General features: G+C 49.8%; 2 protein-coding genes and 2 long non-coding RNA genes across 13 annotated transcripts; 3 read left to right on the top strand and 1 right to left on the bottom strand.

Annotated features, from left to right (window-relative positions):
- Positions 1 to 4,746: 4,746 nt before the first annotated feature.
- LOC128107403 (myosin-7) lies at positions 4,747 to 29,480 on the bottom strand. 2 transcript variants are annotated; one of them, XM_052733215.1, is made up of 38 exons: positions 26,563 to 29,480; positions 26,170 to 26,313; positions 25,759 to 25,915; positions 25,646 to 25,673; positions 24,843 to 24,951; positions 24,666 to 24,758; positions 24,495 to 24,558; positions 24,091 to 24,189; positions 23,773 to 23,876; positions 23,009 to 23,147; positions 22,799 to 22,917; positions 22,530 to 22,679; positions 22,061 to 22,231; positions 21,124 to 21,433; positions 20,779 to 20,846; positions 20,350 to 20,437; positions 19,629 to 19,746; positions 19,363 to 19,486; positions 18,960 to 19,096; positions 18,444 to 18,699; positions 16,381 to 16,623; positions 16,085 to 16,261; positions 15,152 to 15,297; positions 13,451 to 13,541; positions 12,387 to 12,776; positions 12,044 to 12,170; positions 11,761 to 11,879; positions 9,925 to 10,121; positions 9,273 to 9,456; positions 8,969 to 9,134; positions 8,685 to 8,809; positions 7,815 to 8,123; positions 7,369 to 7,572; positions 7,142 to 7,267; positions 6,758 to 7,033; positions 5,689 to 5,784; positions 5,439 to 5,573; positions 4,747 to 4,871 (listed from the first exon to the last, which is right to left on the bottom strand). In XM_052733215.1, the coding sequence occupies exons 1-38, from the start codon at positions 26,761 to 26,763 to the stop codon at positions 4,854 to 4,856; spliced, it is 5,808 nt and encodes a 1,935-aa protein (XP_052589175.1). In that variant the 5' UTR covers positions 26,764 to 29,480; the 3' UTR covers positions 4,747 to 4,853. The 2 variants fall into 2 exon arrangements, with proteins under 2 accessions (XP_052589175.1, XP_052589174.1); XM_052733214.1 differs by having other exon boundaries at positions 24,666 to 24,951.
- On the top strand, positions 9,542 to 12,571 carry LOC128107410 (uncharacterized). The gene is made up of 4 exons (XR_008217069.1): positions 9,542 to 9,725; positions 11,779 to 11,895; positions 12,060 to 12,164; positions 12,465 to 12,571. It is a non-coding gene; the product is annotated as an uncharacterized LOC128107410 (long non-coding RNA).
- On the top strand, positions 12,658 to 43,339 carry LOC128107411 (uncharacterized). Of its 9 annotated transcripts, none has more exons than XR_008217071.1 (6): positions 12,658 to 12,877; positions 15,193 to 15,331; positions 29,644 to 29,874; positions 34,492 to 34,553; positions 34,897 to 35,069; positions 40,470 to 43,339. It is a non-coding gene; the product is annotated as an uncharacterized LOC128107411 (long non-coding RNA). The 9 variants fall into 9 exon arrangements; XR_008217078.1 differs by having other exon boundaries at positions 29,476 to 29,874; positions 34,897 to 35,064; XR_008217070.1 differs by having other exon boundaries at positions 29,476 to 29,874.
- Positions 43,340 to 45,919: 2,580 nt separating this feature from the next.
- Positions 45,920 to 56,982, top strand: Ngdn (neuroguidin). Its single transcript, XM_052733213.1, has 11 exons — positions 45,920 to 45,985; positions 46,544 to 46,603; positions 47,336 to 47,407; positions 54,283 to 54,420; positions 54,651 to 54,735; positions 54,811 to 54,863; positions 55,058 to 55,181; positions 55,266 to 55,434; positions 56,125 to 56,281; positions 56,412 to 56,469; positions 56,842 to 56,982. Exons 1-11 carry the CDS (start codon positions 45,974 to 45,976, stop codon positions 56,859 to 56,861), a joined length of 948 nt encoding a protein of 315 aa, XP_052589173.1. The 5' UTR covers positions 45,920 to 45,973; the 3' UTR covers positions 56,862 to 56,982.
- The last annotated feature ends 3,966 nt before the right edge of the window (positions 56,983 to 60,948 follow it).

The raw sequence follows: 60,948 nt of genomic DNA, 5'->3' as shown, positions 1-60,948 counted from the left end.
AGAACAGGCCAAGATAGGGAGGGAGGCAGATAAGAAAGGACACCAGACGGCTGAAGCTGTGGCTTGCTGGTAGATCGCTTATTTACTACGCATGAAACCCTGGGTCTGATTCCCAGCACCGTGACATAGGAAAAAAAAAAAAAAAAAAAAAAAAAAAGGAAGGATAAAAAGGAAAAGGAACAAAAGGTGGAGTGAGAAATGGGTGGGAAAGGAAGAACACACGAGAAGGCAAGGCAGACAGACAGACAGACAGACAGCAGAGAAGCACGATCAGGGCAGATCTTGCTGAAAACCAAGAGGCAAGATAAAACCAAACCAAGGGGAGCAGGCATCCACAGGAGGAGAAGGAAGGGCAGTGTGTGAGGGAAGGGGTGTCTGGTGTTCCCTGCGGAACCCCTGCCAGGGAACTTCCCAGGCTGGCAGAAAAGCTCCCTAGCAGATCCCTGACTGACCTGAACCCCACTCCCAGGGAAGGCAGTCTCCTTCTAGATGGAAACAAGTCTGGTGAGGCTGGAGAGCCCCCACCCACAACTCCCTCTTACCTGGGCTGGAGAAGTCTCTGATGGCTCTCAAAGCTCCAGCTCCTTTATATCCTGTTTTGTGTGCCTGCTGCCTAAATTTGGAGTCCATCTGGAGGGACCCTCCCCGCCACTTCTCTCCTGGCTCCTCCCCCTTTGATCCCTTGGCTCTGGAGGTGACAGGAGGACAGCAGGGCCCCAAGGTTTGCCCATGAAAGGTCTGTTGCCCTAGCCCCTCTGGCTCCAGGGCCTTTTTTTAGTCCTTGGGCACATTCCTCCTCCCCAAAGGGCCGATGGGCAGAAGGAGAGACAAGACTGTCGCACACCACCTCCCCTACCCACATGGCCCTTACCTCAGTTATTTTTAATCTGAAGGGTGAATTGAGCACACTGGGTGAGGGTCACCTTCTCTTACAGGCCTAATATTTATCCTCTGCCTTCGACTCACAGGCTCCCTCCCTTCCCCTTTCCACCCTGGTTATCTGCACAGTTTCAGGCTGAGGGGTATCTCCTACCCTCTCAGACCTGGAGCTCCACAGTGCTAGATCTCAGAGTCAAAGTCAAGATGTCCGGGGGTGGCGGGGGTGGGGGGATCCATTGCTCAGGTGCATGACTCCATTTCCCTTTGTTAGGAATAGAATTCTCTCCCTCTGTCTTCGTCTCTCTCCTTAATCTGTTCAGATGCTGTCTACGGTCTCTGTTGCCTATGTCTCTAGACAGGTATCCTCCAAAGGCCTTGCTACCTCCGTTTGGGGACACATACAGTCTTCATCCTATTCTCAATTCTTCCCAACACGCAGGCCATCATCCAATCTCTTTAAACCATAGGAGGGATTCACCCCACTCTGCCTTGGGCAATTTACACACAAACCTAAAGTCTAGTAGCTTCCCATACAGAATCGAACAGCTGCACATCCACGCCTATTTTCAGCCAATCCCCCCCCACACACACACACAAAACTTCACACATTAACCCAGTTAAGCTTGCAGATCTTCTTTTTTGCTTCTACACATGCCAGTGCATATATCTGCACACCCATGGTTTGGACACATAAGTTTTTTCTCTCCCTCTGCAACTCTCCACTCCTGATGGGAGATGGGAGGGTGGAAAGGCCAGAGGTGTTAATCCTGGGGCTCAGGGAGAAGGGGTGTAAGTGGGGGGTTGCTCCCTTCCGCCTCTCCAGGCTGCCAGAGGATGCAGGTGCTGCTTGGGATGGCTGGCAGGGGCGCCTGGCAGGCCCAGGGATTTATACCAATTGGCCCCAGGCTCTGAATTCCATGGGTGGGGGCTCTGCAGACTTCCCTGTGCCCAGGTAGAACTCTGGTGCCCCTTTCTAACCTCCTGGGGCTTACACTCACATGCCCTTCTTTGTGGCACCCTCAAGCACCCAGGCCCTAGAGGCACTCCCTGTCCTTCAGGGCTGCCATTTCTCAGAGACCGTAGGTGTTAGGTCTTTAGCAGGTTATGTCTGTTACAACTAAGCAGACATTGTGTTCAGGCGACAAAGCCGGACTCCCCTGCTCTGGCTTTCCCCTACACCCTCACACCCAGGAACACCCGCCCAGCTCCCAGCTTCCACCCTATCGACTGTCACCTCTCAATATAGCTCCAGAGTGTGGAGGTGGCTAGGACACACAGCGGTCAGTTTCTCTGGGTAGGGCACTCTCAGTCAGTGATGTGGCATCCTCCCAAGGTCACCAGCCCCTAGGACAGTTCACTGCCCCATCGTGGTGGGCTCAGGGACATACACTTCTCTCCAGGGGTCTTAGAGCTTGTACACAGTGCTCTTGAAGGGACCTGAGCCAACCCTGCATTCCCATCTGAAGGCTACTATGCCAAGTGATTGTTCTCCGACAATGCAAGCCACCTGTCTGCAGCTGGGTCACCGCAGGTCACTTGAGGCCCCTGTGCTGCATGGTTAGCCTATGGCCTAATATGTCACTGCCTGGTTTCAAGGTCCTGAGGACGTGATAAGGGACTGAGAACATTGGGCCAGCCTGGGTCAGGTCCAAGTGACAAAGACCAGGCTCTGTCCTCAGGGAACCCTGCGTGCCAAGCAGGCCAAACTTGGTATAGGTAGTGGGGGCTCACGGGAGATTGTGGGCACGGAGTTCCCATTGTCTCCTATGGAAGATTCGACAAGGAAAGAGTTAACTCAGTTCTGGGCCCTCTTGTGCGGCCTGGTTTGCCCTCTTCTTCCTTTCCTAGGCCCCCTTCTCTCCTCTGGCTCTCACATACTCTTCTCAGCTGCCTCCCAAACCAGCCCAACAGTCTGAGGAAAGTTCTGGAGTATGTGGACACAGATGGAAGTGCTGGTCACAGGTGAGAGGGACCCAAGGGCCGAGCTGGCCTTTGAGATGCAGTCCAGCCCTTTGTTACCTGGCTTCCCATGTCTCTGTCCGTCCCTGTGTCTACCTTCTGTTCGCTGTCGCAAAACCAGACCTCGTCTCTGCTGTGCCGGGGCTCACACCAGGGCTCTGCCTTCTGCGGGCTGATCTCGTGGAGCGCTCAGCCTGGCTTGTCCTCGCTTCCGTATCTTGCCCCAGGTCCTTCCTCGGCTCTCTCCAGCCTCCCTTCTTCTTGGCTTCCACGATTTACAACTAAAGGTAGCCTGAGCTTTCCCCTTTACGGTGTCGCCTCCAGTGCCTCCAGATTCTCTGTTCCAGGCTCCTCTTCATCGTCCGTCCTCACCCATTCTCAGCATCTCCCTTCTATGGAGGCTCTACCTGTCCTTGACCCCCTGTCTGCGCCCAGCCTGGGTACCTTTGCAGCATCTTTCCTGGCTACCTTTGCAGCATCTTTCTCTCTTGCTCTTTTAGGCTCTGGCCCTTATCTTTCCTGGGCTTCTCCACACGCCTCCTTCTTCCAGTGTGATCCTCTTTTGACCCCACCGATCTCTTCGCTGCTGTTCAAGTCTGTTCTAGGGAGAGGAATGGTTTTGGAGAGGGAGAAGGGGTGAGGGTAAGAAGAAGAAGTGTGGAGGACCTGGGCTCTTTCTGCAGCTTCTCTCTGCCCAGGATCCCTTTCTTTTCTGTTTCCTCTGCTCAAGCCATCCCTGGGTTCCCCATCTCTTCTGATTAGGCCTTTCCTTTTTCCTTCCTTACTACATTCTCTCTTCTCCTTCACCTGCTGTTCTTGCTATTGGACCCCCCCATCCTCAGTACAGGGCCCATGCTCTCCGCCTCAGCTCTCAGCGATTAGAGACCAGGGAGAGTTGATGAGCAGGAGTCAGGCCATACACAAATGTGTCTATGGGAATGGTTGAGGGGAGATTCAGGCCAGGGCTGAACCAGGTTCCTAGAGATGGATTAAAATCCCATTGTTTCCCAGACCCACATTCCTAAACCTGCCCTCAGCAGCCCAGCTGTGGGAGAATGCCAGGGGAACTAGACTTGCTTAGCTGGAGAGGACTTGCTTGCTCTTTTTTTCTACCTCTAGGCCCTTCCACGATTAGTCCCCCTCCTTCCAAAATCTGGTCCCTCTGTTGCCCACTTCTTCTTGAGATGGCTTGCCACATATGGGCCAAACCTCATCTTCCAGCTGCTGTAGAGGTAAAAAGCTTTGCAAATGGAAGTCACAGTAGGGAAAATGAAGGGGAAGAAGTGAGTACCATAAAGGAACTGAGTCCTGGGAGGATGGAGAGAAGGAAAAAAGGTAGGCCAAGGTTACTGTCCTCCTGCTTAAGTGGGAGGGACATGGGCCACCGTGGATGGCTATGTTTAGAACAGCATGTGACTACATCTGTGATCCCGTGTCCTCTCAGAGATCTACCTAGGATGGGGTCTAAGGGGACATTACCACATCCTAAGACTGAAAAGTCACTGGTCAGCCCCTGTATTCTGGGCCTCGTCCCATGGTCCAACTCTGAGTTCTGTCAGTGTGGGGAACTGATTCGAACTGGCATGTAAGTGTGTGATAGATGGGCTCAGTGCTCCAAGTCTCCAAGTGAGTTGGGAGGCTCCTCTGGATGCTATTTCAACCTGACAGCCACTGGACGGGGGGGGGGGGGGGGGGGGGGGGGGGGGGCTGAAAGGAGAGGTGTGGCACTTCTTGCTAGGGTCTGCTGGAGGGGGATCCAGGGACCAATGCTGCACCAGGAAGACTCAGAGCTTCCCAGGGTCCTGGGGGAAGGCCTTGGCTTTTGAAGATGCCCCTCCTTCTTGCAAGCCCCGCCTCCCCACCCCAGAGCCCCAGGGCTGGAAGTCAGTGAAGAATGGAGGCAGGGTCTCGGCTTCAAGAATAATTGCTTTATTCGGCTTCCTCCCAAGGGGCTGTTACAAAGGCTCCAGGTCGGAGGGCTTCACAGGCACCTTTAGGACTGGGCAGCTCAAGATCTACTCCTCATTCAGGCCCTTTTGAAACAAAATAAAGTCCAAATTAGCTCTGGGAAGGCTGGCATTCTGGGGACAGGGCATGGAAACTGGAGCTGGAACTAGGGCACCTGGGAGGTGGAGACCCTTGTGTGATCTGTTGGAAGCCCCTGTGTAGGCATGGATGTATTTCCAGGGTTCAGTTTAGAAGGGGGAAGTTCTGGAGGAAAAGGCTCTTGAGTAGGCTGGAGGCAAGCTGCCTCTGTGAGATCAATGCAGTTCGTGGGATATTCTTTTCACATTTGAGTGTTAAGGTTAGGAGTCAAAACTAAGTGGGAAAAAAGGAGCTGGTAGTTGGGGGAAATTGGAGCTAATGGGTGTGTGTAAATTGGAGCTGGATAGGGTTTCTGACTCCTCTTGATCTGGGATTCCCAGAATCACTGAAAATAAGATCACAAAGAACCTTAGAAGTCACTGGGAACTCAACCACCTTAGCCTTTGGGATTTTGTGGTTCGGTTAGGGAATAAATGAAATAGTACTCTATAAAGGGACAGAGGAGTTGTGTCTGCTGTGGGAGGTGACAAGTCAGGTCCAGAGGAGGAACCCACCTTGGCACCAATGTCGCGGCTCTTGGCCCGCAGCTTGTTGACCTGGGACTCGGCGATGTCCGCTCTCTCCTCTGCCTCATCCAGCTCATGCTGCACCTTGCGGAACTTGGACAGGTTGGTGTTGGCCTGCTCCTCCTACGAGCAGATAAAGGGGATGGGTGAGAAAGGACCTGGTCTCTTAGCCTTCCAGTCTTGGGGCCTGGTACCCCGTGTCCCTCTTCCAGGCTTCAACCCCAGCAGGGCCACTCACCGCCTCCTCAGCCTGGCGCTTGTAGGCCTTCACCTTCAGCTGCAGCTTGTCCACCAGGTCCTGCAGCCTCAGCAGGTTCTTCCTGTCCTCCTCTGTCTGGAGGTCAGGAGAGGGTCAGAGGTGAGAGGGCACAGTCCGAGGAGGCAGCACCCCACCCTGGCTGCTCTTGACTTCTGCATCCTTAATGCTACCTTCTGAACCAATGCTACCCTCTGGACCTCACAGAATACTTGAATTGGCTTATAATTTCTCACCCAAGGAGCATCTTTTTGAGACATGGACTCTCTATGCAGCCCAGGTTAGTCTCAAACACATGATCCTCCTGTCTCAGCTTCCTGAGTATTGGGATCATAGGCATGCGCCACTAAGCTCACTGGGAATGTGAATATTTTAAATAATTACATAAAGAAAGAATCCGATGAGCTAATGGGATTCCTGAAAGAGTGTAGTGACCAGGGAGCAGGTCCCGAAGGCCCCGGAACACCACAGAACATAAGCCCACTGGCTGCTGGCCCAGCATGTGCGGGGAGTGAATCTGGGGTTGTGAGCGTGATGGAATTTCCTGGGCTGCAATAATGGACTGACACGAACTTGATCTAGCCTCAGGACAAAGTGTGCTTGGAGGGCGCAGCATGCTAGACTGAGACACACACAAATTCTAACAGAGAGTCTCACTCTACAAAGCACCACGGAAAGCTGGGTTTATATTGCCTGGGGTACCTGAAAAGTTTGAAGACTTATTTGAATGGCTCTGGTGTCTTTGGTAGCAAGCCTGGCTATAAATTTTCTTCTGGGGAAGGGCAGTGCTGGTTGAAACTGTGCCTGTCTGTGCATATCTCTTGTGGATGGACTGAGGGTGCATGTCAAGGTGGAACACACAGGCTGTGAGCTCAACCGCTGACCTCTGGGCCAGGGGACAAAGTTGGTCATGATAGGGCAGAGGGCAGAACATCCAGGGGCTGCATGCCAACTCTGGCTGGGAAGAAGGAGCAACACCTCTCTGTTCCCTTTGGCTGTTCCTCACTGTGGCTTCATGGTGCAAGGGCTGTGACCACAGTTCTGCGCCAACCTGGTAGGTGAGCTCCTTGATGCGGCGCTCACTCTTCCTCATGCCCTTCACAGACTCCGCATTGCGCTTCTGCTCAGCCTCCAGCTCATTCTCCAGCTCCCGAACCCGGGCCTCCAGCTTCTGCAGCTGCTTCTTGCCGCCCTTGAGGGCGATCTGCTCTGCTTCGTCCAGCCGGTGCTGCAGGTCCTTGATGGTCTGCTCCATGTTCTTCTTCATGCGCTCCAGGTGGGCGCTGGTGTCCTGCTCCTTCTTCAGCTCCTCTGCCATCATGGCGGCCTGTGCATGGGAGAGGAGGGCACGTGGTCTGCTCAGGTCCTCGTGGGCTCACTGTGCAGGCTGGGGAGATGCTGGGCCTGGAGTGGGTAGGCGGGGTAGGGGACTCACATCTGTGATGGCCTTCTTGGCCTTCTCCTCTGCGTTCCTACACTCCTGCACCGTCTCTTCCACCTCAGTCTGGAGCTGGGACAGGTCTGCGTCCATCTTCTTCTTCTGGTTGATGAGGCTGGTGTTCTGGGAGGAGAGTGGCAGAGCAGGAAACACTCTGGGCATCTCTGAGGGGCTCCTTCCCCTGCCACCTACTGAGCTCAGGCATGCACAGGGTACCCCCTCACCTGAGAGTGCAGCAGCTGCACCCGCTCACTGGTCTCAATCAGCTCCTGCTCTGCCAGCTTCCTGGATCGCTCTGTCTGCTCCACCACAGCCCGCAGCTCCTCCAGCTCCGCCTGCAGTAGGTTGTTGCGCCGCTCCACGATGGCGATGTTCTCCTTCAGGTCGTCATTGGCACGGACGGCATCATCCAGCTGGATTTGAGTGTCCTGAGGATCAGCAGAATGAGCATAAGATGGAAAGCTGGCCTTGGTGCCTTCACAGGGCTGTCACATAGAATTGGATGTAGGTGGGAAGTCCACTGTGGTGGTTCAGGGTTGACCTGTCAGATGTCTCTACAATAACTGTGTGACAAGAGAGAGCTAATGCCTCTACCATCTGATCAGCCCCCATGGGAGCGAGGCCCCTCTCTGGGTGAGGTGAGGCCCTGTTTCCAGAAGTCTCTGAGTACCTTCAGCAAACTCTGGAGGCTCTTCACTTGTTTCTGGGCCTCAGCAGCCATGCGGTTGGCATGACTGAGCTGGATCTCCATCTCATTGAGGTCGCCCTCCATCTTCTTCTTCACCCGCAGGGCCTCATTGCGGCTGCGCGTCTCTGCATCCAGGGAGGTCTGCAGGGAGTCCACCACCCGCAGGTGGTTGCGCTTGGCCTGCTCCATCTCCTCGTCCTTCTCTGCCAGCTTCCTTTCGATCTCTGCCTTGATCTGGTTGAACTCCAGCTGGGCGCGGAGGATCTTGCCCTCCTCGTGCTCCAGGGAGGCCTGGAAAGGGTGCGAGGAAAGGTTTTGCAGGCAAATTAGTCAGAGTCCAGGGCCAAAGTAGGGGTCTGTCTACAAACTCATGATACCGAAGGAGTTCGGGAATTGGTATACATGGCTCAGTAATCAGGTGCAGGGAAGAAAAAGAGAGTGTGGGCACAGAGAAGCAAAGCAAGCTGAGGAGAAGGTGATGCAGACTCCCAGCAGGGAGAGCCAGATTGGAAGACAAAGAGGAAAGTGAAAAGTGTTGCCAAGGAAACCGAGGCAATCAAGCAGAGAGTGTAAAAAAACACAAGCAGGCAGAGGTGGAAAGGGACTGAGCGGAAACAGCCTCTAAGGTGCAGTACGTCAGATGTGTGCATGGAGGGAGCTGAGTGACCCTGAACTCATCCGTTGACAAATGTTTCCTGGGTGCCTGTGTATGTTTGTATGTGTCCAGCCCCGGCCTGGGCCCTGGCAGTGAGCCAGGCAGGAGGTAAACAAGGTAAGGGAAGATGGGAGTCAAAGGGACCCAAGTCTAGATCTCAGCCCCCACCCCAGCCCCGCCCCCTTCTGCACGCCCACCTCAGCCTCCTCCAGCGCAGACTGCAGCTCCAGCTTCTCGGCCTCCAGCTGCTTGCGGATCTTCTCCAGCTCATGGATGCTCTTCCCAGTGGAGCCCAACTGCTCAGTCAGGTCTGAGATCTCCTCTGCGGAATGCGACACACACAGGGACTCAGTCTGAAGTTTCTGTGGTCTCAGTAGGGTGGGGTGTGTTTCTCTGCCTGGACTGCAGTTGGGGCCCTCAGGCATGGGGACATGACCCTTCCCCGTCCCTGTGGCCCTTCCCCGCCCCTCAGCTCACACACCCTGAAGGTTCTTGTTCTCTCTCTTAAAGGTCTCCAGGTGCTCCAATGACTCCTCATAGGCATTCTTGAGCTTGAAGAGCTCTGTGCTCAGGGAGCGCGCCTCCTTCTGGGAAGACTCCAGCTCTGACTGGGACTCCTCATACTTCTGCTTCCACTCTGCCAGGATCTGTAGGGGAGGGGCACACTGGCCAGAGCGGCCCCAGGCCCCTCCCTCCCCTGCCTCCAAGGAGAATGCTCTGGCCTTGAGCTGGCACAGACCCCACCATCACCATGCACACTGCCCACAGCCCCACCCTGAGGCTACCTTGTCGAAGTTCCTCTGCTTCTTGTCCAGGGCAGCGGCGGCGGCATTGGAGCGCTCCACGTCCACCATCAGGTCCTCAATCTCATTCTGCAGCCTGTGCTTGGTCTTCTCCAGTGAGGAGCACTTGGCATTGACGGCCTCCACGGCCTCCTCGGCATCCTGAAGCCGCTGGGCCAGCTTCTTCCTGTCCAGGGGAAGTAGGAAGGGTGGCAGGGTAGAAAGGGATGGGGAGAATGGAGGAGGTAGATTTGGACAAGAGGAAAACATGTGAGCCTTTCAAATGACTATCCTTGACAACCCAGAAGCATCCAGAAAAGCCTGAGGATGGGCTCCAGAGGCAGGCAGATCTTGGTAGCTGAGCATGAAGACATATAGCACCAGTGAGGCACCAGAGACCGTGAGGCTCCCTTCTTCTCGGCTGCAGCCGCCATTCCCTCCGGCACCCTACCCCAGGTGGGAATCACTCAGCCCTCAGACAAACCTTTTGTTCGTCTTATATTCGGATGAGAAACATAACGCGAGCAAAAAGCTTCCCTGAGAGGAGCCGGAGGCGGGGCTGGGGCAGGGCCCTCCTGCGCCGTCACACACTACCTTAGAGTCCCCTCTGTGGGCTCTATTGAGCATCAGTGTGGGCTGGTTGCCCAGGACTCACTTGGCTTCCTCCAGCTCCTCGGTCCTCTGGATGGCGTCCGTCTCATACTTGGTCCTCCACTGGGCCACCTCTGAGTTGGCCTTGGACAGGACACGCTGTAGCTCGGCCTTGGCCTCTGTCTCTTCTTCATACTGTTCCCGCAGCAGGTCACAATCATGCCGGGCTGACTGCAGTGCGTGGGCCAGGGCATTCTTGGCCTGGGAAGAGGTGGGCACCAAGGAAGTGGGTCAGCTTTTTCCGTAAGGTCACTCCTGGCACACCTTTACCCTAGTCTCAACATGCTCCCTTGGCCACAGCTACTTCCAAGTCTCCAGTGAACCTGGAGTGGTTTCCTGAGCTAGAATGACCCTAAATAGTAAAACAGTACACACTGTTTACAAAGAAAGTCCTTGTGCCCACTGCCCAACAGTCCTTGCAGCAGATCTTTTCATCCATTGCGTTTATAGGTGCAGAGACATCAGGATGTTTCTATTTCTTATAGAATCTATCTTATAGATTTCACCAATCTATAAGAGGTAGATTAGCATTGAACTTTGGGATTTTGTAGGGAGGATGTTGGGTGTTTGTGCATGTGTATGGAGGCCTAAAGTCAACCTTGGGTATCATTTCAGACACTGTCCACCATATTTTTTGAGACAAAGTCTGTCTCTGAGACCTAAGATGACCAATTTAGCTGGGCTGGCTGCCAGTCAGTCCCAGAGATCTCCCCACCTCTGCCTTCTTGGTGCTGGGATTATAAGAGTGAGCCATGTCAGGCGGTGGTGGCACACGCCTTTAATCCCAACACTCTGGAGGCAAAGACAGGAGAATCTCTGTAAGTTCAAGGCCAGCCTGGTCTACAGAGCAAGATCCAGGGCAGGCACCAAAACTACACAGAGAGACCCTGTCTCGAAAGAAAAAAAAAAGAGTGCCGCCATGCCCAGCTTTTTACGTAGGTGATTGAACTCAGGTCCAACCTTCTTCATGCTTATCCGGCAAGTACTTTACTGACTCAGCTGCAGCCCTGGCCCTGGGATTTTTTTTTTTTTTTTTTTTTTTTTTTTTTTTTGGTTTTTCGAGACAGGGTTTCTCTGTGTAGCTTTGCGCCTTTCCTGGGACTCACTTGGTAGCCCAGGCTGGCCTCGAACTCACAGAGATCCTCCGGCCTCTGCCTCCCGAGTGCTGGGATTAAAGGCGTGCGCCACCACCGCCCGGCTGGCCCTGGGATTTTTAAGAACTTACTCTCTTGTCTCTTTTTCACGAACTCAGTACTGTGCTAGGCATAGGCTCCTTTCCTTCTCCAGCTCTCAGATTGTCTCATAATCCTAAAACCCTTTATGCTGTCCCTGAACTCCGTATCTGCACCCAAGAAGGCTGTCTCCTTAGAACAGCAGTTCTCACTTCCTAATGCTGAGACCCTTTAATACAGTTCCTCATGTTCTGGTGACCCCCCCAACCATAAAATTATTTTCGTTACTATTTCAAAACTGTAATTTTGCTATGGCTATGATTGTAATGTCAAAGTCTAATATGCAGAATATCTGATATGTAACCCCACTGAAAAGGTAGTTCGACCTCAAAGGGGTCTCGACCCACGGGTTGAGAACCGCTGCCTTGGATAATTTCCTCTCTGCCTCTTCACCCCCACCCCAGCGTGGCAACAGGAGAGCAAAGGGCCTCTTCTCAGCCTGGGGAACAGATTTAAAAGACACTTGGGAAAGGCTGGGTTATTGTTTCTTTTTAGAACTTGTAGAGAATTGTGGACCAGATCAGCCTCACTCTTAGGAAAGAAAGAGACGCAGGTTCAAGGGCAGGTGGTGCATGCCATGCTTGGGCCAGGCAGAGTCCAAGCCTCACCTTGACCTCCTCCTCCAGCTGCCTTTTGAGGTCCTCCAGCTGCTGGGTGTAGGTGAGCTTGCCTCGGGTCAGCTGGGAAATCAGCGCCTCCTTCTCATCCAGCTGCCGGGACAGCTCCCCTGGGGAGGCACCAAGGTACCTTCAACCCCTCCTCACCCTCAACCTGTCCCCGAACCCTTGGGCTCCATTCTCTGGAGACACTGTGGGCCCATGAGGGGCAAGTACACCCAAGGTGGGGTGGCTCAGGAGGTTGGGCTGGTGGAGCTCCAGCCCCGAGGCTCACCGTTCTCTGTCTGCAGCTTGGCCCGCTGGCTGGTGAGGTCATTGACAGAACGCTGAGTCTCCTCAGCCTTGCTCCGATGCTCATTCATCTGGTCTTCCAAGGTCCGGCACATCTTCTCCAGGTTAGCCTAAGAGAGGAGGGAGTTATAGAGTAGGGGCAGGGAGGGAATAAAATGGAGTGAGGATTACAATTGAAGAAGAAATGGAGAGGGACCCATGGGAAGGAAGGGGGCAACCATACAACAGCATAGAGGAAGGAGGAAGACAACGGGCAGCCAAGGAAGAAGACAGGAGCTGGAGGCAGATGGAGGGAACTAGAGGGGGAGGCAGCCGAGAGGGCCCACCTTGGCCTTGATGATCTGCTCCATGTTGGAGGTGACGTCATCCAGCTCCAGCTTGAACTCGCTCTTCTCCTTCTCCAGCTTCTGCTTCACTCGCTGCAGGTTGTCGATCTGCTCCCCCAGCTCGGCCACACTGTCGGCGTGCTTCTTGCGCAGGGCCGCGGCTGTGGCCTCGTGCTGCAGGGTGGCCTCCTCCAGGTCCCGCCGCATCTTCTGGAACTCGGCCTCGCGCTTCTTGTTCATCTCGATTTGCACAGACGTGGCCCCGCCGGCCTCCTCCAGCCTCTCGCTGATCTCCTCCAGCTCTCGGGACAGGTCTGAGCGCAGCTTCTCCACCTTGGCCCTGGCTGTGCGCTCGGCCTCCAGTTCCTCCTCCAGCTCCTCGATGCGGGCCTGGCCGGGGACACGGAGGTTCAGACCTGCTTCCTGGACCCCTCCGTGGAGGCCCCCCACCCCAGGGCTCTAAAGGCCCCCTGGTCTACAGAGAACAGCAAGTGAGTGTGATGTGTTACTGGAGAGGTGGACATAGAAGGATTGGGGCAAGGGGTCTTGCACAGCCTAGTCAGGTTTTCTTTAGGCTTGAGCATTGCATGCTCTCTTTATTAGAAGAAAACAGATCTCTTGGAGAAGGACAAAGAAATTTGTGTTTCCTGGGCTTTTCCAGGCAGTTTAGCGGCAAGAAAATAGCAAAAGTCTAACTGAGAAAACCACCCCTGTTTGATACAATAGCTGAAGGCCTAGCCCAGTGCCTGCTAAAGAGGAAAGAACCATAAAGGCTGAAGGGACTTTAAAGGTCACCAGATGACAGGGTGGACATGGGGACCTAGAGGTCTGTTGTGGACTTCTGTCATTGCTTGACTGGATAGAGTTGAGACAGAAAGCCAGGAGTCCTGCCCTCCAGACCTGTTTTTCCCCCCAGGGTCTCTTCTTTCTTGGATCATATAAGCCCCTCTTGCAGGGAGACCTGTGCATTGTGTCCCCTTTCGTGGACACACAGTTCCTGTGACGCAGGAATAACATACGCTGCAGGGGATGCAGGGATGCACAGCTGCAGTCCCCCACCTTACCTGAAGCTCTTTGAGCTTCTTCTGCAGCTGGCTCCCCAGGGCCTGCTCATCCTCAATCCTGGCATTGAGTGCATTTAACTCAAAGTCCTTCCTGTACGGAGGAAAGGAGGTGGGTGGGGTCAGAGGTCAGGAAGGCACCTGGAGTATCCACCAGAGATCAGAGACTAAAAAACAAAAAAGTGCATTGGGGGTGGGGGTGAATACTTCCAAGAGTGATTTAGGTTACCCAAAGAGTAACACCTGTCTGATTCAAGTCCAGTAAGAACGTAACGGGAAAAGCCCTGAGGCAGAGTGGCAGGGCTGACCTCTATGGGACTGTCCCCTCTATGGGACTGTCCCCTCTATGGAACTGTCCCCTCTTTAGGCCATGTTTTCTCATCTGTGAAGGGAGGAGGAGACTATTTCAAAGACCTGTGTGTGTGGGTGTGTGTGTGTGGGGTGTGTGTGTGTGTGTGTGTGTGTGTGTGTGTGTGTGTGTGTATGTGTGTGTGTGTGGTGTATGTGTGTGTGTATGTGTGTGTGTGTTGTGTATGTGTGTGTGTATGTGTGTGTGTGTGTTGTGTACGTGTATGTGTGTGTATGTGTGTGTGTGGTGTGTGTGTGTGGGGTGTGTGTGTGGTGTGTACTGGTGGTCTTTAACTTGTCACTGTTTGTTTAGGCAAGTCATAGCCTCTTTTTTTTAAATTGGGGTATATACATTGTACGTAGTGCAGGATTTCATAAAGATAGTGTCTTACGCCTATGCCAAGTACTTTGATCACACTCGCCTCCTTCTCAACGCATTGACCTTCCTAAGCTATTTTTTTGGTAAAGTCGGGCTACATCATCTTTATAAGGAGACTGAGGAGGGGCTAGGGAGCCGGCTCAGCCACTGAGAGTACTGTTCTTCCAGAGGAAGCAAGATGTTCTCAGCCTTCACATCGGGCAGCTCACCACCAACTGTAACTCCAGCTCCAAGGGATCTGACACCCTCTTCTGACCTCTGGGGGCACTACAGTCACATGTACAAACAAACACACACACACACACACACACACACACACACACACACACACACACACATAATTAAAAATAAAATATAGAAAAAGGAGGTTGAAGAATCACTCGCTAGGACCAAATATAATTCATCTATTCACTCAACAAAGTCTGTGCCTAGGGAAGTGTGAAAACTCCTTTGCAAATACAAGTTGAAGTATGCTAAGACCCTCAAATGTGAAAACATGTTTTCGTAACTCACTATTAACCGAGTCGGTGTGTGCACCTTTTGGAAGGTCTTGCAATCAAGACTGGGACTAGAAGTTACCTAGAAAGAAGAAATGGCCCAAACCTTTCATTTTTTTGAAACAGCAGAGCCATTTCTTTGTGATTCAGTTTGCTTTCTGCAGAAAAACCCAAAGGAGACTTTCCCGGGAGGCTTTTGTGTGCAGCCTTCCTCCCTGTCCAACTGAGTGCTCACAAAGAAAGCAAGCTTTTATTTTCGCCTCTCCTAAGGGCTTGAGGGATCCAAACACACACACTGCACTACGTACAATGTATATACCCCAGGGGCCTTAATGTGTACAGGAAAGTACTCTTCCTGAAGGTCTTTGCCCTCAGTCTGAGCATCCACCGCCTCTTAGCATGGCCCCTGGGTCAGCTTGTCCTGTCCTGAGCTGAGCCGGGCTGAAAAGAAGGAGCCACAGCAGTGAGGGAACACGGTACTTTTTAAGTCGTTCATCCAGCTGCTGCTTGTCATTCTCCAGGTCCATGATGCTCTCCTGGGTCAGCTTCAGGTCACCCTCCAGCTTCCGCTTTGCTCGCTCCAGGTCCATGCGCACCTTCTTCTCCTGCTCCAGGGATCCCTCCAGCTAGAGGAGAGAAGGACCAGCTATGTGCCATGAGGTAGAGCATCCTGACCTGGGTTTTGTTACTCTACACTTTGGAAATCCTTGGGAAATCTAGGACTCTGGAAACTTCCCTAGAAAGGACCAGTGTTCCCAGGGAACCATGAGAGAGTCTAGAACGGAGGGATTGCTCAATAGATATTTGATGAATGAATGAAATTGGGATAAGATTCCAAAGCTATAATCATTCATTCAGCATCCTGTAAGTACCTACTGGTTCCAGGCTCTGTGCGGGGGTACTGAAGACACAAAACTGAGTAAACTCAAGTTCCCATCTGAAGGGAGCTCTTAGTCCTGTGACTGAGACAGATACTTAAGTTATTAGGGCAGAATGATAAGGATTTGATGGATATATACACATATGAGGGGACGATGGTCACTCAGGATCAGACTCTGCCAAGATCCTCCTCAAAGAGGCTCACGGTTTATCAGAGACTTACAATGCTCTTAGGAGATAATCCTCTAAACACTATGGTCAAAGGTAGAGTTACGTGGGTTTAAATTTTAAACTTTAAAGCTTAAGTTAAAGAAAAAAAGCTCTGTTACTGATCATAACAGTAAGATTGCATACATTATTTGAAGTTGATAACCCTCATGCTTTCTATCCCCCAGTTTTATTCTGGGAAGATATCAGTAGAAAAACACTTTCCACTATCCTGCAACACTGCCCCCTCAAACACACACACTCACACATACCCCTCAACACAGACGGACATGCTACATCAAAGCCCGTTACGCCCTGTCTACTTACATCATCCACCTGCTGCTCCAGCTTGACCTTGGCCTTGGTCAGAGTGTTGACCTTGTCTTCCTCGGCCTGAAGGTCATCCAGAGCCTGCTGGTGGGCCTCTTGTAGAGCTTTCTTCTCCTTGGTCAGCTTGACAATGATCTCATCCAGTCCAGCCATCTCCTCTGTCAGGTTTTTCACCTGCCAAACAAACAAAAATTCCCTTAAGTCAAAGGACACCACCTGGGGACACCTAGAAGAACCTCCAAGATGCAACAAGGATCACACTGTGGTTTGGATCCCGAGGAAGCTGGCCTCACCTTGTTCTCTGTGGCATGCTTCTCCTTCTCCACCTTGGCCAGTGTCAGCTCCAGGTCATCAATGTCCCTTTTGAGCTCCGAGCACTCATCTTCCAGCTTGCGTTTCTTGGCAGTGAGCTCTGCGTTCATCTCCTCCTCGTCCTCCAGCCTCTCGGTCATCTCCTTTACCTTGGCCTCCAGTTGGATCTTGTTCTTGATCAGCTGGTCGCAGCGCTCCTCTGCATCAGCCAGGTTGTCTTGTTCCTGGGGCCAAGGTACAGAAAGGGAGGCTGGTCTGAGGACCCGTCCATGTCCTCACAGGCGGCAGAAGGGAGAGGTGCATCACCCAGACAGGAGAGGGACCCCAGCTTATTCTCAGCGGAGAAGAGCCTCAGGAGGACAGGAAGGGGGATTTAGGATGGTACGGCTTGGGAGCACTGGGCAGAGGGGGATTTAGGATGGTATGGATGGGAGCACTGGGCAGAGGGGGATTTAGGATGGTATGGATGGGAGCACTGGCCAGAGGAGGATTTAGGATGGTATGGATGGGAGCACTGGGCAGAGGGGGATTTAGGATGGTATGAATGGGAGCACTGGGGAGGGGGGATTTAGGATGGTATGGATGGGAGCACTGGGGAGGGGGGATTTAGGATGGTATGGATGGGAGCACTGGGGAGGGGGGATTTAGGATGGTATGGATGGGAGCACTGGGCAGAGGAGGATTTAGGATGATATGGATGGGAGCACTGGGGAGGGGGAATTTAGGATGGTATGGATGGGAGCACTAGGGAGGGGGGTATTTAGGACGGTATGGATGGGAGCACTGGGGAGGGGATTTAGGATGGTATGGATGGGAGCACTGGCCAGAGGAGGATTTAGGATGGTATGGATGGGAGCACTGGGGAGGGGGGATTTAGGATGGTATGGATGGGAGCACTGGGCAGAGGAGGATTTAGGATGGTATGAATGGGAGCACTGGGGAGAGGGGATTTAGGATGGTATGGATGGGAGCACTGGGCAGAGGAGGATTTAGGATGGTATGGATGGGAGCACTGGGGAGGGGGGATTTAGGATGGTATGGATGGGAGCACTGGGCAGAGGAGGATTTAGGATGGTATGGATGGGAGCACTGGACAGAGGAGGATTTAGGATGATATGGATGGGAGCACTGGGGAGGGGGAATTTAGGATGGTATGGATGGGAGCACTGGGCAGAGGAGGATTTAGGATGGTATGGATGGGAGCACTGGGGAGGGGGTATTTAAGATGGTATGGATGGGAGCACTGAGCAGAGGGGGATTTAGGATGATATGGATGGGAGCACTGGGGAGGGGATTTAGGATGGTACTGCTTGGGAGCACTGAGCAGAGGGGTATTTAAGATGGTATGGATGGGAGCACTGGGGAGGGAGATTTAGGATGGTACTGCTTTGGAGCACTGGGGAGGGGGGATTTAGGATGGTATGGATGGGAGCACTGGGCAGAGGGGGGATTTAGGATGGTATGGATGAGAGCACTGGGCAGAGGGGGATTTAGGATGGTATGGATGGGAGCACTGGGGAGGGGATTTAGGATGGTATGGATGGGAGCACTGAGCAGAGGGGTATTTAAGATGGTATGGATGGGAGCACTGGGGAGGGAGATTTAGGATGGTATGGATGGGAGCACTGGGGAGGGGGGATTTAGGATGGTATGGATGGGAGCACTGGGGAGGGGGGATTTAGGATGGTATGGATGGGAGCACTGGGGTGGGGGGATTTAGACTGGTACTGCTTGGGAGCACTGAGGAGAGGAGCAGAGGAGGAAACACAAAGTCTTCACACGGCTTCTAGTTTCCTTGCTTGAAGAAATTGCATTTGCTGATGTCACACACTGTGAATGTTAACCTATAAGAGAGGCAGCCGGATTCCTGTCTAAGGATGAAGGAATTTAGGCTCGAAGAAGATTTATAGTTTCCCCTGGGATCCTTCTCTCTCTGTCCCTGACTCTCTGTCTCTCTGTCTCTCGTTGTTTCTCTGTCTCTGTCTCTCTCTTTCTCTCGGTGTGTGTGGGGAGGGGGGAGCTAACAATGGCCATGTGGCCTCACCGCCTGCACTTGGAGCTGCAGGTCATTCTTCTCCTGCAGCAGGGACACCATCTTCTCCTCCAGCTCCTTGCGCCGAGCCTCAGACTTCTCCAGCGCATCTTTGACTCGCCCAAACTCTTCCTTCATGTTGGCCATCTCCTTCTCCGTCTCTGCGCTCTTCAGCAGTGGCTTGATCTTGAAGTAGAGCTTCATCCATGGCCAATTCTTGACCCCCATGAAGGCCCGGATGTTCCACTGGATTATCAGCAGGGAGTCTCTGCAGGCACAGTGAGAGGAATGGTGTGAGAACCACCCCTGTTCCTTCCCATCTAAAACCCTTCATCCTAGATTAAATCCCCCTTTCCTTATCTATCTCACCCTCCCCAGGGCCTTCAAATGCTAAGGACCGTCTTGTGTTCATAAGGTCCCTTCCTAATGGTTTCTTCTGATGAGCCCACGAAGTCTTTCCCTTGACCATGTCATTGAACTAGCCTGGACCTCAGGGAGAGCTAAGGACCTCCTTTGAAGCCCTCTCACCTGCGTTCCAGCAGCTTCTTGAACTCCATTCTGGAAAGCACACCTCGGGACTGGGCCTGGATTCTGGTGATGATGCGGCTCAGCCTCTCATCACGCATCTCCTCCAGCAGCCCCAGCAGCCCCGCCTTGAAGAACACCTGTAGATAAGACATGAGTTGAGCATGACTAGGACCGGGTATGAGGGAGAAAAGGTGATGGGCATCTGGGGACAACTGAGGGAAGAATTGGAAGGAGGATGCCATGGGCAGCTGGAGATGGGATGGGAAAGTGGTTCTGGGAGTGGAGAAGTACCATGTGGTTCAGATATATCCTTTAGGATAATTGGTAATAGGGTGGGAGGAAAAGATGAAGAACCAAAGGAAAAGAGATGTCTTTAACTAATTTGTCTCTTTCCTTCCCTCACCTTGGTGTGACCAAACTTGTACTGGTTGTGGTCAATGTCCAGGGAGCCCAGCAGCTTCTCAGCCCCTTTCCTGCTGTCAATGAATTGGCCCTCAGGGATGGCTGCCGGGTTCAGGATGCGGTACCTGGGGAGGGAAGTTCTCAGAGTCATTTGCATTCTGTGTGGGTCTGCTCTGCCTACAGAATTCCAGGGCCACCATAGACCCCTTACACCCACCAAGTCAGCCCACCCCTGGCTCCTTGAGCCTTGGGGCACCCCTTACCCACCTCTGTCGGAAGTCCCCATAAAGAATTCGGTTGGGGAAGCCCTTCCTGCAGATGCGGATGCCCTCCAGCACACCGTTGCATCGCAGCTGGTGCATGACCAGGGGGTTGTCCATCACCCCTGGGGCAGCAGGGCAGAAAAATGATTGGGGAGAGTGTTAGACTAACACCAAGTCCTCTGGGTTCCCATCCTGGCTCTGGCACACATTAGCTGGTTAATTTAGCAAGTCAACCTGTCAGTAAGAATTCTTCATTGGTTTCATTTTTCACCGTAGCCACACTTTTAATAGGAATCAAAAGATTTCCACATTTATCATTTTATATAATTTATCCTTATTATCATGTGGTTCCAGGACAGATCTATCTCACTTTCTAGGTGAGTGAGCTAAGGGATTAAGTGACTTGTAGAAAGTCACTGATCTTATCTAGATCTGAGCCAGGCTTTGAGCCAAGATTCTCTGATACTTTGTTTCCAACGGTTTGAAAACAGATAGATATTTCTTATATGCCTCATAAGCGGCTATAAGTCACACATGAGGTGATATCGCTAAAAATGCCTTACACGTTACCATGAGGTATACATTCCCAACAGAAGGTAACACTGAGAGGGTAGTCTAGGAGAAGAACATGATTTGGAAACCAGCAAGACTTGGAGATGACTTGGAAGGTCCTGTCTCTGAGACAGCGCATGTCCAGTGTGGCATAGCTCATGATCGGGGCTCACCTGGAGACTTTGTCTCGTTGGGGATGATGCAGCGTACAAAGTGAGGATGCGTGGAGCGCAAGTTTGTCATAAGTTTGTTCAGGTTTTCCTGTGGCAGAAAAAGGGGGGGGGGATAAAAAGCCAGAAAGAAGGAGAGGAAGGAACAGAGAGGATGGGGAGAATATGGGAAGCAAGGAGGCGAAATGATGTCCGGGGAAGACACAGGTGAGGAGAGAGGTTGACGGCAGATGAGAAATGAGAGAGGCATGTTGGGAAGCAAGATTCGAGGCTGGGAGATGAAGAAAGACACAGCCATGAAAAGGGTCCGAGTGAACCCGGGAAAACTGGTGTTGAGAGGAGACTGGGACGTGCAAGGCAAGGAGCTAGGACTGGGGGGGGGGGGGCAGAATGAATGGGGACCCGTGCTGGTGGGGCTGAGCACACACTCACCCTGTGCAGAGCGGACACAGTCTGAAAGGATGAGCCTTTCTTTGCCTTGCCTTTGCCCTTGTCTGCAGCTGTGGGGAAGGGAGCCAAGGAAAGGGGCATTAGTGGGCGTGTAGGGAGGCCAGGAGCGGGGGTGGAGACCTACAGCCTTCCTCACGTTTTGTCCTCGTTTGGCGACTAGACAAAGGTTTTCTATGTGGCTGCTTCAACGTCTCCACCCAATCCCATCTCACTGAGTCTGTTCCATACACCTCAGGGCATACCATGACGGAGAAGCGGTGGTTTTACAATTGCTGTGTCTCAGAACGACGGCACAAACCTTGGAGTGCTAATGCCTGGGATACTTACGTGCATCCGCTCCAGCATAGTTGGCAAACAGATTGCTGAGCAGCTTGAGGGAGGACTTTTGGTACAAGCCCACCACGGTCTCATTGAGGGGGTCCTTATTCTTCTGTAGCCAGCCTAGGATGTTGTAGTCCACGGTGCCGGCATAGTGCACCAACGAGAAGTGGGCTTCCTGCTTCCCCTTGACGTTGCGAGGCTTCTGGAAGTTGTTGGACTTGCCCAGGTGGTTGTCATACAGCTTGGCCTTGAAGGTCATGTCTGTGGCCTTGGGGAACATGCACTCCTCCTCCAGGATGGACATGATGCCCATGGGCTGAGAGTGTAGGGAGAGAATCATTGAGTAAGTTTCACTCGGGCACACATGTATTCTTCTCTATGTGAGTATTTACTCATACATGCCTGTAGGATGTTAAGAAACTAGGCTCAGCTCAAGGATAGCAGCTAGCTACTGTTTGACACCTGTCGAGCCTTCCACAGGTGGGGATTTTGTTGATGTCAGGGTGAGTTTTTTGTTTTTTTCAAGTCTGGGTTTGTGACTACTACCGGTGCCTTTAACATCCTTCATCACCCAGATCCCTGTGATGCTGAGGTTAAAAATAGGTGCACTGTTATGACTCCCATACCACCTTCGCATTTCCCGATCCTTGGAAGTGTGTAACCCAGGGCCAGTAAACACGCCAGTGGGGAAGGCCAGTCTCCAGATGCCCATCTTTCATGTGGCCAATCTCAAGCCCCTGGGAACACAGCTATGAGTGGGAACACAGTTATCGGCTCTCTGGCATGGACATCCTGGGTGACACAGAACTCTGCGAAATAGAGTCCCTCTTCTGATACTAGACTGAATTCACCAGAAGGGACGTGAGCCACCACCTTATCTGGAGTTCTGGAGTGTTCATGTGGAGTATAGATGGGAGGCTCGGATAGTGGAGACCGGACACACCTTCTCAATGAGGTCGATGCAGGCCTGCAGGTCCATGCCGAAGTCGATGAACGTCCACTCGATGCCTTCTTTCTTATACTCCTCCTGCTCCAGCACGAACATGTGGTGGTTGAAAAACTGCTGCAGCTTCTCGTTGGTGAAGTTGATGCACAGCTGCTCGAAGCTGTTGAACTGGAGGGTGTGGCAGCCGGTCAGGCAGGCTGACTGAGGGCCCGAGTGGCCCTCAGGCTCAGCGTAGGGCTGTGCCACACATCTGCCCGAGCCCAGCACAGCCATGGCTGGTCCCCTCCCAGGTCATGACAGGGAAAGGAGAGCCTCTCCTGAGGGCAGGGACAGGGATTGGCTGTCACTCCACGATCCCCACTGCCGCCCCGTGCCTGGCCCACGGCTGGCCCTCCACGTGGGACTGAAGGTGTGAGTGAGTGGGTGAGGGACCAGTGGGGTCCCAGGCCAGGGCTGCCAGACTCACATCGAAGATCTCAAAGCCGGCGATGTCCAGGACACCTATGAAGTACTGGCGTGGCTGCTTGGTCTCCAGGGTTGCGTTGATGCGTGTCACCATCCAGTTGAACATCTTCTCGTACACTGACTTGGCCAGTGCCCCGATGGCGTATGACACCTTCAGGGTAGGGGAGAAATCCATCTGAGTCGTGCTATTGGAAAGGATGAATTTGAAAGCTCATACCCCACCCTGCCATGATCTCTGCTCCATTCACTTATCTCCCAAAGACAACCCACCTGCTGGACATTCTGTCCCTTGGTGACATACTCGTTGCCCACTTTGACCCGAGGGTGGCACAGCCCCTTGAGCAGGTCGGCTGAGTTCAGCCCCATGAGGTAGGCGGATTTATCAGCCTCTGGAAGGAAAGGGCAGGTAGCAGAGCTAGTACAGGGATGCACATTCTGCAGAGGTGGCCCTCAGACACCCCCAGTTTCCTTGCTTCCCACCTTCGGTGCCGTCCGGCTCCGCCTGCTCCTCCCGCTGCTTCTGCTTGAACTTCATGTTTCCAAAGTGCATGATGGCGCCCGTCAGCTTGTAGATGGAGTTCTTCTCTTCTGGAGTGAAGCCCAGCACATCAAAGGCACTCTGTAAGCAGGTCCCATATCAGTGAATCCGGAAAAAGAAACATGACTGGTTAATGAGATTCCTCGTACGCTGGAGAGAGAACTTGAATGTGTCTCCCTAGTCCCTGTACAGTATGTGATTCCCACACCCAGAGAGTGACTTGAACCCAAGACAGACAGTACATGATCGGGGCCCTGCTTATCACTGTTCACTGTTAATGGTCATAGCTGTTCTCCATAGCTGCTGTGGGCTACCCATCTACATTCGCAGCCTTTCCACTCTCTTTCCTGCCTAGGCTTTCATACCTGTGTGCTTCTCTCCTCTACCCACAGCTTCTTCCAGCCCCATAGGGTCTACATGATACTCCTTCCTGCTTCTCCTGTGGTATTACTTTGTTCCTTGCCCTTCCTATCTCTCTGTCCGTGGTTCTTGGCACTCTGTGGTTTGATAACACCAAATACTGGCCACTCTCCTGTTCCACCGCATGCATCTCAGCACACCCTGTTCACAGGGCACATGCCAGCTCTCGAGGAGGGGTGTACTGCTTTAGAAATCAGATAGCTAGTATCTCTTGGCTCTGTTCCTGAGCTGGCACCATGTGCCACCCTTACCTGTCCACCCTCTGGCTGAGTCCTCACATACTTACATCAGTGGCCATGAGCTCTTCAGAGTCATCAATTGAGGCCACAGTGGTCTCTCCTTGGGAGATGAATGCGTAATCGTAGGGGTTGTTGGTGATCAGCAGCATGTCTAAGAGTGGGAGGATTTAGTTCAGTTGTGCCATAACCCCTGGCTATCATGGGGCTCGAGCACATGGGCCCAGAGGAAGGCTCAGACAGGGTTGGACTTGACCCACAAAACTGATTCTAGCAGTATCAGAAGGCCCAAGGCATACCAACGGAATCCAGCCACAAGCAGAGGGGACTGGGTTGCCATAGAAATAGCTGGTCTCAGTCTGACTCACCTAGAAGCTCGGGCTTTTTATTTGACAGGATTTGGTAGAAAATGTGATAATCTCTTTCTGCTTTCAACTGGAAAATAACCCTGGATTTTTCCAGAAGGTCTGTGAACAGGCAGATAGAAGGAGAGGAATGAGAGGTTGGATGAGGAATGCGGCAAGCAAAAGGCAGAGGAAGAGACTGACAGGGATGCAGAGGTCACACACGAAGATGGGGGTAGAGACCCAGGAAAGACAGCATCTTAGAGAAAAATCCCCAAGAAATGTGGGCTGGTACCCGAGAGAGAGGAAGAGCCTAAGGCAGACAAACACTCAGAAAGAGAAAGCAAAAACGGGTGCTGGGGGAGACATTGAGACCAGACTGTGTAGAACCAGGACGGGCTCAGCCCTGGTAGACTCGTGGAACTTACAGGTCTCTATGTCTGCAGATGCCAACTTTCCAGTTGCCCCAAAATGGATCCGAATGAATTTCCCCTGAATGGATGGGTAGAAGAGGGTGGTAATAAGCCTGGGAAAGGCTCACATTTGAGGCCAACCTTCAGTCAGCCCAAGTCCCAAGTTCAAGGTGGAGAATCACTCACAAATCGAGAGGAATTATCGTTCCGGACTGTCTTGGCGTTGCCAAAGGCCTCCAGGGCGGGGTTGGCTTGGATGATTTGATCTTCCAGGGTACCCTGCAAGAGGCCACGAAGGATGAGGGCTGAAGACTCCCCACTCCATTTCTCGTAACGCAGGCCCGTAGGTGCCAACAGGCCTACCTTGCCTGGGGTCTGGTCCTTCTTGCTGCGGTCCCCAATGGCAGCAATAACAGCAAAATACTGAATGACCCTCTTAGTGTTGACAGTCTTTCCAGCTCCGGATTCTCCGCTGTTGTGAAGAGCAAAGGGTCAACAGGCAGTAAATAATGCTGCTTAAGATCAAGAAGCCTCAGCCAGGCGGTGGTGGTGTATGCTTTTAATCCCAGCACTCGGGAGGCAGAGCCAGGCGGATCTCTGTGAGTTCGAGGCCAGCCTGGACTACCAAGTGAGTTCCAGGAAAGGCGCAAAGCTACACAGAGAAACCCTGTCTCGAAAAATCAAAAAAAAAAAAAAAAAAAACCAAAAAAAAAAAACAAACAAAAAAATAGAGGGGAGAACCCCTATCCTATTGGAGAGGGGGCGCTCTCATCAGGAAGCTGCTAGAGAATGGCACATAGGTCGGGTTAGCAGGCAGGAAAGAGGCCAGGAGAGGACACGAGGTCCATCGGACGAGAGGACTGTTTTGAGAGAATAGATGGGGAGGAAAGAAAAGATTTCAGAAGGGAAGGATAAGGAAATGAAGCAGTGAAGACTCGTGGGCAGAGTTAGAGGACAACCGGCGAAGGAAGCCAGACAGAAAAACGAAAAAGACAGAAGCAGAAGGGAAGAGAGACACGGGGCAAAGAGCCGGGGCAAAGAGCCGGGGCAAAGAGCGGAGAAGAAAGAGATGGGCCTGGGGGTGGAGAGAGAGAGGACCACAGGTGTGCGCAAAGGAGTCTGGGTGCGCCAGGGGCTAGGATTAGGAATTCTGGAACTATGCTCACGTGATGAGGATGGACTGGTTCTCCCGATCTGGAAGAGAGAAGAGGAGAGGCAATGGGTTGGGGCTAGGCGGGGGCTGGGGAAGAGGGGACCCAGGCCCGGGCACCAGGCTCACCCGTCAGCATGTACTGATAGGCGTTATCAGAGATGGAGAAGATGTGGGGCGGGGCCTCGCTCCTCTTCTTGCCCCGGTAGGCAGCCACCACTTCAGCGTTGTACACTGGCAGCCACTTGTAGGGGTTGACGGTGACGCAGAAGAGGCCTGAGTAGGTCTGAGGGGTAAGGAAGAGGAAGAGAGTAGTCAGTGATGCACGTGAGGGGTGGTTTTTCAGAATTAGAGAAAGACCCCAGGGGAGGAAGAAAGGCTCGGAATGTATCCAACTGAGTCATCCCAGTGTTATAACTGAGCCAAAGGAGCAGGGGCCTGTGTAGACGGCCATGCTTCCCGGACACAGAACAAGCAGGTGGCGTGGCTTCTTGCCCAGGAAGCTCTAGGTTCTGGGGGACAGACTCATGCCGCGCTCACGTAGATCATCCAGGAGGCGTAGCGCTCCTTGAGGTTGTACAGAACAGCGGGCTCGTGCAGGAAGGTGAGCATGGCCATGTCCTCGATCTTGTCGAACTTGGGCGGGTTCTGCTGCATCACCTGGTCCTCCTTCACAGTCACCGTCTGGAACAGCCCACACAGGCCCGGTCAACCCGTATCTGCCCCGCTCTATCAGCGATGAAGGGAGTAGGGAGAGGTATGGGTGGGTGAGATGGTGTTCAGCCGAGAAGGCTCGTTGGAGAGTTTGGGCCGCCATCCTATCCAAAGGACAGGCGGCGTGGTGGTCCTCGGATGTGCATGCGCGCACCCTCTCTGTGCACCCCAGTTGTGGGGCTCTCTCAGGGGGCTTCCCACACCAGTACCTACACCTACCTTGCCATTCTCTGTCTCAGCAGTGACTTTACCACCCTCTCGGGACACAATCTTGGCCTTGACAAACTCTTCTTTGTCGTCAGGCACAAAAACATCTTTCTTGAGGTCAAAAGGCCTCGTCTGCGCCTCCAGCCGCTCCTTCTCAGACTTGCGCAGGAAGGGGGCTGCAGCCCCAAACGCAGCCATCTCCGCATCCGCCATGGCTGAGCCTGGGGTGAGCAGCAACTTTTACCTATATGCCTTTCCCCTCCCTGGGCTCTCCCCTTCAGTGGCAGCCCCCGGATCTGGCATCATGCTCGGCACTCGAGAGGAGTAGTCACCCGCGAGTCCCTGGTTCTTCAAGCTTACCCCTAAATGAGAGCACAGCCTGGCAACTGCGCCAGGCAAAAGGGGCAGCTTACTTTTGTTCAAGTTGGGGCATTCTTTGGGGAGTGTCCTGACCTTCTTGCAGGGCAGGATTCTGTCTGCCTCTATCCCTGACCGTCAGCAGACCCTGCCCCTCGCTGACCATAGGTAAGGAGCTCCTGGAAACCAGGTCATTGTCTCCAAGCAGGGCAAGAAAGGACAGTTCCGGTTTGGCTTTGGACTACCATGTTCAACCTCCCCAGATCCCTTGAACATCTGCTTTGCTTACCTTGGTTTCTCGAAGGTGTCTAGTGATGAGGAAGTAGGGGGAGACCTGGAGAAAGGGGAGGGGCTGTATCAGGTCAGGCTGTAGGCCAACCTGGCTGCTGCCGCCTCCCTCCTCTCGGGCTGTGTTCTCCCACACCCACCCTCCTCCACACCGAAGACAGATTAGAAGCTCTGGTCCGCCTCTCCGGTCATTCTCTTCCTCCCTTTTCAAGCTCTCTTTCCTTTTTCCCAAAGACTAATTTGAACAACTTCCCGGTGCCTCTGAGCCGCCTTCTACCCTTGGGGGCAGTCCTACCCTTACCTGTACCCGGCCGGGGAGATGTCTTTCCTTTGAGCCACCTACAAAACAGGAACAGTGACATTGGTTCAGTGTTTTCCAGACGAAGCACTTTTATTCTTTTGCTTGATGGTCACCCCTTGGTCATGTGAGGCAATCAAGGCTGAATGGTTTGCTTTTCTCAGAGCACAAGACAAGAGTCAAGACTCCGGGTTCAAGTCCCAGGATTCCAACAGCCCTCTTACCACCATCATCCACCCCAGTGCCTCCTCCACAGCCTCCAAGGAACGTGCCTGCTGTGTGTGCACACTCTTTCCGTAAAGGATAGGCTTCCTCCCATCTGAGGAGGGAATGGGTGCCCAGCATGCGCGCCCCCACAGGGCTCATGAGCCTCAACAATAGCTAGGTACAGAGGCTGGCTCCTGTGGCTACATATTCTTCAGAACAGAGATCAGAGACCCCCTCCCCCACACACACATGCAGGGCTGTGAGCCCCTACCACAGAGAAGACACACAGAGTCATAGTAATGACTCCTCCGTGTACAGTCAGGCCCTTCCACAAACACGGACAGGCTCCACTAGTCACAGAACCGGCTTCCTTTAGAATTATTCTCCACCTTTCTGCCCCTCTTCCCCTAAAATGCTTGTAACCAGGCATGATGGTAAACACATGTCTTCCATTGTATCTTACATGGTGAAATGTACACTCATCCTTACGTTTAAGACACGGATGCTTGTACTCAAGTGTGCACCCACATGTGCGCAAGCACACACAGACACACACAGACACACACACACACACACACACACACACACACACACACACACACACACCACTGTTGCATTCTGGGCCATAGACAGATACAGATATCCCTCCCCGCCCCGGGGGAACACATGGGCCCCCACATTCCTGTGGCACAAGCATGCATATTTAGATCTGCACAGGTGTGCTCAATCATAACCAGGTACTCTATGAAGTCCTGCCAGAAGCCTGCTGTTCTAGGGGAATCTCTTCCTGAACCTGGAGCCCCTAATCCCAGAGGAAGGCCTCTAGCTCCTACTCCTACCTGAGGGCAGCAAGGAAGGAAACAGCAGGAGACTACTCAGAGCCAGACCTAGCCTCAGGGACTGTATATATGGGGCAGCAGGGTGCCCCCACCCCCACCTGCACCCAGTCCCTAGCCAGATTTAGAAAGGGCTGTTGTCACTAAAAGCATTTCCCCCTGACTCCCTCCCCCTTCCCTTGTCCAAACAGTGCTCCCCCCTTCCCCCCCCCCCAGCCAGGAAACAATTGGAAGTGGTCGTCATTGTTGTGGCATGGCATGTTCAGGGTCTGAGTTCCAGGGGGTGGGGTGGCTCAAAGTGAAGCAAAAATATCTCTTACATTCCACAGCTCACTGGAGAGTAAGCTGACAGCGACCACCATGACCTTAGGCAGGCAGGGCCCTGGCCCTGGCCCTGGCCCTGCTGCCCCTTAGAGCCCCTGCCCCCAGCAGAGCCTGATGCTACTTCCAGGATCCTCCCCGCTCTCCTGGCCTGAGTCCCACCTCTGACTGAGGTGGGAAGGGGCTGAGTCACAGCAGCATAGAGGGGCAGGGCAGAGCTGGGGGCACGGCCCTGGTATGGTAGCTGGATTGGAGCTGCGGGGAGGCAGTGTCCTAGTTAAGTGGTAAGGAGAATGACCAGAGAGTTTAGACACTGGAACTCTGGCTCAGGCTCCGCTTTCCTTGGGCCAGCAGGCAATGTGTTGAGATCCCTGAGCTTGAGAGCCAGGCAAGTCTCTAGTGAACCGTCCAACTGCTTCGCTTTATGGAGGTGGGACCTCGAAGGTCACACAGCTTCAGGGGAGCAAGAGTCCAAGTGAGGGACCTCAGCAGATAGGAAGTTGATCCTGGCCAGGGAGGGAGGGCGAAGGATTCCAAGGAAGTCCTGGCCACTAGGTGTGGAGGAGTTCCAGTTGCCTAATGGTCCTACGTTAGAGCTCTTTCCTGATGTTTCCATAGCTCTGCCCTGCAGGTTCGAGAGGCACAAGGGGTGAGCCTCCCAGGGCTGCAGATAAGACAGCTACTGTTGCCTGGCCCACCCCGACCTGTGTTCAGACGTGGATGCAATCTTTGTTCTTGCAAGTGGAGAAAGGGACAGGACAGGAAAAATCTTCCCTTTTCCTACAGGCCCTGGGAGCGACGCTGGCGCCCAGCCTCTGGACAGAGCACAGGCGGTCCTTGTTCTCCCAGCATGGCCTTTGCAAGCTTTGCTGCTTGGTGTCTAGGCAACCGCTTCATGGTTTGGTTTGAAATCCCCTTTCTTCCCCAGCACAGCTCTGAGCGCATGCGGATTAATCCAGCTGCTTGGATGTCAGTGTGAAGGAGAGAGGCAGGCCTGGGGGATGGGGTCCAAAGCAGGTACATTTTGAAGGTGGGATGGGCACAGCAGGAAAGGGAAATTCCAGGAAGGGCTTCTCTGGGGTTTCTTGGTAACCGAAGCACAGTCAGAGGACGCGGAGCAGCTGTGTGCACAGTGCGGCGTGGGGGGAGAGGCTACAGACTGTAGGGGGTGCATCCCACTGCAGCTGGAGCTCTGCAGTCCTCAAGCATGAGGTTGCAGTTGCTAAGGAGCAGCTCCTTCTGCTGATATGCCCAGTAGAACAAATTTTGGGGGTCCCTTCCAGACCTTGCCAGATATTAATGGATCAGCCTCACTAGGAGGGACCTCCAGGATTGGAGGAAGGCTGCTCTTTCATACTCTTTTAGCTTTCTAAGCACAAGGCACCAAGCATAAAGATGCCGCCCTGCCCTGCTCAGGAATAGGGCTCAGGCACAGGTGCATAAATGGATAAATAATGCCTGGGACACAGGTGAGCCATTGTAAAGCCAGTGTCTTTACACTGGGCTGGCCTGCGTGGTGGAGGGATTGGCTGAGGGATTGGGAAACTGTCTCTACAATTAGTAACATAATCACTCCCCTTTTCCGCCTCCTTCCAGGTTTGGAGGGCTTTGGTCTGTGGGTATTTGGGTGTATTGTTCTCAATGTCCCCAATGCAGAATATAAATCACTTTCCTAACTTTAAGTTCTCTGTCTCATATCCCAGATTGGAGGGTCTGGTGTCCTTAAAAATTCCCACCCCGTCTCCAGCCCCTCCAACACCTGCTTTGGAGTCTTCCTTCCGTTTGCTGCTGTTGGAAGGTTGGGTGGCTTTGCCCATCCTTTCCTAAGCAAGTATTTACTGAGTGTCTACTATGAGCTTGGCACCGTTCTAGTCGATGGGGATACGGAACAATGAACCAAAACAAAGATCCCTGCTCCAGGCAGCTTTGTCCAATTGTTTGTAGCGGTGCCCCCCCCCCCCCCCCCCCCCCCCCCGTGCACAGCCGGTGTGCTTTGCACACATGCACGTTCCTAGCGGGGAGAGTGGGGGCCCTACCCATGTGAGGAGTGGGTGGCAATTGTGCAGTGCACTGCAGAGTGACAGCCGACAAGACAAAGGAGACAGAGCAGATGCTATAAATAAAGAGGGGCTGGAGGGAGGGCCGCTTTGCCAAGGTAGACCAAATAAGGCCTGAGTGGAAGGAAGGTGATCTGCCTCCCTACCCCCCACCCCACCCCCTGCCCCCAGGCATTGTCTGGGCTCTGTCACCACACTGATCAAATGTCAGGCCCAAACAGGAGCCATTTGCTGTGAACGTGCCAGTGGAGACCAGCGGAAAGTGTGCTAAAATTACTACCAGGAATTAGGGTGAGGTGGGAGGGGGCGGGAGGCACAAAGGCTAAACCAGAAGATACCTGAGCGTGAAAAGAGAGAAATCTAAAAGGAATCCCAATACCCACAGGGAGAGGGACAGAAGGAGACAAAAGAGGTAGGCATCTGGCCCAAGAGAAGGAAGGAAGCATCAGTTGTTTGTGAACAGGAGACAGGAGACCTGGGAGCGGGAGGCAGCTCTCCTAGCGGCCTGCCCCTAGAATCTCTGACCTTGGGGGACCCTGTGCCTGGCTCCACATGGGCCCGGGATTAGGGAGCTGAGCTAGCCTGTCTCAGGTTTCCCTTTACAAACAGCTGCTACTTCTTGTCATTCTTTTGTGTTCCGGCTGGCTCCAAAATCTTTTGTACTCTGCATGCCAGCCGCCACAATAGCCCAGACTCCCTTCTCCTCTTGATAGATGAGGGCCAGCTGGAGAGGCAGCCCGGATTCAATCAGAGTGCTGTAGGCAGGTAGCTCTCTTCTGCAAGAGTGTTTGGAGGGGACACTGTCTTAGAAGCCCGAGGGAACTTAGAAGGGGCTGTCTAGGGGTGCAGAGACCCACTTGGAGACCCAGCTCCTCAGTTTCTAGCTGTGTGGTCTAGCTCAGTCACGTACGTTTTGTCATCAATGTGTTCGTTTGCGGAGCCCGTGGAGACTAGTCATAAGTGAAGGGCTTAGCACACACCAGCACATAACGGACTTCACAGTGGGAAGTTTTTATCCTAAAAAACACGGACATCAGGAATTCAGACTGCAGACAGCAGGGCCAGTCATCCGCTGTAAGTCCTCGGCCCGCACATTTTCCTCAGCCCCACCACGTCTCCTCAGTTGAAGGCTATGTTCTTCAGGTGGACCTAGACCCAACCCATCTTCACAGGCTAACCTTGAGCCAGAAAAGCTACCGCTGCTCTGCTGCTGTCTGTGGAACTTCTCTCATGACCAATGTGTACCCCAAGACCCCCAGAAGTTGGCCCAGCTTAATGCTTTTTGTGTCCTGGCCTGAAAATCTCAGGGACTCTGCGTGAAGCTGCTGGTGGAGATGGGCAGGCAGGTTATAGGGAGGAGACAGGCTAAATGGTAGCCCTCAGGAGGTGGGACAGCCAGGAATCCTCAGATATCCCTGATCTTAGGATCAGCCAAGGATGTAGCAACCTCTGAAGGAGAAGGATAGAGTATTGTTATGTGAAAAAACTGGGCAACATAGCTTAGCAAGATGGTATAGGTCTTTAGTCCCAGCACTCAGGAGGCAGAGACAAGCAGATCTCTGTGAGTTTGAGGCTAGCCTGGTGTACATAGAGACTCCCAGGACAGCCAGGGATTCTCATGAGACTCTGCCAACGAAACACAGCCATTGCGGGAATGCCCTGACTGTTGAATCACCCAACTTCAAGGACCGAGTAACTACCGAGTTCTCAGCTCTCAGGATTCTGCTGCTGTTACTATCCTCAAGCTGACTTGGTAATTCTTTAGTATATGCCTTAGTTAGGGTTTCTACTGCTATGATAAAACACCATGATCCGCCAGGCGGTGGTGGCGCACGCCCTTAATCCCAGCACTCAGGAGGCAGAGCCAGGCGGATCTTTGTGAGTTCGAGGCCAGCCCTGGCTACCAAGTGAGTCCCAGGAAAGGCGCAAAGCTACACAGAGAAACCCTGTCTCGAAAAACCAAAAAAAAAAAAAAAAAAAAAAAAAAAAAAACAAAACCAAAAAAAAAACCACCATGATCAAAAGCAACTTGGGAGGAAAGGGTTTATTTCGGCTTACAACTCTCAGGTCCATCCATGCTCCATCAGTGAGGGAAGTCAGGGCAGGCACTCAAGGCAGGAACCTGGAGGCAGGAACTAAATGCTTGCTGGTTTGCTTTTCTGATTTCATATGCGTGTGTGTGTGTGTGTGTGTGTGTGTGTGTGTGTGTTTTGCCTGAATGCATGTCTGTGTGAGGGTGTCAGATTTTGGAGTTACAGACGGTTGTGAGCTGCCATGAGGGTGCTGGGAATTGAACTCTGGTCCTCTGGAAGAACAGGCAGTGCTCTTAACCACTGAACCATCTCTCCAGCCCCTCATTCTGATTTCTTATAGCATCCAGGACCTCCTGCTTAGGACTGGCACCACCCACACTGAACTGTGCCCTCCCACATCAATAATGAATCAAGAAGGCCAACCTGATGGGGGCATTTTTTCAATTGAGGTTGCTTCTTTTCAAATGATTCTAGTTGTGTCAAATTGGTACAACAACAAAACTAATCAGGACAGTATGCATATTTTAAAAAATGGGCAAACTGAAAAAGAGCAAAAGATGGGGCTGGGGAGATGGCTCACTGGTTAAGAGCACTTGCTGCTCTTGAAGAAGACCTGGGTTTGTTTCCCAGAACCCACACAGCAGCTTATAACCTTCTATAACTCCAATTCCAAGGGATCTGATGACCTCTTCTGGCTTCCACAGGAACTAGGAACACATATAATGTACATGCATGCATATAGGCAAAAACCCATCCATGTAAAACAAAAGTAAATAAATCTTTCTTTAAAAAGAGGAGAAAATTTGGATGTGGTGGCACATGTCAATTCCAGCACCCAAGAGGCAGAGACAGGTAGATTTCTATGAGTTCAAGGCCAGCCTAGTCTACAGGGTGAGTTCTACAACAGCCAGGGCTATAAAAAGAGACCTTGTCTCAAAGAGGGAGGAGTAGAGAGATGTTAAGAACACTGGAGGCTCTTCTAGAGGACTTGGGTTCAATTCCCAGCACCCACAAGGCGGCTCACAACCATCTGTAATGAAACAGGGCCTGGATCTAGAATGACCCAGAGGCTAAAAATCTCTTCCTCTATGAGCCCAACACAGTTACATATATTAAGGTGGGAACACAGACCTGGAGTTTAAAGGAGGGGAGGTCTTTGAGAAACACTGTTTACCAATCTATGTTCCCAGCAGTGAAAATCAGTATGGCCCAAAGCGTGGATGGTGAATGGTGTGGTGAGTTAGAAAGGACTTGAGGGAAACCTCTCTTGTCAGATTGCTGTGTGGTTTTGGAGATGTCAGGTGGAAAGGAAAAAAAAAAACGTGAGCTTTCATGGTCTATATGTGAGTACCTCTCGGCACAGAGTTAGACACATCTCAGTGAATACAACCGTCTGTCATTCAAATGACAGTCTGTGCGTCAGCAGTGGGGTTCGAAGGGAATAAGATGGTTGCCCAAAGTCAGGCAGGGAATGTGGCCTTAGGATTTAAGCTTGGGTCGGCTTTGTTCCAGAGTGCTTTCTACCCATCTGCCATATTTCACAGACCAGCAAAATGTACAATATCATCGTGAGAGCAATGAAGAGTGACTGCAGCTCCAGACCATGGTCAGTGTGACATCTTAAGGACAGTGTGAGGGTCCGGCTGGGTCCTGGGGGGAGGAGAGGCCAGAGGTCAGGAGACTGTAGCAGAGGTTAAAGCCTCAATCAAAGTTGAGAGGTATGAGAGGGGAGGACCAGACTGGTAGGCATTCCTAAGGAGAGGATACAATGCACTTCAGCAGACTGGCTCCGGGAGATTGGGAAGGAAAAATCATACGGGAGGGCATCAGCAAGGATGGGGGGGGGGCACAAAGGGGGCAAGCCCTCAGACGGGCAGGATGGAGACTCGGTGTGAGCGGGTTAGAGGTAACAGGGGACAACTAATAGAACATGTTTTGTGTCCCAGTAGCAGGTGAGAATTGTGGCCTGGCAGGTAGGGCTGGTGGCTGAGAGCTGGTTACCTTGTGGTGGTGTGAGATGCCATGAGCTTGGAGACAAGAGGAAAGACTCAAGAGAGACCCACAGCCCAAGGAAGAAGGAAAGGAAAGAAGAAGCCCACAGAGACTAGACGGAGATGGTAAGGTGAGCCCAGAAGAAGTCTGATGACCTGGGCTTGATCCCAGAGTCCACTTTAAAAAGCTGCGTGTGGGGCTGGAGAGATGGCTCAGTGGTTAAGAGCACTGCCTACTCTTCCAGAGGTCCTGAGTTCAATTCCCAGCAACCACATGGTGGCTCACAACCACCTGCAATTAGATCTGGTGACCTCTTCTGGCCTGCAAAGACACATGCAGGCAGAACACTGTATACATAATAAATAAAATAAATCTTTAAAAAAAAAAAAAAGACAGAGCAAAACTTTAAGGGGCTGGAGAGATGGCTCAGAGGTTAAGAGCACTGGCTGTTCTTCCAGAGGTCATGAGTTCAATTCCCAGCAACCACATGGTGGCTCACAACCATCCATAATGAGATCTGGTGCCCTCTTCTGACCTGCAGGTGTATATGCAGACAGAACACTGTATACATAATAAATAAATCTTAAAAAAAAAAAAAAAAAAAAAAAAAAGCTGCGTGTGGGCTAGAGAGACGGCTCACCGATGCTCTTGCGGAGGACTCAGGTCCTGGCACCCACATGGCAACTCACAACCATTGGTGACTTCATTTCCAGGGGCCAACGCCCTCTTCTGGCCTCCATGGGCACTGCATGCCTGTGGTGCCCTGACATCCATGCAGCACACACACACACACACACACACACACACACACACACACACACACACACACTCCTAACATAAAAAACAAATAAATCTTTAAAAAATAAAATAAAATGTTGGATATGGTAACAAGCATATGTAATTCCAGTACTCCTATGGCAAAATGGGAGGTGAAGCCCGGAGAATTGTTGGGACTAGCTAGTCTGGAAAATGCAGCAGAGCAGAAAAGAGGGCTTGCCTCAAAATTATGTGGAAGGAAGGAACCAATTCTGAAAAATTGTGCTCTGACTTCTACATGTGTACTGTAGCATGAAAATATCAATTATACATCATGCATGTGCACATACATACACACACACACTAAAGATTAGATGTCTACACACACCATGCATGTGCACGCGCACACACACACACACACACACACACACATTAAAGATTAGAATGTCTACACACATCATGTATGTGCATACACACATACACCACACACACTAAAGATTAGGAAGAGGGAAAAAAAAGAGTCAAAGAGAATAAGAAGAGAGAAGGTTTCCTAGAAATCACAGAAGTATTTCAAGAGGAGCAGGTGGCCAGTAGTGTCAGATTCCAAAGAAAGGCCAAGTGACAGAGAAGAGAACTTGGGTCATCTTGCAGGAAGCAGCTTCCAGAGAGTCACAGGCAGAGCCTGGCTGCTGATTTAATTAAGGAGAAGGATGGGGTGGATGAGAGTTAATAAAGAATGGGATAGGAAGTGCAGGCAGTGGGGGTTATGCCTTTCAACTGAGTCATTCGGCAAATGGAATGAATGAGACCAAACATTGACCGAAGGGAAGCAGGCCAGATAGCATGGTTTATTTTGTTTTTCAGATAAGGCAGCCCCAAGCACGTGGGGTAGGGGTGAAGAGAGATCTCCTTGCTTTGTTCTCTGTTCCCTTTTGTCTTTTTTGGTACTGTTTTCTCATTCCCAGCTCTCTTTCTGGAACTTAGGAGGGTGGCTTGTAAATACTCAGAGAGTATGAGACGGACTCGCAGATGCATAGGCTCAGAGGACTCCCTCCTCACTTCCACAAACGCATGGAGGGAGCTTGTCCTGGAGCTTACCGAGTCCCTCACTCTCAGTCTTTGGCTCTCACTGATTGGCCTGACAAGCATCTCAGTCTCCAGAGGTCTCTGCTCTTAAGGTAAAATGGGTACATAGAGGTCTGAGAAATAAACCATGCCTAGAGACCCAGGGTCAGCCTTTGCTCATGTTTCAATGTCTGCGATTTATCCTAGAATTACAATGTTTATAGGTCTAGAGGCTCAACCTATAACCCAGGCCTGGGATGGCTCCCTTACCTCTGGGTTGGGCCCTTGCTGTTCTTTAAGAATTGGGTAGAATGTTCTCTGATGTTCCTGTACTGCACAGACATGTAGCCCACCACCGAGTGTCCAACTTTCCGAACAAGAATTAAAAACAGATTAAGTCAATGAATAGACACACACATGCCAGCTTTTCTGAGCATGGGAGAAGGTAGTAAGTCACTCCCTGATCTGAGGCTCCAAGTCACATTTCGAAGAAGGGACCTTAGGGGCTGGCTGCTGCTTTCTTCATGGGATGCCTGCCTTCCAGGAGCTGCAGGCGGCCTGAGGGTTAGAGTTGTGCTTGGGCCTGTGGACAGATAGAAACTGAGAGCTGGGCAGACTCCCCGAAGTCTGAAGAGATGAGGCTGTAGAAAAGGGTTCAGAATTTACCAGGCTAGAAGAGCTGACCCATTCTGAGCAGGAAGAACGGGAAAGGAGCAGGAGAATGTGGTGGTTGGTTTTTTTTTTTTTTTTTTTGGAGAGTGGGAGAGAAGAGCAGATGAGGCTGTCTGCAAAGTCCAAGGGTGGGGCTGCCAGAGGTTGGCCCCACCGGGCTCTGGACAGGCCAAGACTGTAGAAAGAGTGTCAGAGCTTGGCCGCTGTGTGTGTTTGTCACAGGGGAGGTGACCTTGCCCAAGGGCAGTGCCTCATGGTGGAGAGAAACCAGGGCAGAGGATTGGGCTTGTGCAAGGGGCCCGTGCTGGGCCCCTCGTCTCTGAGATTACAGCCTTGGCTGCCAAGAGCAACTCTGTGGGGGTGGAATGAGACAAAGTGAAGGTCCTTTTGTGGGCCTGGGTTCCTAAGAATAGCCATGGCTGGGCTCTGCGAGGTGCCTCCGTAGCCTGTCATGTCCCAAGCCCTGTTCTCAGAGGTGTCCCCGTGCCTGGTGTCGGGGGAGTGGAGCTCATTAGCCCCACCTCAGCCTCCATGGCCTGTGTTTGTTCAGCTCTGCTGTAAGGGCAGAGGAGGAGTGGGCACAGAGTTGGCACGCATGGGTTAGGGAGGGAGGCAAAGGCCACGAGCCTGGAAAAGCAAACTGGAGCCCACAGCTGGAAACACTGATGCTCCTGGGAGGAGAGAAGGTGGAATGGGAGGAGCCGGCATTGGCCAGATGTGGGAACCAGGGACACCAGGGGTCGGGAGACTTGTGGGAAGTAGCGGCAGGAAGCGCATGGAAGCAGAGAAGTGCAGAGGTGAAACCAGACGTGGAGAGAAAACTTGGGTCGGGGGTGGGGTGAAGGACCCATGGGGGTTGAGCTGATGAGGATGAAGTAAGTGACAGTGGTATTCCTCAGCCACACAGCATCAGGGGGGTGGCACAGCTCTTGGGAAAGCTTGGGAAAGGCTCTTGAAGGCCATTCCTGTGAGATAACAATGCACTTCAAATCCGTTCCTAATCTCCCCTCCTATTATTAGCCCTGAGCCCTCTCTGGCCAGCAGAGAAGCCACAGGCCCCAGGGCGCTGTCCTTTCTCCCATGCCCTTGGCTAGAATTAGACAGTTGTGGCTGTCTGTGTGATCATCTGCTAAACAAGGTCGTTCTGGCTCCTGGGTAGTGTCACTAGAGAAGAGTGTGGCGAGATGGTGGGGAGGGGTTGGAAGGTCACTGAACACCCCTGTGGACATGGCAACTCCCCGACACGAAGAGGGGTAGATGCCCAGGCCTGTACTGAGTTCTCATATGAACAAGTAAACACATCTTCAATGCAGTAATGGTGTGGGGTGGCAGCTGTTAACCTGTGCAAGATGGCTGGAACCCCAAGCATGGAAGCAGAAGTGCAGAAGCAGCATTGCTAGAGGGCAGGGCAGAGGGGGCGGGCTCCTGGCAGGTGAGCCTGAGGAGAGGTTTTCAAAGGACTGGGCTTCCAGGTTACAGTCCCCAGTCCCCAGCGGCTGGCCAGTGCTGTGAGCATTCCAAAGGGAAAGAGAAAGGCTCGGGACAGTGGCTCCTGTGGCAAGTCTTGTGGCCTGCACTCTGGAGGACTAGATCCTGGGGAGGCCAGGGACTTGCAAGTTTCCCTCAAAACTACTGCCGTCTTTTTTGCCCAGTTTGCGCCTTTGGTGTTTGACCTTTGACCTCCCTCGTGCCTCCAGTCCCCTTAACGTTGCCCATTGTTTTCAGGGGTTTTGTTTGTTTTTAATGGACAAAGGTTATTGCATGAATTTTATCTGGAGCTCCTTTGCCTCTGACAAAGCTCAATAAAATAAATGCATGATGAATAAGGTACCAAAGAAGGTTAGCAGCTGCTGTTCTTGCGACGCTGCGTGCTGCAGCATGATGGGACCTGGATGGGATCCCCCAGATCTTCCTCTGGGAGAGCAGGGAGGAGAGGGCACAGCTTGCATGTCCCCTGAATCTCGTCCTTTCTCCTCCCTCTCTTCCTCCCTCCTTCCTTCACTCCTTTGTTCCTTTTCCCCAAATAAAGCCAATACTCACTTTAAAAGTGAATGGAGAGGCAGAGCCAGGCGGATCTCTGTGAGTTCGAGGCCAGCCTGGGCTACCAAGTGAGTTCCAGAAGAGGCGCAAAGCTACACAGAGAAATCCTGTCTCGAAAAAACCAAAAAAAAAAAAACCAAAAAAAAAAAAAAAAAAAAAAAAAAGTGAATGGATTCCTATAATGCAAGAGAAATAAAGGCCTTTCCAAAGGAGAAACCTGATTGCTCATTGGTTTGGTTTCAGTTGGGGTCTCATTGTGTTATCCAGGCTGGTCTTGAGTTCCTGCCTCAAGAGATCTTCTTGAATCAGCCTCTGGAACTACAGACATGTGCCACCATGTGTGGCATAAGATGGCTTTTAACTAGAATAAACAAAAGTAAAAATTATTTATGATTTTTTTTTTTTTTTTTGGTTTTTTCGAGACAGGGTTTCTCTGTGTAGCTTTGCGCCTTTTCCTGGAACTCACTTGGTAGCCCAGGCTGGCCTCGAACTCACAGAGATCCGCCTGGCTCTGCCTCCCGAGTGCTGGGATTAAAGGCGTGCGCCACCACCGCCCGGCTATTTATGATTTTTTGAGGGGCTTCTCGTGTCACGGTGATCCCAGGAAGAACTCCGATGGTCACTTGCATTTGAGCAGGGGCCAAAGATCTAAAGGCTCAAGCGTAATCAGTTCTCAAAAAAGAATCAAACTCCGCAGTGGTGGTGGTGGCGGTGCACGCCTTTAATCCCAGCACTCGGGAGGCAGAGGCTGGCGGATCTCTGTGAGTTCGAGGCCAGCCTGGTCTACAGAGCAAGTTCCAGGACAGCCAGGGCTATATAGTGAGGCCCTGTCTCAGCCTCCCCTCACTGGATTAAGCTTGGCTGTCTGCATTGTGTCACCCATGGGACTTCCTGAGCTCTCAGATGTCACTACAGCAAATTAGAGATTCCTCTAGTTGGCATTTAAAGACATTCCTTACACTAACAGGTTGCCTCCTGTCCTTTCTTCTGCCTGCAGATCTGACCGGTCTACAGCAATACCGGTACCAGCTTGGGTTCTCCCATGCCCTGGCTCCAGTGGGACTTTTGCCTGTCTCCTCAGGCCCAATCATTGAAGTGGCTTCCAGTCCGGTACCACCCACCTATCCGAGACACATAAAAGCAATCAAGGGAAACTTTGGTGGCACCTCAGATCTGCTCAGTCACACCGTTCTTGTGTCTCCAGTGTTTTTCAAGAGATGTGTGTCTAAGGAGTGTCGGAGAGCATCACATATCCCGTTAGTGGCTGTTAACATATGGATACGTGTGTGTGTGTGTGCAATCTTAGAGTCTCTCAGTCATCATTCCCACACTGCTATAATCACACCATTTGTATAACTTCAAATGTTACACTAATAACTATAAAAAGAGGATTAAAAGGGGCTTGGTGCTGGGGCCCAGCTCAGCGGATAAAGTGTTTGCCTCAAAATCATGAGGACTGGAGTTTGAATCCCCAGAACCTACATAAAAGCAGGTGTGGTGGCCATGTGTAAAGGCAAGTGGGTGTAGTGGCCATGTGTAAAGGCAAGTGGGTGTGGTGGCCATGTGTAAAGGCAAGTGGGTGTGGTGGCCATGTGTAAAAACAGGCGGGGGTGGTGGCCCATGTGTCGCTCCAGTGTTTGAAAGTCCAGGACAGGGGATCCTTGGAGCAAGATGGCTTTTTATATAGAGACCCTGCAAATGAGTTTTGTGCTCAATTAAGAGACCCATCCTTGTCGGGCGGTGATGGCGCATGCCTTTAATCCCAGCACTTGGGAGGCAGAGGCAGGTAGATCTCTGTGAGTTCAAGGCCAGCCTGGTCTACAGAGTGAGTTCCAGGACAGCCAGGGCTATACAGGGAAACCCTGTCTCAAAAAAAAAAAAAAGAAAGAGAATAGCTTGTTTTTAAAAGGGGGGCTGGAGAGTTGGCTCAGCGGTTAAGATCACTGGCTGCCCTTCCAGAGGACCTGGGTTTGATTCCTAGCACAAACATGGTAGCTCACAACCATCTGTAATTCCAGTTGCAGGAAATCTGTTGCCCTCTTCTGTCCTCCAGAGACACTGAAAGCACATGGTACACAGACATGCATGCAGGCAAAACACCCATACATGTAAAATAATTATGTAAATAAAATCTTTAAAACAAATAAGGAATGTCTCCTAAATATAAAGACACAGATATATTCAAAGTGAAAGGACGGATCTGGCGGTGATGGTGTGTGCCGATAACCCTGGTTTTCAGGAGGTAGAAGCAGGAGGGAAAAGATCCAGAATTCAAGATCAGTTTAGGCAGAAAAAAAAAAAAGTAAAAGCATGAAAAATAGACACAACCAATACTGACCAAAACAGAGATGGAGTAATTACATTGATTTTAGACCACAAGGACCTTTAAGGAAAGAAAATTATCAGGGGTAAAGAGTGGCATTAAATGATAAGGAGGTCAGTTCTCCCGAAGACACAATAGTTCTTACTGTTGGCTACTGAAGTGCCAGGAAAAAGCCTCACCTGTGTTAAAGATTCTTTAGGCTGATTAACTGATGAGAAGTTCCGTGTTGGGAAGTGTTTGGAATGTTGCAGATCTAGAGCCGACTTATCTTGGCTATCATTAGCCCTATTAATAGCCATCAGAGCCCACTTCTGTGTCTGGCCTAGCATCCTTGTGAGTATCAGGTGACATCTTTTGGAATATACAGTTTCCACCAACCCAGAGCTGAGACGATCATCAGCTACACCTGCCGCCCAAGCTCAGGCTTCTTTGCTGGGCCTGCCTACCTGATGATCTCATCGATGCATTGAAAAGGGTCTTGATTCAGGGTTTTCTCTATTCTTTCATTATAACAACTTCATCAAACTATTGTCAGGTTGAAACACGTATTGGGTAACCCGAATCCATGTTCCCAGGTCATAGCCACTCATAATTGGTTCCAGAATAAACCATCCCCTATTCCCTTTGAAGTGAGAGCTATGTCCTTGTATCAACACCTAACAAGAAAGGGTCAGAATATATGAGCAAAAACTTCCAGAAGTTCAAGAGATCTAGATAAATCCACTATCACAGTCGATGATTTCAACTTCCCTCTACTAAATGATAGACCTCAGAAGCAGAAAGTCTCAAAGGCCTAACTGAACCAAATAGCAATCAATTAACTAGCTCTAACTGGCTAGTAAAAAACACTTTCTCCAGCCGGGTGGTGGTGGTGCATGACTTTAATCCCAGCACTGGGAGGCAGAGGCAGGTGAATCTCTGAGTTGGAGGCCAGCCTGGTCTACAGGACAGCCAGGGCTATACAGAGAAGGTCTGTCTTGAAAAATCAAAACCAAACAAAACAAAGCCAAAAACCAAATAAGCAAAACTGAATGGACCAATATGTTGCATTTATATATACTTATGTGTCTATTTATACATTTGTATCTGTCTATACATATGTATATACATGAATACATAGATGTGTGTGTAAAACAATAATCAAGAAGAAATCATGAAGTTGAGATGGAGAGGGAGGACACAGAACGAGTTGGAGGAAGGAGAATGTTGGGTAGAAATTGTGTAAATACGTACACATATGAAATTTTCAAAAGTGATAAAAGAAATGTTAACAACTGCTGTGGATATCGCTCGATATAAATAAAGCACTGATTGGCCAGTGACCAGGCAGGAAGTATAGGCGGGACAAGGAGAGAGGAGAATTGAGGAAGGAGGAAGGAAAGAGGGACCGGCTGGAGCCACCGCCAAGACAAGGAAGACGTAAAGTACCGGTAAGCCACGAGCCACGTGGCAAAGTAAAGATTAATAGAAATGGGCTGAATATAAGAGTGAGAGCTAGACAATGATAGGCCTGAGCTAATGGCCAAGCAGTTTAAATAATGTAAGAGTCTGTGTGTTTGTTTTATAAGTGGGCTCCGGGACTGGCGGGACTTGGTGGTGGGAGCTGGAGAAAAATTCTCCAGCTACAAACAACTAAAATCACAATTAAATTTGTATTCCTAAAGAATGTTTTCTTGCTCAGTATATACTTGTAAATGTTATGAGTACTTACCAGTGCGTGGAGCTAATGAGAGAAACAAAAGACAAGAAATACCAGTTTAATGATCTTGTGTTTCTTGCTTGTAGTTGAATCTGAAATAACTGTTAAAGGATTTATTGCATTGTTAACTCTAATATTTCTTGTAACGCACGAGGTGATTGGTATTTTATTTTTGTTTTTTTTAGAGACAGGGTTTCTCTGTGTAGTTTTGGTGCCTGTCTTGGATCTCCCTCTGTAGACCAGGCTGGCCCCAAACTCATAGAGATCCGCCTGGCTCTGCCTCCTGAGTGCTGGGATTAAAGGCATGTGCACCACCACTGCCCGGCTGTGATTGGTATTTTAATGATAAAAAATAGAGGCAGTATTATTTATTTTCTTGGATATTGCAATAGTTTGTCCATAACACATATGAACAACCTTCAAGTTCCAAAGAAAGCAAAGTCTTATTTGTGTTGGGAAGGAAAACTAGTGCTTCACAAACAAATCCTAATGGACTTGTCCACTAGCCTGACCAACTGAGTTCTAGTTCCAGGACCATATGGCGGGAGGAAATCCGACACCCATTTGTTATCTCCTGACCGACACACCTGTGCCGCACGCATGCAATAAATAAATCTTTTCTGAAAAGACAAAACAAAACAAAACAAAACAAAAAGTCTTGACTAGGCTGTTACAATGCCCTGACTCCAGTGAACCTTCAACCGTAAACAAATCTCAGAGGCAAATCCTCTGTCCCATTTTATGTAGTTCCCAAATGTGTAGAAATGAGGATATTCTACCCAGAATGAGAAATACAAGAGGCCTATTCTTTTTGCTTAAAAAAAAAAAAAAAAAGCCGGGCGGCGGTGGCGCACGCCTTTAATCCCAGCACTCGGGAGGCAGAGGCAGGCGGATCTCTGTGAGTTCGAGGCCAGCCTGGTCTACAGAGCGAGATCCAGGAAAGGCGCAAAGCTACACAGAGAAACCCTGTCTCGAAAAACCAAAAAAAAAAAAAAAAAAAAAAAAAAAAAAAAAAAAAAAGCAGCTGGGTGGTGGTGGCGCACGCCTTTAATCCCAGCACTCCGGAGGCAGAGGCAGGCGGATCTCTGTGAGTTCGAGGCCAGCCTGGTCTACAGAGCGAGATCCAGGAAAGGTGCAAAGCTACACAGAGAAACCCTGTCTCGAAAAACAAAAAAAATCACTTATGTGTATGCCTGCGTGTGTGTGTGTGTGTGTGTGTGTGTGTGTGTGTGTGTGTGTGTGTGTGTGTGTATAAGGAAGGGTCTAAGATTCCCCTGGAGCTGGAGTTATAGGTAGTTGTGAGCTGCCTGATGTATGTAGGTGCTGGGAGTGGAACTCTGATCCTCTGCAAGAACAGTATGTTCTCTGAATCTGAGCCAACGCTCCGGCCCCGTTTTTATTTTGTTTATTGAGACAGGGTCTCACAATGTAGACCAGTCTGGCTTCGAATATCTGTTTGTCTCTTGACTCCGGAGAGCTGGGATTAAAGGCGACAGCTCCCCCTCAGACTAGATTTCCAGTCCGAGGTCCCCTTTTCAGTTGTGAGGGAAACATCCGAGGCCAGCACCGCCCTTCTAGTGCTGTATCCTGTAATGCGGATGGATGATAAGGAGTTGTTACTCAGTCCCACCGAGTCCACCAGCCTGTGACAGGCAAGGGAGCGGGTGTGTTGGAAGATACTGAGAAAAAAATGAGGGGGACAAAGGAAACACCCGCAGCCTGGGTTTTCACCCATTTTTGCACTGGACTAGTGGAGCCAGAAGGAAGGCATGCAGATTGACCCGTTTCCTAGTCTGTCCTGTTTTCTCTAGGGAGGTGTGCAGGGCGCACTGCAGCCTTTGCGCAGCGTCCTGCGCATACACGGGGAGGGTGGGCCAGTGAAGCGGCGGTCTGAACCGTGGCTCCGGGCTCCTCTATCCCAACCGTCCAATTCACTGGAGAAAAAGGGCTCCACTGTCGTACAGGGACGATCAGAGACGCAGGAAGGAGACACTTGGCAGTTCGGGGGGCAATGGCGGCGCGGCCGCCCCTCCGGGCAAAGCCGAAGACCGCCACCCAGTGGTCAGTTTGGGTACTACACGGAAAACGCCGTGGAAAGACTGGCACTGCGGCATCTGGGAGCCAATGAGCTCTCAGGTCGCTTAGCTAACTTCTTTTTCCCATTAGCTGCTCTCGCTGTCAATCAGTCGTTTACGCAGCTTTTATTGGAGGTAGCTTCAATCATTCTCTGTAAACCACGAATCACATGTCTCTCGGTCCCAGCCTATCTTTTACGCCTTTAGTTCGCCTCCGCGTCTGACGAATATTGCCAATTTCTGTATCCCATTGGCTAGATGAGGTCCTGCCTCTCTGTGCAGCGGAAATGAAAGCTCTCCTATTTCCATTGGCTGAAATTTGCAGGCGGTGGTTGTCCATCAAATTTGTGACCTCCCGTTAGCGCCCAGGAAGTTCGGCCCCGGAAAGGGTGGGCTCCGCAAAGATGGCGGCTCCGGTGAGTGCTCTCTCGTCCCTTCTTCCCGTAGCTACTGTGGACGTTACCTTGCGCCCCCGCGGATCGAGGCACACCGGTGTCACCGTGGAAGCGTGGTGACGGAAGTTGTTTCCGGGATGGGCTCGCCCTGAGACAGCAGTGTTATATATATAAGTCAGGGGAGAGAGAGGCGGGGCAGATGCTGCCTGTTGGCTCGTCCCGGACAGGAGGCTGACACGAAATTATCCTTCAGAATGAGCTTTATCGAGAGGGCCTCGTGGCCATGACGGGCGGTGATCCGGCCTTGGGGTGGCAGAATGTTCCAGGCACGATAGGAGAGAAGAGCGGTCGTGGACAGTGTGGCGGGGGCGCAGAGCGAAAGCAGCCGCGAGGTTTGGGGGCGTGGTGGGAGTCCTGGCCTGGAGCCGGGGCTGCCGGTGCCGGTGCGCGAAGAACGACCCAGAGGCGGGAATATTTGAAGGAAAGGAGGGCATTTGGTAGGCAGTGCTCCTCCTGCCATCTCATCGCCTAAAGGAAGAAGTTGACCACCCTTTCCTGTCCCCTCCTGTCTGCCTGTAGGAGGTGCTGGACGCCGACGTGTCAAGTTCGGTGACACTTTTGAAAAACCTCCAGGAGCAGGTGGGTGCTGTCCCCTTTTAGAATAAATTAGTCAGAGGTTAGCTTCGACTTTGTATGTCTCATCCACACATACTTTGACGATTTAGGGACAGATAGTTGAATACTACCAAAATACCTTAAGTGTCAAAAGTCTTTCATGCCATAGGTCAAGATAATTCGTTCCTGCGCCCAAAGAAATACAGGAAACTGTTTTTTTTTTTTCAATTATACTCACAGTCCTTTGTTTAAATAACTAAAAACAGATATTGGCAATATCGACATATCACTACAAGTGCCACTCAATATGCATTTACACAGTTTGATGTTTTGTAAGTTCTGTTGGTACAGATAAAATTGCTCTCTTCAGCCTTTGTGCGTGGTGGTGCACACCTCTAAACCCAGCAGTCGGGAGGCAGAGGCAGGTGGATCTCTGTGAGCTCGAGGTCAGCCTGGTTTGTAAAGTGAGTTCCAGGACAACCAGGGCTACACAAAAAAAGGTTATACTCCTCCCCGCTGCTCCACGCCTGTCCTCATCCCCTTTTCTTGGTTTCTCAACGATCCCCTCTCCCAGCTTTGGAAAGCAATATGAAGGTTTTTTTCTCTGCCTCTTAGAGAACTGTTAGAAATCCTGTGTTCAGCAGCAGCATTTCAGATCCAGTTTTAGGTGGCATTCATTACTTAGCATTCATGCTTCCCGATTCACACAATGACTTAGTCCAGTCAGCGATTCGAGCTTACTTTGGTCAATTTCAGGTGATGGGTGTGACGGCACAGGTACAAGCACTGACGAAGAAAGTTCAGGCTGGAACGTACTCCACAGAGAAGGTAAGAAGAGTTCCTGAGGAAGGGCTGGAGGGATGGCTCTGGGGCTCGCACAGCTTGCCACTCTTCAGGGAGCCTGATTTTGGTTCCTAGCACTCATGATGTGAGGCTCACAACCCCAGCTCCAGGGGCACTCTGCACATGTGACATGTATACACACACACACACACACACACACACACACACACACACACACACACACGTAAATCTTTAAATTAAAAAAAAAAGACTTGAGAGTTTTTGTGGGTTTTTGTTTTGTTTTGTTTTGTTTTTCCTGAAGGTTTGTTGTGTGGTATTATGTCCTAAGTGTTAGAGCTTCATCTAGGAGGAGTTAGATGTGGTTTCCATGCAGGAGCCCGGTAGGGATGCAAAACAGAGGACTAGATATGAGTGTGGCAATCATTTTACAGAAGTCACGAGGAAGGATATGCCAGCCAAGCAGAGAGTCCAAAAAGGTATCTCAGAGAGTGCGGGATTTTGAATAATAAATGTGAGCCATAGATACTCACGCTTGCAATGTTCTGGGGGAGTAAATGATTTTGTGGAAATACATTTATATGGATATACATATATTTTGTATGTGTGTGTGATGTGGGTAGGAAGTAAGATTGGAGTAGTCACTCCAGGGAGCCACGTAGGACAACTAAGGAGTTGCTCTTTCGTTTCATAGAATCTTAGATGATGTTAATTGGGGGCATGGTGGCTTTATACACAGAAGTCCCCAGTTTCATTTTCTGTGACTTCAGTTACACTTCTTAAGTTTTAAATAGCTTATATTAGTGTATAGTTAACAGTTATTCGATATTGCTAGTTATTGTTAACCTCTTACTCTACATTTATAAATTAAAATTTATCATTACTGAGGAAGAACAGTGTATGATTCAGGTCTCTGTCCTTGCAAGCATTCATTGGCACTTTGGAATGTATCACTTGTGGACAAAAATGTCATCAGTCTGTGACAGGATACCTTGATTGAAAGATGCATCCCAGTTTGAGATGCTAAAATACGAAGATGATGCATCTGAAAATTAGATGCAGTAGCCTCCTTTCTTCCGTGAACCCCCCCCCCCCCCCCTCTGTTTTGTTTAGACAGGAGCTTGCTATGAAACACAGGCTGGCCTTGAACTTATGATCTTATTCTTCCACCTTCCAAATGCTAAGGTTATAGATTCTCTGATGTGCAGTGAAATAGACTGGTTTTCAAATTAAAATTTGAAGAAAAAGAAATCAGAATTTTAGAGTACATTCTTGGGGATTATTGGTGTCAGTAGAGGATGTCGCTCAACTGCTTGACCTGCCTGAACTGGAACGCTAGGCTGTTTATTTGTTCATTTATTTATTTGGGCTTTTGAAATGGTCTCACTGTGCCAATCTTCCTTCTTCCACCTCTTCAGTTCTAAGATTACAAGCACAAACTACCATGCTTGGCAGTTTTATATATTGGGTTTTTTTTTATTTTTTTATTTTATTTGTTTGTTTGTTTGTTTATGTGTGTGTGTGCGCGTTGGTGTTTTGTCTGTTGCTGGAGTTTTCCTGCCTGACCCATAGTCAGGACAAATCTCTGTCACCCGCCAGTCCCATAGCCACTCAGACCCGACCAAGTAAACACAGAGACTTATATTGGTTACAAACTGTATGGCCGTGGCAGGCTTCTTGCTAACTGTTCTTACAGCTTAAATTAATCCATTTCCATTAATCTATACCTTGCCACATGGCTCGTGGCTTACCGGTATCTTCACATTCTGTTTCTCATCGTGGCGGCTGGCAGCGTCTCTCTGACTCAGCCTTCCACTTCCCAGGTTTATTCTCCTCCTTGTCCCGCCTACACTTCCTGCCTAGCCAATGGCCAATCAGTGTTTTATTTATTAACTAATTAGCAACACATTTGCCATACAGAACATTCCACAGCACTTCCCCCTTTTTTTTTTCAAAAGGAAGGTTTTAACCTTAACAAAGTAAAATTACATACAATTTGGGAATTTGGGCGTAGCTTCTCTTACTACTTCCTGCTGGAGGGGGCCGCTGTATCTTATGGGGAAACAAAGAAAATTTTAGGATTATGGAATAGTCCATGAGGGTGTATCGTCTGAGCCAGTTGCCTTCAAACCATTCTGGATGTTGGATCATCTGGGCCATGGTGTCATCGGAGACCTTTCAGGGGGTCTTGGCTGGTCAAACCTGATGTATCTTAATCTTGAACAAATCCATAGCCTTTGGCTTTCTGTGGGAACAAAAGAGACTCTTTTCCAAAGCAACATATCCTTATATCCAAATTTTGAAGTCATGGTATCTTTAAAATATACATATTGGTTTAACTCAACATCTTTTATGATCAAATGTTTTTCTGCAGTTAAAAATCCCAAAGACAACACAATGCAGATTCTCTGTGTAATATCCATTTTTACGTGGCTTATTTTTTATATTAATTTTACTGTCTCTTTAAAGACTTTATTTTTTAAAACTATGTATTTGTTTCTATAACTCTATATATCATCTTTTTTGTCTCTTTCAAGCCTACGTATCTTTTACACACATTGTAAACTATTACATCTGAATCTGTCTTATTGTGAATCTATTGCCTTAAACTGCAGCAGCTGTGGCTGCTGGATCCACCCACCTCAGCTTCCCAACATGGCCGTGGTTTACCGCCAGCTCTGGGAGCCATCGTGGGTCTATGCTTTTAGCCAAGCAGCGTGTAGCCCAGAAACCTCCCCTTTTGCTCTGCACCAGCAAAGGCTAAATCCACCATGCAGCTCAAAGTGCCATTTGCAAAGGCCTCATTCCCGCCATAGGCAGGTCGAGCACACACGCTAGGAACCCACCAGTAGCTCAAACCAGCAGCTGCCGCTCATTTGAGAGAGACAATTAGGAACTGTTTTTAGCTCCGTTTTAGAATCTTTTCTCAGGTTTTAGGTGGAAACTCTTGCCACCACGTTGGACGCCATTTGTTGCTGGAGTTTTCCTGCCTGACCCATAGTCAGGACAAATCTCTGTCACCCGCCAGTCCCACAGCCACTCAGACCCGACCAAGTAAACACAGAGACTTATATTGGTTACAAACTGTATGGCCGTGGCAGGCTTCTTGCTAACTGTTCTTACAGCTTAAATTAATCCATTTCCATTAATCTATACCTTGCCACATGGCTCGTGGCTTACCGGTATCTTCACATTCTGTTTCTCATCGTGGCGGCTGGCAGCGTCTCTCTGACTCAGCCTTCCACTTCCCAGGTTTATTCTCCTCCTTGTCCCGCCTACACTTCCTGCCTAGCCAATGGCCAATCAGTGTTTTATTTATTAACTAATTAGCAACACATTTGCCATACAGAACATTCCACAGCATTTGTCTGCGTGCATATTTATTTATTTATATTATGTTGGTGTTTTGCCTGCATCCTACACCTGCATGAGGGTGTAGGATTCCGTGAAACTGGAGTTACAGATAGTTGTAAGCTGCCATATGGGTGCTGGGAATCGAATGGGTCCTTTGGAAGAGCAACCAGTGCTCTTAACCACTGAGCCATCTCTCCAGCAACCACCACCACCCCCATTTTTATTTTTATTTTATTTTATTTTATTTTTGGTTTTTCAACACAGGGTTTCTCTGTGTAACAGCTCTGGCTGTTCTGGAACTTGCTTTGTAGATCAGGCTGGCCTTGAACTCAGAGAGATTCGCCTGTCTGCCTCCCAAGTGCTGGGATTAAAGGCACATGCCACTCTGCCCAGCATTATTACTATTTTTTAATATTAGTCTCTCTCATGTGCTGTGACCCAGTTTGGAGTTGACAGTGCCTAGAAGAGCCCACTTCTCATGTTCTCGCCTGTCCTTGTTCTGGGTACGAGTCTTTGACAGGTTTTAGTGCTAGGCTGCTCACATACTTTTGTTTTATCTGTAGAACAGATGTGTATTAACTTAGCTTTTATGACCAAATACATTTATAAAGTACAGGTTACAGAGTGCTTTCATGTTATCAGATTTGTGTTTCAACAATTTTCTTAGGGCAGGACGGAAATATTGTTATTATTTACATATGAGGAGAATACAGTCTCAAGTTCAGCTGATTTTGAAATCCTTTGCTCCTCCTCCTCGGAAGCACTCTAGGGCTGTTGTTTAAAAGCCACCCAGGACTCGGGCTTGGATTCACATTGAGTATGACAAGCATTTGTACTCTTGATGTGTAATTTTGGTCAGAGCATTTAACCTGTCACAAGTATATTTTCCCATCACTATGGACTGTCATTGTCTTTTTTTTTTTTTAAGATTTATTTATTTATTATGTATGTATACAGAGTTCTGTCTGCATATATGACTGCAGTCCAGAAGAGGGCACCAGATCTCATTACAGATGGTTGTGAGCCACCATATGGTTGCTGGGAATTGAACTCAGGACCTCTGGAAGAGCAGTCAGTGCTCTTAACTTCTAAGCCATCTGTCCAGTCCTGTCATTATCATGTTTATGCAAGCATAAGACCTTGTCTTATTTCTTAACTACAAATGTAAATCATGCTTGTCCATATTACTATATTTTGTTTGAAAGTCAACATGTAAATATAAACTCTTAGGGTTAGGGATTGAACCCTTCCACATTCTAGATAAGCACTCTACTGCTGAGTTGCGGCTTCCAGCCCTGTAACACAATTTTAATTTTGGGAACTTTGGAAGATAGATAATTTAGCACAAAAAAGAAAACATTTTTTAAATGATTTATTTTCGGGGCTGGAGAGATGACTCAGAGGTTAAGAGCACAGGCTGCTCTTCCAGAGGTCCTGAGTTCAATTCCCAGCAACCACATGGTGGCTCACAACCATCTGTAATGAGCTCTGGTGCCCTCTTCTGGCATGCAGGCATACATGCAGAACACTGTATATATAATAAATAAATAAATCTTTTAAAAAAAATGATTTATTTTCATTTCATGTGCATTGGTGTTTTGCCTGCATGTATGTCTATGTGAGGGTGTCTGATCCCCTGCAGCTGGAGTTACAGACAGTTATGAGCTGCATGTGGGTGCTGGGAATTGAACCTGGGTCCTCTGGAAGAGTAGTCAGTGCTCTTAACCACTGAGCCATCTCTCCCCAAAAAGAAAAAAAATTTAAAAAACAGTATAGTTACCACTTCAAGATAACCAATAGGGTACAGGCTTGATTTATTTTTTTTTTTCTGTTCTTTTGTTTTGGGGGTTTTGTTTTGTATTTGACACAAGGTTTCTCTGTGTAGCCCTGGCTATCCTTGAACTTGCTCTGTAGACCAGGGTAGCCTTGAACTCAGAGATGCACTTGCCTCTGCTTCCTGAATACTGGGATTAAAGGCATGAGCCACCCCACCCTACCCCTACCATACCCTCCCTCCAGCTCTTTCTGGTTTTTTGAGATGGGTCCTCAAGTAGCCCAGGCTGGTGTTGAACTCCTGATATTCCTGCTTTCCACCTCCCAAGTGTTGGAATTACACACCCTCTACTGCACCTAGGTTTTCTTTCTTTCTTCGTGTCTTTTAACAGGAGTAATATGTGCTTGTTGAAAAGGTACTTTTTCATAGTACAAGCACTCCATTTCTCTATTATCCTCAGCTCTCCAAACAGTTTTTTTATGCATAAAAAATGTGTACAGCCAGCAAGATGGCTGAGGCATGAAAGCACTTGTGTGCAAGCCTTGTTCATCCTCGAAACCCACCTAATGATGGAAGGAGAAAACTGACTCCACAGAGTTGTCCTCTGACCTCCATGTGTGCAGGGTTGGATGCATGTGCTCATCTTACATAATAATAATTTCTTATAAAGTGTATGCATCGCACAGCCCCATTGGAACCATATTATAAGCACTTTTTACAGCTTTTCTTCATGTTGATTTAGTTCCATGTCAAGATATATGAATCATTTGTCTTACCCATATTGTAATGGGGATAAGATTGGTAATTGGTTCGGATAGTTTAAAAATCATACTATATGGAGGCTCTTTTGGTCCAAACTTGGGAAGGTCTGTCAGTGAAATGAGGCCAAGGGTGAGTTGAAATGCACAATGGCGCAATGGTCCTCTTTTCCAGAGAATCACGTGGACTTAGATGTCAGCAGCGATGAGACTGTGACACTTCTAGTCTTTGGGCCACTTGGGATAGCTTCTTCTCAAGTAGCCAGCCCTTATCCTGGAGATGCATCTCAGGACCTCCTGTGGGCCCCTGAGACCTATGCTGTGCTGCTTCCTGTAGTCTGTGGTCTTGCTGCACAGCACCAGGGTTAGCTTTCCCTCCACATGCTCTGCTTATGTCACTGCTCTGGTGCCTGTGTGGAGACTGCTAAGTAAAATAGCAGTCTCTGGAACCAAAGTCATTGGTGCTTTGACAGTTGAACTGGGGTGGTTACTAAGTGACTGGCAGCATTTGCATTGTGGATGTACTAGGTAAAGGAATGGGGTAAGGTGGCACAAGATTTCATCACGGTAGAGCAGTACACAATTCAAAGCATGAATTATAGTGACTGGTGGTGCAAACATTTTTCCAGCACTTGGGAGGCGGAAGCAGGAGGGTCATAATTTCAGGGTCATCCTTGGCCACACACACACAGAGTTCCAAGCCAGCTTGGGCTACATGAAACAGATTCTTGATAGCTCTGACCGGCCTTGAACTTGTGGCCGTCCTCTTGCTTCAGCCTCCTAACTGCTGAGATTATAGGCATGAGCCTTACTACTCGTCCAGGATTTGGACTGCAGCTCACTGAATGACCTAGAAAGCAAGACTGCCAATGAGGAGGGATATGTTCCATACTGACATGGACTAGTTGGGAGAAACTTAGACTTGGAAAAACATTATCCTGGTATTTGCCATGCATCTCCTCCTGATTCTTTGGCTAAAACTAAGAATCTGCCTTTTATTGTTTTGTTTAACTTAGGGTTTGAGCTTCTTGGAAGTGAAAGACCAGTTGTTGCTCATGTACCTTATGGATCTGAGCCACCTCATCCTGGACAAAGCTTCAGGAGGATCTCTGCAGGGACACCCTGCAGTTTTGAGGCTGGTGGAAATCCGCACGGTATGAGACCTTTGCATATTGGAGTCTTGTTTCTAAGCCCTGCACTCCAGGGCTAGCACAGTAACTCTCACATAAAGGAGTGTTCTGTTTAAGTAAGGAAAGGGCAATTTTGTCTGCATTTGCTCTATTTTGTGAATGTTTTCATTGCCTTATCTGGAACAACAAATGGATCCTGGTGTGTACCTGATTTAGGGAAGAAAATGTAATCCTTATGAATTACCACATTGTAGGTTTTAGAAAAACTTCGTCCCTTGGACCAAAAACTGAAGTATCAAATTGACAAGCTGGTCAAGACTGCGGTGACAGGCAACCTCAGTAAGTGGCGGACCATCATCAAGTTGTGGGATCATTATACAGTTCCAGATCTTATAAACTCTCTTCCTGTTTCAGGTGAAAATGACCCGCTTCGTTTTAAGCCCCATCCCAGCAATATGATAAGCAAGGTAAGGTTTGTGTCCACCGAGATTAATCCTATGGTGACCCTGGTCTTCCAGGACTTTCCAGACTGGCTTGAAATGCTTCAGTATGAGGCTTCCTTTCCCATATTCATGGTTCCATCTTCTTAGGGTGCTGTGAGTTTTTCTTCTCATTTCCTGAGTTTGCAGGAATCAGGAATGTTTTTCTTCTTCTTTTGTAGTTGAGCTCTGAGGACGAAGAGGAAGATGAAGCAGAGGAGGGCCAGTCTGAGGCTTCAGGGAAGAAATCTGTAAAGGGAGCGGCTAAGAAATACATCCCACCACGCTTGGTTCCAGTGCACTATGGTATGAGTTGTGGCCTCCTTGGTGGGAGTTTTGTTTGTTTCTTGTGTTGATTCCAGATTAACCCCTGTGGACTTTATCACATAGATGAGACAGAAGCTGAGCGTGAGCAGAAGCGCCTGGACCGCGCCAAGAAACGAGCCCTGAGCAGCTCTGTCATCCGTGAGCTTAAGGAGCAGTACTCAGATGCCCCAGAGGAAATCCGTGATGCCCGGCACCCTCATGCCACTCGCCAGAGTCAGGAGGATCAGCATAGGTCTGAGTTCTTGCAATTAGGGGTTCTTTCAAGTCTGGCACAGGAAAACCGACATTATCTAGAAAGTGGAATGAAAAGCTTGGGGTGATAGTTCAAGACTGATGACTTTGAAGTACAGATGAGAGCTAGGGGAAAAAGTTGTTGTTTTTTTTTGTTTGTTTTAATTATTAAAATTGTTTTGTTTTCTTCTGTCTGCTTAGGCTCAAACAAAAGCTATATAGAGAAGAATGCATTCAGTTCTTCATGAGGGGCTTTAATAGGCCACCTTTCATTACCAAGTCACAGTTCTTATTTTGGGATAGAAAGCAGTAAAGACAGGTTTTGTGTTGGTACTGAAGAGTCTTCTGTACGTTCGGGAAAACAATAGAAAACAGCCAACCTGAACACAGGCTTGTCAGCTTTGCGTAGGTTCAGTCTTTGTAGCTGATGGTTTGTACGAAAGAGCCCGTTCAGAGAGTCCTGGTTCCCAGAGCCGGAAGGGTGGGAGGCTTTTCTCTTAGACATGCGAAGTCTTTGTGTGGTTGGCCCATATATTCATCCCTAGGGAAGAGGGAGGAGCAGTGAGGAGGTTTGGGAATGACATGCCACATTCGCATCCTTAGCTAAATACTGCATGATCTGTGACTGAGGGTGAGTAAACACTGGGGCCCGAGTCACCCTAGTCTGAGCCTCTGGAAACTCTTCTGGCAGGATTAACTATGAAGAGAGCATGATGGTGCGCTTAAGTGTTAGCAAGCGAGAGAAGGGACGGCGGAAGCGAGCCAGCGTTATGTCCTCCCAGCTCCACTCCCTCACACACTTCAGCGACATCAGTGCTTTGACAGGAGGAGCCCCCCATCTTGACGAGGTGAGACTGGGGTGCAGTGGTGGCAGGCAGCTGTTGTGCTTTTAGCCACACATGTGGGGCTGTGCACAGTGAGCCTGAGAAGGTTGCTGGTGCTCAGAAGTGCACAGCCATTTCTTCTGTTTGTCTCCAGGACCAGAACCCTGTTAAAAAGCGGAGGAAGGTACCTAAGAAAGGCCGGAAGAAGAAAGGTCAGTGAGCCACAGCAGTTAGGTGCCCAGGTGGAAAGTCTGAGTTGGAATTGCATGTTTCCTCCATTCTCTTCATTAATCTCTTTAGATAGACTTTTCTTTCTTTATTTTTCCCAAGCCTGAAATCAGCGTCATTCACAAGGGAGTCTCTGGACTAGACTTGTGTATAATCACGGTCAGGTGTCTGTAAATAGATTATAAAAACGTCAGCTGAAGGGACTGTTCTCTGTACCTGTTCCTTCTTCTGTGAGTCCTAGATGGAGGGAGTACTGCCTCAGCCATGCCTCCGTGAGCTCTTCTCCAAATGCCCCTTTCCTGCTTTCTGTGGTTCCAGCCGGCCTTTGCCTTATTCTTGGTTTCCTTTCGTTTCAGGTTTTCGGAGGCGCCGGTGATGTACACTTTGTCATCCTGGAGTCTATTGTCACTGTATGTGGCTATTTTCCTTGGGCCTGCTGGCCTTGGAAATGTGGAAAGATCTTTACTAAATAAAACTGCTTTTGCTTATGAATGAAAGCCCTTTTTGCCATTCGTAGTCTGACTGGAATTGCTGGGTGTATGGGTGAGTTCAGTGAGTGATGGTGGAAAAGGAAAGATGATATTCTGGGCAGTGTTTGAGAAGTTTGTTTTGTTTTCTTTGGTAGTACATTTCCTCTAGAAATTTGGAATTGATTATTTTACAAAAATAGAGGTAGAATAGTAGAATCAGCCTCCATAACCCTGTCATCCCACCCTCCTGCATGGTTTGATAAGTCTAGAATTCTAAGCTAACATTGGATTTAGGTTTTGTTGATCTATCCAGCTTGGCCACCAGGTGGCATTAGTGACTCAGGAAACCTGTGGTTGCTTAATAAACTTAAAAAAGCCAGGTAGGCTGGTTCTGCATCAGCAAGTTCTACTTGTCCCCATTTTTCTGAATGCTTTTCTTTCTAAAATGTCATGCTTGTAAGAGCTGATCTTTGGTCAGTTCTGGAAAGAATTTGTAAAGAGTAGCTGAAGTGATAGATGAAGAGTTGGTGTAGTCTTGTGGTCTAGCCTCTGTCTCTCCTTCCAGCTGAGACCCCAGTTTACCTGGGTCAGGAAAGTCCAGCCCTTTTAAAAGCTCTGCAAAAGAATGTCAGCAAATAGGGGACAAAAAAATCCCTGGTGTGACAGCTAGAGGAATGAATAGTCTACAGGAACTGGAGCCGGAGCCAAACCCAACTCGGGATTCTGATCTGAGCCCTCGTTCTGTGTGGGGAATAACCTCTGTTGGTGAGCGCTTCCGTAAACCTTGAGTGCTGTAAGCAAACGGTTAAATGAGAAGAGGGGCTGTGGATGTAATGCACTGGAACATCTGATGTTAGTGTCTGGCTCTCCTGACAGGTGACAAGGGTAGGAAGGGAATTTGGGTCATTACATCACTAAAACTTCATTGATTCTGAATTTGGATTTCTTTTTTTAATTTATTTTTTATTTTTAAGACAGGGTTTCTGTGTGTAGCCTTGGCTGTTCTAGAACCCACTGACCAGGCTGGGCTCTCTGCCTCCTGAGTGCTGGGATTAAAGGCATGTGCCACCACTACCTGACTTGAGTTCGGATTTCTACTGGTCATCCTGATTGAGGCAAGAATCAGTCAACTACAACTTGTAGAAATTAAAAGACTAGATTTATGGTTGCTCTACTAGATCATGGTCATATGACTTAATATCTTGGTCTTTTAATTTTCCTCAGCTGGTAACATAAGTATGCTTGAGTCCTAGGGCTATACCTCAATGGTAAAGGACTTATATTGAAGAGGCCGTAGGTTCAGCCTCCAGTATTGGCGTGGGGGAAGGGAACTGGGGGGGGGGATGGCTCATTGGGTAAGACTCCATGCTCTGTGAGCATGAACTTGACTTTTAAGTCCCCACACCCACAAAAAAATGTCAGGATTAGGGGCTGGCAAGCAGGCTCAGTGGGCAAAGGTTCCTAACAACCTGAATTTTATCCCTGAGGCCCTGAGGAGAACTGATTCCTGAAAATGTTCCTTTGAGCTTCACATGCCTGTGTCCCCTTCCCACAGGATTTCAAAAAAGTAATAAAAACAAGTTAAGCATGGCTATACACACCAGTAACCTCCCCGGCATTCTGGCGGGCAGAAGTGGGAGGATGGGTGAGGCTTGCTGGCTGCCAGCGTGGCTCCAGGTTCAGTGAGAGACTTCCAAGAAATAATGTGGAATGGGATAGAGCAGAACAGAGCACGCACATCTTTGGCCTCTGGCGTGCACACCTGCACATGTGTGTGGGCGTACACATTAACATACAAACAACTAACAGTATACCTGGATCTCTGAAGATTCCTTCTGTATCAAGGAGTCTTGAGTTTTTGTGGATTACTCCAGGATGGGCTTGCTTCTGGGGCATCTTAGCTCCTGGTAAATCTGAGGGATCCTGTGTGTCCCAAGACCTTACACTAATATTTACTCAAGTGAGTCTAAGCAAAAAGCTGTAGCAACGGGTTTAGAGCTTGTGCCTTGCCAGCGGAACCACCTCGACGAGTTAGCTAAGGTACCCTTTGGAAGCTAGATGATGTGGCACAGGCCTGTCAGGGAGGAGGCCGGAGCAGGAGGAATGCCTGCACTACATAGTGAGTTCAAAGCCAGCCTGGGACGCAGTCAGACCCTGGCTTCTACTCAGAGCTGGGGCTGTAGCTCTGCGGTAGAGCACTTGCTTAGCATAATTCAAGACCCTGTTTCATCCTAGTGCCATGGGGTATGGGGGATAAACAAAGGTGCTTTGGTCAGAGCCGTCACATTCACCTGATACAAACTCTAATTTTGCACTTTTGAGACAGAATCTCAAAATAGGCTGTGTTGGTCTTGATTTTATTACTTGATGAGGACGACCTTGAGCTGTTGATCTCCTTGCCTCCGCCTCCTAAGCGATGGGATTATAGGCAGGCATCACCATGCTTGGCTGCTGTTTCTAATTTATTAAAATGTAAGATTACTTATTGCCCCGTTTCTGCTAGAGGTCTTGCCTTCAGAGACTACAGTCTGTGTACTCTGGGCCTCCTTGGTATACCAGTAAACAGAAAAAACTTCGGCCTTTGTGGGCCTTGTAATTAATCTAAGTGAGTCTTTAGTTCAGGGTTTTTTATTTCTGGCCTTTTGGCACCACTAGAAAAAGACTTCCAACAATTATTAGCATTTTTTTCTGAGGATGTTTATATCAGCATCATTAATAGATTATATCATCTGACAGGATTTTATGTAGATTGTCAGTGTAAAACATGTAAGTGGGGTTACCTTTACTGAAGTAGGGAAGAGGCATCCTGGAGTTCCTTTTGGTTACAGCCTCCTTTCCCTGACCTCGTAGGAGCCCCAAGGAACCTTTAGTCCTCGTGGGATGGTTTGAGAGCCACTGTTAACATAGTAGAACAACAGAATTAAGGGTCTGGATTGCAAGGGTTAGGCCTGTTCTGTTGTTCACTTCTGTATTTCTGTTCAGGCCGAATTCTTTTCTTTTTTTAACCCGACAAGCTAATTTAGCTTCCCCTCAGTTTTTTCATCTTAGGGAATAGAGAAGAGAGTTTGACAAAATCCTTTATGAAGGCTTGGGAAATATCTATCAAAGATTCCCAAGAGTTTCTGGATCCCTTCTTTGGAAAAGGAACTTCGGCAAATGAGGAAGGGATGACCTGGTTGCCGCAGACCAGGTTTCAGCACCGTGGAGAGCTCAAGCTCCTGCAGTCCTCGTCTCTGGATGTGGAAGGCTGTGGAAGGCGCAAACAGACCCTTAGAGTGGCGTGGGGTGGACTTGGCCTTCGGCACCCAGTTTCTCTGTCATCTGCACTTCTAGCTGGGACAGACGGAATATGAGAGGACACAGTCTTGAGTGTCCCTGGGGTCTGTTGGCTCTGTGAATACCAGATCCCTGCCAAGGATTTGTCCAACGTGATGACGTTAGTGAAATACTCCCCTTCGCTCAGAGCTAACCTCACAGTCTTCTTACCGTTGCTTGAGGAAAATTCTACCCCTGCTTTTCCCACAGGTCCTGGAGGAGACCAGGTGGTTTTCATTCCTTGGCCTCCTTCCTGCCTGTGCATGCAGAAAGGCATGGCGCTGGCTCCCTGCCCAGCCTTGCTTTTGTGTTCCTTTGATCTCATTGTTCAGAGGGTCTCCGAGAAGCCCCGAGAGCCATGCCTTTGCATGTTTAAGCTATTGATGCCCTGTAAGAAGTGTATTAAAGGCCCATCTTGAACAAATTCGGGTCAATAGGTGGCAGTAGTCACTGAGTCCTGAGGTCCTGACACCCCTAAACACAAGCAAATTTGATAGCGCTTATAGTTAAGGATGTGATAAAGGAAGTCACGTTGAAATAAAAATGGAGAGAAAATCGGTCCCTTTCGGTGGGATCCAGGAAATGCTGAATTGTGCTAGATGACTTCTGAGGAGTGTTGAATGGGGAGAGATTGAATCAGCTAGTAAAGGGCACTGGTAGGAAAGGCTTGAGCGTTGG

The sequence above is a fragment of the Peromyscus californicus genome, unplaced genomic scaffold (genome assembly GCF_007827085.1).
Source record: "Peromyscus californicus insignis strain IS unplaced genomic scaffold, ASM782708v3 Scaffold_12__1_contigs__length_115047231, whole genome shotgun sequence".
In the NCBI taxonomy this organism is placed as follows: Eukaryota; Metazoa; Chordata; class Mammalia; order Rodentia; family Cricetidae; genus Peromyscus; species Peromyscus californicus.
This window is presented reverse-complemented; position numbering and strand designations above follow the sequence as displayed.

Excerpts from the sequence above, each read along its gene's own strand:
- LOC128107403 (XM_052733214.1), bottom strand. The coding sequence starts at position 26,763 with ATGGCGGATGCGGAGATGGCTGCGTTTGGGGCTGCAGCCCCCTTCCTG. Across the intron at positions 18,700-18,959 it reads AAGAAGCTGCTGGAACGCAG|AGACTCCCTGCTGATAATCC; the intron begins GTGAGAGGGCTT and ends CTGTGCCTGCAG. Across the intron at positions 9,457-9,924 it reads GAGGAGCTGGAGGAAGCCAA|GAAGAAGCTGGCCCAGCGGC; the intron begins GTGAGTCCTGGG and ends TCCCCTGGACAG.
- Ngdn (XM_052733213.1), top strand. Across the intron at positions 47,408-54,282 it reads GAACGTACTCCACAGAGAAG|GGTTTGAGCTTCTTGGAAGT; the intron begins GTAAGAAGAGTT and ends TGTTTAACTTAG. Across the intron at positions 55,182-55,265 it reads CTTGGTTCCAGTGCACTATG|ATGAGACAGAAGCTGAGCGT; the intron begins GTATGAGTTGTG and ends TTTATCACATAG.